Source organism: Pinus tabuliformis, chromosome J, assembly GCF_031772625.1.
Source record: "Pinus tabuliformis cultivar Carrire ecotype Pingquan chromosome J, CPIR1, whole genome shotgun sequence".
Taxonomy (NCBI): domain Eukaryota; kingdom Viridiplantae; phylum Streptophyta; class Pinopsida; order Pinales; family Pinaceae; genus Pinus; species Pinus tabuliformis.
The window spans coordinates 180,814,391-180,886,479 of record NC_142295.1 but is presented as its reverse complement, the minus strand read 5'-3'; positions in this window follow the sequence as shown (position 1 = coordinate 180,886,479).

The window sequence follows — 72,089 nt, the reverse complement described above, 5'->3', positions numbered from 1 at the left end:
TGCTAAAACCTATAATCACATTGTTTCCTTAATAGCAACTAAAAACTTCTATACCCAGTTGTTGAACTTTTGCAACCAATTATAAACCTTCAACAAGAAGTAGTTTTCTAACGAGAATTATTGTCATATCTTCCTTGGTTTTACGAGGAAAAAGAAATAAAATTTCATTTGTTATCAAAGGTAAACCAAATTCATTATTTGCATACTTCCAAACCTAGGGTTTCGTATCCAAAGTAGATCCTAACCACATCAATGAAACAAACTTTGTTTTTATGTATCATCCAAACATTATGTACAATTACAGACTCACCTCTAATCCATTGTTTATAAAAATGTTGAATATTTTCATACATGATATACTGAACAATTGGACAATGAAAATAGTCGTCATCGCTATTCTTCCATTTATATGCTTTTTGCAACTTATTTGAAAGAGCAATTTTGTCCCAACAATTATACTTGTAGCATAAAGAACATGGTTAATACATATGATTAGACCAAAAACTAGTTACTACCAAAATTCAACCAAAAAAAATATTACTTCATAAAAATAGAATTAAAAACAAAAAATATAAAAACAAAAATTTCCCAAATTAAAAATAAATAAATGATAAACTTTTTTTACCAAAATTTAGTGATTTTTTTAGTGCTAATACTAACATCACCATTACAACAAGATATTTTTCTAGTGCTAATATTGCCATTACCACAAGATATAAGAGGGATATAATGCAAAAAGTTTAATAATAATATGTATGTAGAAGATGGTCTTCAGACTGGTGAATTCATGATAATCAATGGGACTACAGTCAAAATAATTGGATGTTATTTACTTTTTTACATAGATTGTCAAAATAATTGCATAAATCGGTTTTTTTTAACCAAAATTTAACAAAAACTTTGCTAGTGCTAACATTAGAACCACCATTACAACAAGATATCTTTCTAGTGTTGACAACACCATTATAGTAAGATACCTCAAGAGAGACAGAAAATTTTAGAAGTATGATAGTAATACGTATCTAGAAGATGGTATTGAAACTAGTAATTGTTCACGAATCCATAAGATTGTTAGGTCATTCTCATTATCATAGTTCATCATCATCACCATCATCCTTGTCATTGTTATTGCCATCATTACATTATCATCATAATCACCATTCATGCCATCATCATCATCATTATGGACATTGTTTGCAATTGTTCATAATTGTAGATGTTGTAAGAAATACCATCAACCCAAAAAATGTGATCAGTGCTAGAAAAGGGTTGTTTAGGACACATTGATATACGTAAGAGAAATAACAACTCTATATTTGACAGATGATCGATGATGATCATCATCACCACCATTATCATCGTCATTGTCATTTTTATCATCCCCATCATCATCATTAATGTAATTTCTATCGACATTGTTGTAATCATGCATCATTATCATTCATGCCATTATTGTTTTTGATGATGACCTAGATGAAAATGATGATCATGACACCAAAGATAATGCTTATGATTATGACAATGACAACATCTAAAATTGGGAAGATTCGCCAACGTCATTAGCATCGTCATCATCATAATCATTGCCATCATCATCATTGTCATTGTAACCACTATCGTCTTTATCATCATAATCACAATTCATGTCATCGCCATCATCTTCATTTTCATCATTGTCAATATTATTGAGATTGTCATCAATTGTTCATAATTGTCAATGCCATAAGGAATATCATCAATGCAGAATACGATGAGTGTTGGAAAAGGGATGCAAAAGTGAACATAGAAATGGGGGCAACAATAGAAGTAAAATTGGATGAAAAGTGGATACAACATAAGTAGATGCACAACAACATGAAAAACCTGACACAAAAGTGGATGCAAAAGTAGATGCAGTTGTCAATGCAAACTTGGATGCAAACATGAAGGCAAAAGTGGAAGCAAACATGGGTCCAATGGTAGGTGTAAAACTTGGCACAATTGTGGTGAAACAAATGTGGATGCAACAACGGAAACAAAAGTATATGCAAAAATGGATGAAACAAAAGTGGATGCAATAGGGGATGCAAACGTGGAAGCAAATGTGGTTGCAATGGTAGGCGCAAGATATGGTGCAACAAAAGTGGATGTAACAATAGAAAAAAAAATATGCAAAATAAGATGCAAAAATGGATGTAAAAGTGGAAGCAAACATTGATGCAACAGGCAAAACAAAATTGGATGCAAAAAATGGATATAATGTAAGTAGATGCAAAAGTAGATACAAAACGAGATGCAAAACCCAATGCATAAACCTGACATAAAAGTGGATGCAAAAATAGATGCAATATTTGATGCAAAAGAGGATGTGAACATGGTTGCAAAATTGGAAGCAAACGTGGATACAACAGTGAGTGCAAAACATGGTGCAAATTGTGGCATAACAAAAGTGGATGTAATGATAGATGCAAAAAAAGAATCAAAGTATGATGCAAATGAAGATGTAAAAAGGGATGCAAAAAGTGTAATTTAAAATGGGTGCAACAGTGGATGCAAAATTGTGTGCAAAAGTGGATGCAATAGAAGTCGATGCAAAAGTAGATGCAAAACGATACAAAAAACCCGATGCAAATCCCGGTCCAAAATTGGATACAAAAAGGGATGCAAAAATAGATGTAGTAGTTGATGAAAACCTCGACGCAAATGAGGATGCAAACGTGGATGCAAAATTATAATCAAAAGTGGGTGCAAAAGGAGGTGCCAAACTCGGCGCTAATTGTGGCACAAAAATATTAGATGCAATAGTGGGTACAATAATAGATGCAAAAGAGGATGTAAATATGGATGCCAAACAAGAGGGAAAAGTTGATGCAACAAAAGTAGATGCAAAATTTTATGCAAAACTAGACACAAAACTCGATGTAAAACTTGGCGCAAAAGGGATGCACAAATGGATGAAAAAATGGATGCAAAAAATGATTTAAAAAAGGATGTAAAAAAGGATGCAAAAGTCGATGCAAAAGTTGATGCAAGTGTAGGTGCAAAAAGTGGATGCAAATGAGGATGCAAAAGTATGTCAAACAAAATTAGGTGCCAAACTTGATGCAAAACCTGGAACAAAACCTGGTGTAAAGGATGACACAAAACTTGGCATAAAATTTGGTGCAAAACGTGGTGCAAAACCTATTGCAATACCTGGTGCTAAACTGGATGTAAGATTTGGTGCAAAACTTGATGCAAATTTTGTGTCAAGTTTTGACCCATATTTGATAAATGGATGCAAATAGCACCAAAAATGAGCTCTAGATGCAAAAAAAGAAGTAAAAAGGGACGCTAATCGCTGGTTTTGTTGTAGTGCTCTAAAAAAGTATCAGTGGCTTTGTAAGAAGACTCAAAACTCAAAGTGGTAGAATCTAGGTAAACCTAGCATCATATCAAAGTGTTTGACATCCTGATTCCAATAGTGTGAATGACACTTAATTTTGAGCTCATATGAAGAAGTTAGACCAAGTCAAAGTTCATTTTTGACTCGGAGAGGTGGCAGGAGAAGATGACATGGCAGAACCCTTAGCGAATGGGGAAGTGCCAAGTGGTAGGCACCGATTGGCCTCACATATTGAACATCACAAAAGGAACAAGTCGTGGCTTAAGAAAATCTACCCCAAGCAAGTCATGGTTGTGATGCAATAAATCCCAATCGCAGATCGCAAGGAGGGCAGAGTTAAAGAATCAGCCCCGGAGCAAGCCAGGTTGCGCTGTGATATATCGCAATTGCAAAGTCAGGTTGTGATTGGTGATATTGCAATCACAGTTGCAAAAGGGAAGAAGAGGCATAGAGTACCATCCCAGTCCTGTCGATTTCTATTTGTGATGATTCTTTAGGACCTGATATATTATGTATTATGGTCTAATAGCACATTGATTCTGCCTTTATCTAGGCCACTTGTTGTAAAGGCATAGGTCTATTCGCTAATAGAAACCGCCAATCGAAAACACTAATTCAAGCACTGATGTTAAAAGCCATCAAGATTAATGTGTAGTTAAGAGGTTATGGAGGTTTTCCCATATATGAAAGGTTTTTCACCTTCATTCTATCTAAGGCCTAAGAACCTTGGTGTAGGAACTACCGCTTGGCAATCTAGTCATTTGTTCAAGAACTGCCCAGGGATTGAGGAGTTATCCACCAACTTATATTGTTCGCATCACAAAAAGGCAGAGACTAGCATAGTTCAAAAACCATTAAACAATAGTAACTTGACTTGGCAGCAGGCCAGAACCTTGTCTTGAGTAGTAGGGAGGTTCTGAGAGGGTGCATAAGCTTCATTTCTCCGAATTGTGTGTTCAGATAGATTATTATGCACGATTTTTGGACGTGATTTCATTGGAACTGTCTATTTCTGAATCTTGGCTATCCATTCTTCGTCCATCTTCTAGCTTGAAGGTATAAGGATTGTAAATGAATGTTTATTATACTTGATCTCTTTTTATGCCACCTAATGAAAGGAAGCCTCCCGATAATTGAGAAGGGCCCCAAGACATAGTCCAAATTGGATGAACTCCATAATCAAATCTTTGTGTCATGGTTTCATGCTTATTTTGTTATTTCCACATTGTTTTATCTTCTTTTAAGTTCCATGGTTAATAAGATCTATCTCATGTAATTTTGATGCATCTATAAGTGAAAGATCTTCGATCAATTTTGGTATCAGAGCAAGTCTTTGTTGATGTGAATCACAGGAGTATATGCTAACCTAGAACAAGCTGTGAAAAGGTGAAGGAATACTTAAGTCCTTTGATTACGAAGCAAGATGTGCACAACGAAGAAGAAACATGGCAAATGAAGAAGCTCATTGGGAAAAGGAACAAAATCTCCACAAGGTATTTTACAATATGGTACAGAAAGTGGACAAGCTAATTTTAGAGTATGAGAAGGCACTTGGGCACGAGAAGAAAGATGTCGATGTCATCGATTAACAAATCATGAAGGTGGTGGAGAAGAGCCTCCTCCCTCTCCTTCTTCAAGTGATAGTTCTCATCACTCTAATCGTGATTCCAAACATACATCTAACAAACCATTCTTCAAGCTAGATGTAAAGTTTGACTTGCCCATGTAAAATGGATAGTGTAGTGCAGAAAAATTAATAATTGGATAAGATAGATAGAAGTTTACTATTGGATTCATCAGATCGAAGAAGATGAGGCAAAGGTACTATTAGAATCTCTTCGGCTGAGTGGCACTACTCTCGTTTGGTGGGAGAGAAAGTTGCAGAAGGGAAGTAAAATGACGGCTAACATTCTTTCCTCTTGGTCCAATTTTATTTCTACATTGAAAGACCAATTTTACCCTTTGAGTTATAAACAAAAGGCACTATCTAAGGCAAGGTAAAGGTGAAAATGTTCAAAGCTTCACTGAATAATTTTGGAAACAACCATTGAATTTGGGCATCTCATTAGATTTGCCCGAGACTATAACTAAGTATGTTGGTGCACTACAAAAGACACTCACTGTTATTGTTCGATCCTACTATGATTGATGCAGGCAATGTAAAGGCCATTCATCTTGAAATATAAGGCAAGAATGATAGAGGTGATCAAGCCAAGAAAACATCGTTCAAGCCTTAGCATCGAAAATTCCAGAAGAAAGGCAAGGGGAAGGATAAGAAGACCGTCACATCCAAGAAAGGGGATAGAACAACACCATCTTGCACTCATTGCAAGAGATAAGGTTATGACGAGGACCACAATTGGAAGCTACATCTAGAGCTGAGACCAAAGAGATTCAACAGAAAGGGGAAGAAGAAGACAATGGCAACAATGGAGCAGGACCTTGGATCAGATTCCGGTTACGATACATTTATCACAACTGTGGGTGCCAGAGGTACTCTTTATGTTAGTAATAATTCTAATTCAAATGCAGGTACTAGTTATCTGAATGAGCCTGTAAGTAATGAACAAAAGAGAATTGAATTATTCCACATTAGGGTTCTTATAAAACATAGAAAGGTGGAAACTATGTTCAATTCAGGTTCCCAAGAAAATTTAATCTCAGAGTCCTTAGTGAAAACGTTAGGCCTCGAAACTAAGCCTCATTCGAGTCCATACCCCCTTGGTTGGGTGAGTGATAAAGAAAAATTACAAGTAACCAAGCAGTGTAGGGCTAGATTAGTTAGTGCATCCAAATTAGTTGATGAGGTGGAGGTAGATGTGTTGCCTTTGGATATTTGTGGAATTATCTTGGGAAGTCCATATCTATATGATAGAAAGCCAATTTTCATTTAGCATGAAAATAAATACCACCTCAAGAAGGATGGGATATAATATAGAATCAGAGCTCATCATACTAAGGTTACTGCTAGCCTTGTAAGTTTAGGACAGATTCAACGAATGGTTAATTCCAGCAAAGGGTGCATGCTCATGGTAGTGAGAGTGAAAGAGGATGAGATGTTTGATGCTTTCAAAGGTTGTGATTCTGATCATAAGAAAGAATTGTTTGAAATTATTTCTGACTATGGTGGATTGTTTCAGGAACCGAGAGGATTGCCCCCAAAATGGGAAATATAACATGAGATCCATTTACAGAAGAGGCTCCTTTACTGAATATTGGCATGTACAGGACGACTTCTATTGAGATGGAGGAGATCAAGAAACAAGTGCAAGAGTTGCTAAATCAAGGGGTCATCAGACTGAGTTCTTCTCTGTGCGGCTCACCGATCGTGTTAGTGCCAAAGAAAGACAACACATGGAGAATGTGCATAGACTACATGGCGCTAAAAAAAATTACGGTGAAGAATCGGTACCCTATCCCTCACATTGATGAATTATTATATCAGTGGAAAAATGTTATTTGTTTTACAAAATTGGATTTACGTAGTGGATATCACCAAGTTAGAGTTGTAGAACAAGACATTTAGAAGATTGCATTCAAAACCAAGCAGGGTCTTTTCGAATGGATGGTGATGCAATTTAGATTGTGCAATGCTTTGGACACGTTAATGAGGGTAATTACTGATCTATTTAGGCCTTTTCTGGATAATTTTCGCTTATATATCTGGACGATATTCTTGTTTATAGTAGGACATCTATTGTGTCAGACCGAGACTCTCACTTTCTCAGAGAGCTCTGGACTAGCTTGTGGAGAATGATGGACACTAAGCTGAAAAGAAGTACGACATTTCATCCATAGGCTGATGGGAAGACAAAGCTTGTCAACCACACTATGGTGCACTTGTTACAAAGCTATTGTGGAAAACATCCCAAGTTATGGGATGAACAATTTCCTTATGTGCAGCATGCATACAATATAGCAGCACATTCATCCACACAGAGCTCATCATTGGAGACATGTTTTAGCTATCTACCAAGGGATCCATTAGACATGGTATTTGGGAAAGATGAGGATGGAAATCGATGAGATGATAGGGATAAAGCACGGAATTTTATTCAGTTGATATAGTTGATTCATTACGTAGTACAAGAGTAGTTAGAGAACAGTTAGGCTCGATATAAAGCTAGACAAGATAAGCACTGAGTTGACCATCAATTTCAAGTTACGAACAAGGTATGGATTCACATTAGCAAGGATAGAATGAAGGGAGAAGGGAAGAAATAGAGACGCATTCGATATGGTCCCTTCACCATATTGGCAAAAATTGGAGACAATGTTTTTCGTCTTGACTTGCCCGCTTATATGAAAATGTACTCATTAGTAAAAGTTAATAACCTGAAGATTTATGAACATCCATTGATTATGGATACCGAAGAGGTTGCAAAAATTCCTACAGTGGATGATTTTGCAGCAGAGTATCTAGACAAGTTTCTCGAAGATATCATACTCAATCGGAAAACTAGAACTTCATGATGCAGAGATGTGGAGTACATTTGTGTGGGCTTCAGAGGAATGCATCCGAGTAAACCTCGGTGGATGGAGAAATAAAAAGCGAGGGAGAAATTTTCTCACTTGCTAATTGATTGAAAGGGATTTTGTCAGTTAAAAACCTCTTAGTGGGGACGATTGATCCAGGTGGATCTCTAAAAAAGTACGAGTGGCATGGTAAGAAGGCTCAAAAATCAAACTGGTAGAATCTAGATAAATGTAGCATCAGATCAAAATTCCCATCATCCTAATTCCAATGGTGCGAATGAAACTTAAATCCGAGCTCATATGAAGAAGTTAGAGCAAGTCAAAGTTCATAATTGATTTATACAGGTGTGTTGTGGTCACCAACAACCCCCCTCTTCGTTTGATATTAGTAATAACATCAAACAAAGGGGGACCCTTAGCCAAAAATCCAAAAAATATTTTTTGTTTAAAAAATGCTTTTGTATCAGCTCCCTAAAAGCTATATCGCGTCGCAACTGAAAAAGGAGCGCTTGCCCAAAGCGCATAAATACACTAAAAAGGAGCGACACGAGAACCCATCGCATCACGCGCATTAAGAGCGTTTGAGAAAGGAGAACCTAAAGAAACGCTAACGGCCGATATGTGACGTCGCATGTCGCAATGCCACACGAGCAGCACAAAATGACAAAGTGAAAACCTTGCGATGTTGCGATCTGCGATCTGCGACCATGCAAAGCTGCAATCTGCGATATTAGCGATCTGCGACCATGCAAAGCTGCGATCTGCGATATCTGCGATCTACAATAACACTTAATAACGTCGCAGCCATCGATACTGTGATACCAATCGTAGAAAAAAAATGCATCCCAAGAATTCTCCGACATACACGGTAGATCCAAATTTGAAAGCGCGCCTTAAGGGAAATTAATGACCGCATGCTCGAATATCCAGAAATGATTGCATCGCATTTATCGAAGAGTCAAGTTGTGATGAATGTCATTAATTTCGCATTCATTAGAATTTAATGCTTTCATGTCAATCTTTTCGTCATTTCCCTTCTTCTTTGCGTAAACTGCAAGACATGCAACTGATATAAATCTATATGCAGGAAACATCTAAGGAGAAGGGAAGAGCGCCAATAATACAACAGAGAGAAGATGCCTCCACAATTGGATGCCGCATGCAGCAGAACCGCGGATTCCAGAGTATCGCCCAACAGGCACTGATGAAAATAGACTGTCCAAGACTCAGAGTGAAAGGCGCACAAAAGCAGCGTGTTTACAAAAGATCCTGAAGCTCAGACTTGGTAAAGCAGAGAAAGAAGCGCAAGAGAAGAAAGACGCTCCAGAAAAGCCTGGAACAAAGAACAGAAACAGTTCTCGAAATAGGGGATTGTCCATACAGCGCGACTTCTAACTCATTGAGTCATTCGCACGATCGGAAACCGAAATAGCAACAGCAAAATCAGTTCGAAAAGAAACTAGGTTGTACTAAGTGTGCGCACAGCGAATACACCCAGCTAGAGAAAGGTTTTCGAAAATATCTTCTAATCTAACAGAAAGAGGTGCCAGCGCTTTTTGTTTCTAATTTTCAAGCTCGAACAAAAGGAAAGGACAACCAACCGACTCTTTCAGGGTGAACAGCGCATTGCTTACATCACTAAGGAACAGATACATAAACGGTTAGAAATTAGATTCAGTTTTTAGAAATAAATTTGTTTTTAGTAAAAGGGCGGTCATTTGAAGCCGTTCCCTGAATTTGTGTAAAGTAAAATTAGTCGGTTACTGCTATTTAACCCTTCTCGTTGCATTGGAGAAGGGTCCGAAATTTTGTCAAAAAACTTGTCCTCAGAACATGCACTTTTGCACCCTCGGAGGGGGTTTTTGATGAATGGACGGATCAAGATTTATTTATGTTTGCATTTTAATACCTGCTACTGATGTTGCACTTCTGTACTCTTAGTAGGCATTAGAAGCAAGTAGAAATAGATCATTATTGATTAAGGTCTGTAAGTTTAAAATCAGTCATAAATGGTACTTTTATCTCTTGACTAGTTTCTGCTTGCATTCTTAGAGTAATATACAGCTGATGTTATTTATATGTTAACGTATGAATGAGTGGACTACCATTTGGCACTTTTGTACGGTGGAGTCATTGATTTGTGCTTAATACATGAATAGCTGATTATGCAATATGCTGTTCACAACCGTTTTGCTTAACTTCTTACACAAGATGGTTCATCTTAATTGATTTATATTCTCATGATAGCTGAATAATCTTCATTACCAGTTATTCTGTGAAATCTTTCTAGATTGCATAATGGAAAAATTCTGTCCCGGGTTAGTGTAGATTAGATGTATTGTTTTTTGTTAGATTAAAGTAGTATAAAGTCATTTCAGAATTTAGAATTAGATTAGTTCAGGAATAATTACAGATTTTCTACTACCATTTTCTACACACACACATCACCATTTTCTACACACACACACACCCCTTAGAACGGGAAGCTGGTCCCGTCATCCCCAGTCGGACCCGGTACACCAAACGGGCACGGAGCCGCCAACCAGGTTCCCGACCGGGTGGGTATCCCCCTTGTTGTTGACCCGATTTTGGGGCCCTCAACAAGGTGGTAGGAGAAGATGACATGGCAGAACCTAGTTAATCGGGAAGCGCCAAGTGGTAGGATGCCATTGGCCCTGCATATTATAGATTGCAGAACGAAGAGGTCACCAGTTAAGAAAATTAGCCCCAAGGAAGTGAGGGTTGTGATGCGATATATCGCAATCGTAGATCACAAGGAGGGAAGAGTTCAATAATTGGCCCCGGAGCAAGCCAAGTTGTGATGCGATATATTGCAATTGAATAGTGAGGTTACGATTTGTGATATCGCAATCACAATTTGCAAATTGAAGCAATCACATAGAGTACCACCCCGATCCCACCTATTATGATTTTTGATGATTCTTCTGGACCCAATATATTATGCACTATGGTCGAACGGCCCCTCAGGTCTGCCTTTATCACAGGCTACTTGTTGTGAAGGCATGAGTCTGTCTGCTGATAAAAAACAATGATTGAAAATGCCGATTCAAGAACCAATGTTAAAAGTTGCCGACGGTTAAGAATGTGGAGGTTTTTCCATATATGAAAGTTTTGTCATTTGCACGTTATCCCATGCCCGAGAACGTTGGTGTAGGAACCACCATTTGCTAAACTTTTCATTTGTTCAAGAACTGCCTGGGGATTGAGGAGTTAGTCACCAGCTTATATAAGGGACTGTCTGCATCGTAAAAGGGAAGAGACTGGCATAGTTTAGAAACCATTATACAATAGTAATCTTACCTAGTAGTAGTGATCCAAAATGGATCTTAAGCCTCTAAGTTTTCAAATATCGGAAATAGAGAATGCAAAGAAAAACACTAAGGAATGGTGGAAACCCAAGTGAAGTGGAAATGATGAATCATTGAATCAGAGCCATTGGATCTGCCAGATAAATGGTCGAGATTGAATCAGTGATATTACATCAAAGGTGGCCAGTGGAATTATCGGTGGTAGCCGATTGGGAAATGTGATCAACGATCCAGCGATTTAACATGATCCATTGGATCGGGCATGCAGATCCAATTGTGGATATTGCATCGCAATAATGCAAGAGGATGACTTAACTATAGGCCCAAAGACCAAGAGATATGTGATTTCCGATTTATCGCATCATAAAGGGAAGAAGGACTAAGACCCGAGGCATTATGGAAGGCCAATGTGTGATTGCGATATTGATCGCATCGCAAAGGGGAAGGACCATTGATTAGCCGAAATACTACCGATGAGCCGATCGCCAATGAGGCCGATTGGAGTGATCAAAGATTAAGCAAACAATACAAAAGAATGTTAACCATTGTGATAGCACGGACCCGAAAGGATTTAAAAGCAGGTTTCATAAAATTTGAGTTCCAGCTTAAGCCTAGCAGTTGGGTTCATCAGTGTTCTTACTGTATTTCTGTGTATTGTTGTTTTTTAACAAAAGAGCTATTTCGGGATTTTTGTTGCGAAGAAAGGCCGAACGGTCGGGTTCACCGTGCCCACCGGTCCCTTCATTTAAACTGTTTCTATTATGAACAATTGTCCCCCATTATAAGTGGTCTTCATGTAACAAAAACGTGTTATAAAAACATGAAATAACACAAAAAAACAAAAAAAAGTTCAGCAGCTGAGAATTAAATAGAGAAACTGTGCCAAAATGGATAGAGAGCCAGAGAGGTTGTGAAGCCATCTAGGGAGTCTGGAGGTTGTGACACTTTGTTTTGAAGTGTAAACTCTGCGTATTGTCACTGATTGTTGTGTTGAGACTCAGTGTTTGAGTTCACACTTGTAATCTCTATTTTCAAGTTATAATATAGAGGTCACACTGAAAGCTTGGACCAGGAGACGTAGCCAGGAAGTTTGGTGAACTCCTTTATCATTTGGTTGTGTTGATATGTGTTTCATTATGTCTTATAACTATTGATTATCTATATTATTCGCAATCTTATCGATCCATTACACTAAGTAATATAGGCATTTCCTGCACATAAGTTTGTAATACCTTAGTCTTTATTTAAGATCACATTTCAAATCAAGTGGTATCAGAGCTTAAGGTTTTTGTTAAGGTTAGACAAGTTTGTGTAGGAATTTGAACGCTAACTATATTGAAGCTCATAAGAGGAGAAGGAGTACCTGTTGAGGCTAATCCAGAGATTAGAAGATTCGTTTCTCAAAGGAGAATGGTTGAAGAAACTCCATTGGGATCAGAATTTTAGTTTCTAGACAATTTTATGACCATAAGAGCTATGGTGGAAGAGATGTATCTGGAGTTCAAAAAGGGTCGAGGTGAAGGCACTTCAACACCAACACCAGACAAAGGAGAAAAGGAACCTTTTCTATTTGCACCTCCAGAAGACAAAGAAAAAGGAGGAATGCCTCCTCCACCATCTCCTCCATCATCATCATCATCCTTCGAGTCATCCTCTTCACATAAAATTATCTCTTCTAAGAAGAAGAAGAAAACTTCTCTAATCAAATTAGATGTTAAGTTTGATTTGCGAATTTATGATGGAGAACTTAATGCAGAGAAGCTAGATAATTGGATAAGGCAAATTCATGTATATTACAAGGCGCAAAACATTGAATTGGAAAGGAAGAAGATCCAGTTGGCTAGCCTTCAACTAGGAGGAACTGCACTAGTATGGTGGGAAGGCAAGACACAAGCTGATCTTCAAAAACATGGTAAAATCATTTCTACCTGGAATGAATTTGTTTCTGCTATCGAAAATCAATTCTATCCTTTGGCTTACATGCAACAGGCAATGATGAGTTGGCAAACTCCTTGACTATTCAAGGGAAAGAGTGTACAAAGTTATACTCAGGAATTCAGGAAAAGAGCTTTAACTCTAGGTATTTCATTCGACTCGCCTGAGACTTGATTAAAGTATATATGTGGTCTTCATGGTTATTTAAGACATATTGTACTTATGTTTGATCCCACTAGCTTAGATGATGTATAAGTTCAAGCAATACATCTAGAGGCTAGAGGTAAGAATGTAAACACAGAGGTTGGGAAATCATCTAAATATTCTGTAAACATGAACAAGGAAAAGAAGAAACTAAAATGGAAGGAGAGGAAAGCAAACACTGTAGAGAAGGATAAACCTTCATGCACTCATTATAGAAAGAAGGACATGATGAGGCACACTACTGGTCTTTGCATCCAAAACTGAAGCCTAAGAAGTTAGGGGGTAAGAAGAGAAAGAATGATGTTGCTATTCAGAAGGACTTGGGGTCAGACTCAAGTGATGAAACAACAGTTAGAGCCACAGGAATTAAAGGTAAAGATTTTGAAGCATCTACAAGTAATTCTTCACAATCTGTTGATAGTGAAAATAATGATAGGAAAAGAAATGAGCTATTTCATATTAGAGTAATTTCCAAGCATAATAAGATTGATACTTTATTTGATAGTGGATCACAGGTAAACATAATTTCTGAAACAATTGTAAAGAAGTCGGGAATAGAAACAAAGCTTCATAAGAAGCCATATCCATTAGGTTGGGTGTGTGATAAAATGAAGCTACAAGTCAGAAGACAATGTAAACTTAGGTTTGCTATTGGATCAACATTTGTAGATGAGGTTGAGTTAGGTATAGTGCCATTGGATATATGTGGTATTGTTTTAGGAAGTCCATACTTGTATGATAGGAAAGCTATTTTTTATAGAGTTGAGATTAAGTATCAACTCACTAAAGAAGGAATAGAATACACAGTAAGGGCTCATAAACTTGAAGATAACTACTCTCTCATAAACTCAGGGTAGATGAAAAGAATTGTGAATTCAAGTAAGAAATTTTTACTAATGGTTGTAAAGGCAAAGGATCCTGAAAAATCCAATGCATTTGAAGGCTGTGATCCTAAACAAAAAGCTGATTTAGTTAAAGTTGTTTTGGAGTATAATATTCTATTTCAAGAACCTAAAGGTCCGCCACCCAAGCGGGAAATAGTACATGATTTTCATTTACAGCAAGATGCTCCACTTCCTAACATTGGAATGTACAGGTTATCAGCTTAAGAGAATGTGGAGATAAAGAAGCAGGTACATGAGTTGCTCAATAAGTGGTTTATATGACCAAGCACATCACCATGTGGACTGCCAATCGTGCTGGTGAGAAAGAAAGATGGCTCGTGGCAAATGTGTATTTATTTTAGAGCACTAAATAAAATAATGATCAAGAACCATTATCCTCTTCCTCGAATAGATTATTTGTTAGATCAATTGAAAGAAGCAGTTTACTTTTCTAGGTTAGATTTAAGAAGTGGCTATCATCAGATTAGAGTCATAGAATAGGATGCTTGGAAGACTGCTTTCCAGACAAAGCAAGAACTTTATGAATGGTTGGTTATGCCTTTTGGCTTAACTAATTCTCCTGCTATATTCATGGGAGTTATGAATGATGTATTTAGACCATTTATTGATGATTTTGTAATAGTTTATTTAGATGACATTCTTGTTTTTAGTAAGACATGGGATGAACATGTAAAGCATGTGAAGTAGACTTTAGATGTTAAAAAGAGAAAATCTCTATGTGAAACTGTTGAAATGTGAATTTGGAAGAACATCTTTAAATTATTTGGGCTATATTGTAGGGGGTGGTGAATTGAAGATAGATCCCTCTAAGGTTGAAGTCATTGTGAATTGGCATAAACCCAAATCTACTTCTGAAGTTAGGATTTTCCTAGGGGTAGTACAATACTAGAGAAAGTTTATTGCTAACTTTTCATTGATTACAGCTCCTTTACATGCTTCAACAAGTTTGAAACAGATGTTTCAGTGGGGAGTCAAACAGCAAAAAGCCTTCGACACCTTGAAAGAGAAAATTAGTACAGCACCAATACTAGCATTGTCAGATCTTCAGCATCCATTTGAGATTGAAACAGATGCCAGCGACTATGCCATGGGAGCAGTGTTGATGAAACACTGAAAGCCCATATTCTATCATTCTGAGGCATTTACTTCTGCAATAGTTAACTATCCTACATATGATAAAGAATTGTATGCATTAGTACAAAGTGTGAAAAAGTGGAAACATTACATAATGGGTAAAGAAACAATCATACATACAGATCATCAACCACTTCAATATTTTCACTGACAAACTAAATTGCAGCAATCAAGATATTATCTGTGGAAGGGTTTTCTATAGCAATTTCATCTTGTCATCAGATATAAGAAAGGCATACACAATAAGGTTGCAGATATGTTATCAAGACCAATCACAAACGCATCTACTATACTTAAGCATAACTCAATAATTCATGAAAGTTACATTGAACAATATGCTCAAGATATAGATTTTAAAGATGTATATGCAAATTTGACTCATGGTAAATAGGTAGAAGAATTGGATTATTATGTAAAGGACCAACTCTTATATCATTTTGGAAATCTATGCACTTCACAAACTAAAAGAGTTAACATAATTCGAGAAGCACATACTTCTCTCATATTAGGTCATTTTGAAGTAAGTAAAATAGTTGCACAGTTGCAAAGGTTCTGTTATTGGCCAAGAATGCATGAAACAATTTCTAGATATATCAAGGGGTGTACTATGTGTGCTACAAGAAAACCTAGTAATAGAAAATTAGGCTTGTACACTCCACTCCCAATTTCTTCTCGTCCTTGGGAAAGTGTTTCCATGGATTTTGCTGGGGGATTGCCAAAGTCTAGGAAAGGTCATGATTATTTGTATGTAGTTGTGGATAGGTTCAATAAAATGTGTATTTTGATACCATGTAATAAGTAGGTTACGGCTGAACAAAAAACAGAGTTGTTCTTTCAGAATGTATGGGTTCATTTTGGGTTACCCACTTCTATTGTATCTGATCGAGATTCTCGATTTGTTGGGAAGTTTTGGTCAAGTCTGTGGGATTTAATGGACACCAGATTCAAGAAAAGCACAACATTTCATCCACAGACAGATGGTCAGGCAGAAGTGGTCAATAGGAGAGTGATCGAGATGCCCATAGGCTATTGTAGCAAGCATCCCAAGCTTTGGGATGAGCGTTTGTGTTATGTGCAGCATGCTTATAGCCATGCTAAACACTCTTCTACTCAAAGATCTCCTTTTGAGACTTTTTTTGGTTTTATACCAAAGTATCCATTGGATTTTGTCTTTGGTAAAGACATAGAAATTGATGGACACAATGATGTGGACAAAGCAACTAAGTTCATTGAACAAATCCAGGAAATTCACCAGGAATTACAGGAACAGTTGGAAAGAAGTCAAGCCAAGTACAAGGCAAGACATGATAAGCATCAAGTTGAGCATAGTTTCCAAGTTGGTGATCAAGTCTGGCTGTATATCAGCAAAGACAGAATGCATGGTGAAGGTAAGAAGCTTAAACTAATAAGATATGGACCTTTCAAGATACTTGAAAAAATTGGTGAAAATGCTTTTTCGCCTTGATTTACTAGCTTATATGTAGATCTACTCAGTTGTTAATGTTGAAAACTTGATATTGTATGAACCTTCAATGATTGAAGATCCTGAAGAGCGAGGTCAGTTGCCTTCTATTGAGGATCTATTGCCTGAGTATCTCAATGAGTTGCAGGAGGACACAGTTCTAGACAAGAAGGTGAGAACTACACGTTGAGGGGATGTTGAGTACCTGAGAGTAGGACTCAAGGGTTCAAATCCAAGCAAGGCATGATGGATAGAAATTGGACAAGTGAAGGAACAGTATCCTCACTTGATCGATGCTTAAAACCAACTTTTGGTGGTCCAAAATCTTTTTAGCAGGGAGGCATGATCTAAAATGGATATTAATCCTCTAAGTTTTCAAATATCAGAAATAGAGAAGGCAAAGAAAAACATTAAGGAATGGCGGAAACCCAAGTGAAGCAGAAATGATGAATTGTTGAATCAGAGCCATTGGATTTGCAAAATCAATGGTCGAGATTGAATCGGAGATATCTCATCAGAGGTGGCCAGAGGAATTATCAGAGGAAGCCCATTTGGAAGTGCGATTAGTGATACAGTGATTTAACATGAGCCATCGGATCGGGCGCGCGGATTCAATGGTGGATATTGCATCGCAATAATCCAAGAGGAAGACTTAACCATAGGCCCAAAGACCATGCGATATGCGTTTTTCGCTTTATCGCATCACAAAGGGAAGAAGGACTAAGACCCGAGGCATTATGGAAGGTCGATGCGTGATTGTGATATTGATCGCATCATAAAGGGGAAGGACCATTGATCAGCCGCAATACTACCGATGCACCAATCGCCGATGAGGCCGATCAGAGTGATCAGTGATCGAGAAAACAATACAAATGAGCATTAACCATTGCAATAGCATGGACCCAAAAGGATTTAAAAGCAGGTTTGATAATCTTTGAGTTCTGGCATAAGCCTAGCAGTCGGGTTTTTTAGTGTTTTTAATGTATTTCTGTGTATTGTTGTTTCTAAACAAAAAGAACTATTTCAAGATTTTTGTTGTGAAGAAAGGCTGGATGGTCAGGTTCACTGCAGCTGCCAGTCCTTTCATTTAAACTATTTCTATTATGAATAATTGTCCCCCGTTATAAGCAGTCTTCATGTAACCAAAACGTGTTATAAAAACACGAAATAACACAAAACAACAAAAAAAAGTTCAGCAGTTGAGAATTAAACAGAGAAACTATGCCAAAATGGATAGAGAGCCAGAGAACCAGAGTACAGAGGCGGAAATTCAATTAGATCAGAGCCAGAGAGGTTGTGGAGCCATCGAGGGGGTCTGGAGGCCATGACACTTTGTTTTGAAGTGTAAACTCTGTGTATTGCCACTGACTGTTGTCTTGAGACTCAATGTTTGAGTTCACACTTGTAATCTCTATTTTGAAGACATAATATAGAGGTCACACTGAATGCTTGGACCGGGAGACGTAGCTAGGAAATCTGGTGAACTCCTTTATCATTTGGTTGTGTTGATATTTGTTTCATTATGTCTTATAACTGTTGATTGTCTATATTATTCGCAATCTTATCGATCCATTGCACTAGGTAATATAGGCATTTCCTGCACATAAGTTTGTAATACCTTAGTCTTTATTTAAGATCACATTTCAGATCAAACAGCCCAGAACCTCACCTTGAGCAGTAGTGAGGTTCCGAGAGGGTTTATAAGCTTCATTTCTCTGAATTTGGTGTTTGGATAGGCGATTCTGCAGGATTTTTCGCCAGGATTTTAGTGGTACTGTATATTTCTAAAGTTGGGATCTCCATTCTTTGTCCATATTCTAGCTTGGAGGTATAAGGATTGCAAATTAATGTTGCTTGTACTTTATCAATTTTTATGCCACCTAATGAAAGAAGGCCTCCCTACTCTTCATCAGGGCCCAAAGACGTAGTCAAAATTCGATGAACTCCATAATCAAATCTTTGTGTCATGGTTTCATTCTTATATTGTTATTTCTGCAGTGTTTTATGTTCTTTTAAGTTCCTTGGTTAATAAGATTTGTCTCATGTAATTCTGATGCATCTATAACTAAAATATCATGGATCACTATCAAACTATGAATATCTTCTTTACTTTTATGATTAATTCAAGGCTCAACAAGTTCATGGCTCATTTTATGAATTACTGTGTAATTTGTAAGCTATGAGCTTTCCTCCAGCTCCTTGGTAAGCAGGAAGCACCCTACTATTATCCAAGGCTTGTTGTGACTATACAAAATAACATAACTATTTGTTTCATTAACTTGTGGGTTGTGAGTTACATTTTTGGAATTGCAATCAATGGTTGTTATTAATTTTTTGTGTGATTAGCATGTTGTTATTACTCATGATATTTTGTAGGTGTTCCTGAATATAGGTCATTCTTACTTAATTGTAGCCATCATAGGTATTTAATGAATTGTATTGTTACTTTTGTTACTTCCTTCTACTACAAATTGCTATGGTTTATTACTATTATAGAGTGTTGATTAAGTTGTTACATATTGATGATTATTGCTTGCTCTTACTTGATTCATGTTACTAATTATTGTTATAGGTTAGTATTATGTATTGTTATTACATGCAACTAATATTGTTTAGTAATGATATCATTTATTGTTTCAAGCCCAACATTATTGATGTAGTTATATTAGTAACATCTCAATTTTCTAATTGGTTATGTCACTTGGAATTGGTGAATGATTTCTAATTGATTTTGGTGTTAAAATATTTCATTTATGGAAGTGAGCATCTGACTCTACTGACTAACTCAGTCTCAATTCCTTTTTGTAAATAGTGATTGAATATTGTTTCCATCATGCAAAGTGTAATTTAGATTCCTAGAACTAAGTGCAGAGTGTTTTCCTTTTACTACCAAGAAACCTAACATTTATTCACCACTTTCCTTCATGTGTTTCGATCCCCACTTCATATTTAGCTCAGTCAATATCAATAATGACCCTAAATTATGATTTGATGATTAGGGGAAGCTCCTAGGCCACTCAAACCATTCCTTTTCTTCACTTCACAACAAAGTAGAATTAAATTTTTATCACAAGTATGATGCAAGTAGGCTACTTATTTTCAAGCAAGTGTGAACTAGGTAGATGATATATGCAAGTATGATTTGTAGTTTGATGAATTATGCAGGGTAAAATAGCTTCCTTTATGTAAGTAGATTTGGAAATTTGGTGAATTTGGCAAGATAAAATATCTTTCTTTCTGCAAGTATATTAACGCTTCTTATTTCTTGAATTGATTAGTTGGCATCTACAAGTTGAGTTAATGGAATTTACACTTTCATATCTAGAATTAGTTTTCAATTCTACCTTTATCAGGAATCTTTCATTTTAACTCAGTAGGAGAAATGGTCTCTGAGAAATTTGATCTAATGTCTTAACTGAGGGTGGCATGAGTGGAATCTAATCCACGGTGCATATAGTAGTGTCACCTCTAATTTTATACGAACCTCAGGTTGATAATTTGAGTTGAGTATCCCTTGGGAGTTGCAACATTCTTGGTGTAATATCATGGCTCACCATTGAGACTATTTGAAATTATTTGAATTCCACACCTACATAGCATCAACAAGGAATATTATAAAAAATGGGGGGATGATTTAACAAAAGAGAGCCCTGAGAAACCAAGATAATTCACCAATACCCGCTTGTAGTGGACATCTTCAGAAGATGCCAATGGTTGAGTGTCTTTGGGTTGTTAAAGGGGTATGATGATGATCTTTCTCATGAATTTGTCATGGAATTACATTCTCAAGAGGGATATGGTCCCACTACTATTATCAAATGGTTAGCCATCTCTCTTAGTCCCAAAAACATAAGCAGAGTGACCACCTCGCCTTTAGGAATTAGGTGGAGCAAAGAAGACAAACAAGTGAGTGTCACAACTAGGAAAAGCCCGTCCTTTCAAAAGAGAAGCCTATAGAAGATAAGAATGGAGCGAGGAGAGAAAATATACCTTAGCCTTCGGATGAGGTAGCTTACCATATCCTCAAGTATATATCTTGTGAAGGAATATAAATTTTGGTATATGCATGCCACTTCAAATTGCTCCCTGATCTAAGATTCAAAGAATAATCTCCTCTCCCTCAAAGACTTAGTGTCCCCCATTTCCTCCTGCAGTAAATCATGGAGATGAGTTAGAAGGTTAGGGAAGGAAAAACCAACAATTAGCTCACCATAGCCTCATCAAGTTAATAGTGATGGATGATTTGAACCGCTAGAGGATCCTTCTCCTATGGAATAAATTTGTGGACATACATAAGGAGAATTTTGTAAATACTCAATCCATCACACTTGGAGAGACACCAGCCTCTAGCATTGGATCTAGAGAAGGAAAAAAAGACGAAGAAGAAGGAGAAAAAATAGAGGAGGAATAGGCAGTAAAAACACAAGAAGAAAAGATAAAAATAGAGGAAAAAGAGGTAGTAGAGATAAAGGAAGGAGAAGAAAAAATCAAACTAGAAGAGGGGGCGAAGGAAGTGAAATAAAGAGTAAGCCCCAAGGATTCTTCGCAACCTCAAGGAGCATAAGAAAAACCAAATAAAACAATTATATCTCTAGGGGATACCAAAAAGGAAGCAGTTGCAACATTATCTACATTGGGCACTCCTATCAAGCCCAAGAGGAAGCAATGAAGACAAGGTCCCATGTATTTCAGAACCAGGAAGAACACCTAAATTATATAAGGGAAACCACAAACTCCTAGAAAGGTCCCTATCATTATTGATGAGTCACCAAGTAAAAAGGAACAAATAGGACGTGGTGAAGGAAACCTTGAGGAGGTCACAACTACATAACCAAAACCAAAACCAAGTCACCAATAGCACCTGTGAGTAGGCCTACGACTAGGTTACTCACCTTCAAGAATACAAGGAGACAATATGCCTTTGATAAAGGAGAAAAAGAGAAGCTACAGGAGGATCGTGGTTTTCTACATGAGAGACAAGGTTTTCTACAAGAGGGGTAGATTCTATTATACGAAGAATAAGGAAAGTTACAAGATCACAAGAAAGAGCTACAAAAGGAAGCCACCACCTCAAAGTCAATTGGGAATGACCTACAAGATATCCAAGAGCCTGACCCATAACTTAGCTTGGGGTCCTACTACAAATTTATTGGAGGAAGAATTATTCCTGAAAAAATTGTAATCCCACTCCTCTATGAGTTAGAGATAGACAGACGAAGAACCCACAGGTGGATGCAAATCTCCAAATGCAAGAACGTGGAAGACATGGCCCTCATGGAGAAGAAAATATTTGAAATGGGTAAGGATTTAAGTGATTTGAGACTGAAGGAGTCTATTATGAAGGAGAAGTTACAGACACAAAACACAAGGTGTTACACAGCATTTTGTCACAGACCCCACATTCTTTGATCCTGGACACTACAAATTTATTGGAGGAAGAATTATTCCTGAAAAAATTGTAATCCCACTCCTCTATGAGTTAGAGATAGACAGACGAAGAACCCACAGGTGGATGCAAATCTCCAAATGCAAGAACGTGGAAGACATGGCCCTCATGGAGAAGAAAATATTTGAAATGGGTAAGGATTTAAGTGATTTGAGACTGAAGGAGTCTATTATGAAGGAGAAGTTACAGACACAAAACACAAGGTGTTACACAGCATTTTGTCACAGACCCCACATTCTTTGATCCTGGACACTACTAGTCCATGTTCTTGAAATCTGCTTTGTGTCATGTTGCAAAATGTGTGTCAGTGTCTTCCTTGTCATCTCAGGAAGAATACCTCATTTCATTACTCCTGGAGTAGACCCTTTTTTACCTATGTTTTTTGGGTCGTTGGGAGCCATCAGTTATACCACCCGTGAAGATGGCCAAGATTGAACTAAGCCTAGCGATGTCATCACTCTGTATCTGCATTTCACTCACGACGATCTACTTTTGGCGAGTTTGTTTTAACAAATTATCAATTAGTGGCATTGGGGTTGATTGTTGTATCAGATGCTCCCTCCTTTGGGATGGTTATTTTGCCCTTTGTGCAACCTCCCAAAGGGATAAGATCTTTCTCCCAGCTCTTATGGAGGCTCCTCCTCTTATAAATATCTCTTTCATGGCTGAGTTCAAGCTAGTAGTGAGGAATTAGTGTCAAGTAGAATTTGAAGTTGGTAGCTTTTAGAGTTTGGAAGTAGCCTCTTATGTAACTTAGCCTGGGATGGTTTTGAGTGGAGTTGGCTTGATTGTATGAGTGTCCTAGCATCATAATTTTGCCTTTTGGGTAGGAGAGAGAGTTATTCATCCTCTTCGGAGACACTTCATAAGTGAATGCTTGTGGAGACATACTGACAGGACCCTTCAAGGAGACCGACAACGTCCAGGCATGGTTGTAAATTTTACCTCAGTTCATATTAATACAAACAAATGGTTTATTTACTATATCATATGTCAAATTCCATATTGATAGCTTGAAGTTCCTTGACCCTTTAAGTAGATTTTTTTGGAGTATTCTATTAGGTTCGTTGTTGTTCTCTGTATGTTGTTTTCAGGCACAGAAGTGATTAGAAGAACGAGAGCTAGAGTAACACAATGAGAAATTCATCAAACGAGGATTTGAAGGTAGGCCTTCATGACATCAACTATCTAAGGAAATTTACTTTGGTATTGTCTTTGCTATGACTAGACCCACTCTAGGGCTAGAGGGGTTACCTCTGTCCATAGAGGGAACTTGCATGCATCACACAAGGTTAAGAGAGAGGTTGCATGAGAAAGAAACACAACCTTCCACCATGGAAAGTCTCTCTATGGAAGCCCTGCAATGCAAGCAACCATGAAATTATTATGATCTCTTCCTCAAATAATAATGGTTGCAGTTCAAAACAAAAACTCTATCACAATCTAGATTTCTTCATTTTCAATACTACAGACAATTTATTGAGTTTTGAAACCAAACTAACATGGAAGATAAGGAAAAATTAGCTGAATTTGATATGCACAATCTTGCGTTGACAAATATGAATTTTTGGGATTTGAATTCAAGATTGGAGGACATGTATCTAATGGATTTAGCATCCTGCTTGACTCAAGAGGAGACAAAGGTTCAGGAGGTGAAAAAGGCAATGAAAAAGGAGGAGAAGGAACCCTTGTATATCAAGGCAAAGTTAGTGAGCCCTAAGGATGTCATTAGCAATCATAGCCTCATCTACAATGATGTTTCTCTAGCACCCAAATACATTGCTACCCAAAAGAAAATGATTCTACACTTTGAAGAGACATTTAGAATGTTGGGAACAAAAAGTTTGGAAGCTTTCCAAAGAAGGTGGCATGACTTACGCCACAGCCTACAAATCAAAGAATATCACTCATATGAAAGGCTGAGGAATGCCTTCGAGAGAACATTACTTTACAAGAGAATCATGTAGAGGATGGATATCAGGTGGATATGAGTAAAACTTATTCCACCCTTGCTACTAGGCTTAGAAGAAGAAAGAGATGAAGCAGGAGAGTAGACGGAGTGGAAAATTATATAAAGGAATGTAGGTTTCTACCCACAAGAGGGAACACCATATGAGGAGCCTTGGAATGTCAGGGAGGCCACTAGGGTCATGAAAGAGCTTCACACAGATGACTAAGCTATTGAGATGATGAGAAACACCATTAGCAGGGGGGTGATGATGAGTTCCATGAATAGGTATATGTTGAAGAGCATTATGCCATCCTCGAGCCTTAAAAATATCCTTGTCTCACATTAATTCACATTTTTTGTTATATTATGCTTGGTAAGAGGAGTAGAATGTGTTTGTCATAGCATGTGGTATAATGTGGTTTAATTGCAGGAAATGTAAGCATTTTTTATGCAATTACTATGCAGGGGCTTGATGGAGACAACTAGGAGAGAATCTAGGGGGCTTTTCCCCCTCCTTAACTAACTAACTCAACTTGTGACCACATCAACCTCTCTCACCAATTCAAATTCATTGGTAGTCAAGTGACTCCTAATCCAAGTGAAGCATGAGAGGGACAAGATCCACCATTTATGATATCAAGGAGGAAATGACTCCTACTTTCAAGGGAGCTGCTATCATCTTCCCATTTTTATAAATAAACAAGAAGAAAAGCTCATTACGATTCAATGTTTTTGTTCAAGTATGTGTATCTATTGAGCATGGATCTTGACATTGTTACTTTTAAATTTTACGTTACATATGAGACATTTACTTTTTTATAATGAGAAATTTTATTTTAAGTTGCATTTGAGTTAGCTTCAAAGGGCTAAGACTCTTGGGTTTGGGTCCAACCTAAAGGATTTTCTCCCTCTTTTTGTACTTATGTTTTGTTCTTGATTCAAAGTAGTTCATAATTTCTTTCATTTTAGTAGAGATTAACCGATAAAAACTTGTGGTTGCAAGCCTCTTACTCAACTCCCTTGTGGGAGAATGAGTGGAAGGATTCACAAAAATAGTCCAAAAATATTGTGTTTATGATTTCCTGGAAATACATGAATGTTATTTATTATTCTTTACATTTTCTCTCTATAGCATAGAAGTCATTTTAGTGATTATATTAGTGTTATGGCATAAAATAGATGTTATTTAAATTCAAATCATATTTTCCATCATAGGTTATCTCCTTTTGTTAATGATCAAAGGATGTATGTATGTGATTGAATGCAAGGATGTGTTGATATGCAAGGAAACCTTCACCACTTCCATCTTGAACTCCTTCATCTTCTCTTTCCACCTCAATTTTGTCCCAAAAATTTATTTCCATAAGTCATTTTTCCTAGTATATCGTGAGCATTCATCTTGGTGCAAGACAAACCTCTGAGAGGTCCTGAGATTGGATAGGGGCTCAACCAAACCTTCCTTAATTTTATTCAACCTCCATCCACCTCTCCATACCATGAAGACATCATTCTCACCCTCAAAATACACTTATAACCCCTGTTGTAGCATTACAGACCCTCTTATAGCAATATAGGACCTCCTTTAGCAGCCACCTGTAGCAAGCCTATAACACCCTTTTTCTTCATAAACTTTTATCCCAACTTCAACTTTATCTTAGTCAAGATCAATAATGACCCCCAACTATGATTTTATTATCAGGGGAAGATCCTAGGCCACTCAAACCATTCCTTTTATTCACTACAAAACATAGTAGAATTAGTTTTTTTTATCACAAGTATGATGCAAGTAGGCCACTAATTTTCAAACAAGTGTGAAATAGGTAGGTGATACATCAAATTATGATTGGTAGATTGATGAATTATGCAAAGTAAAAAAACTTCCTTTCTGCAAGTAGATTTGGTAGTTTGATGAATTTTGCAAGATAAAATAACTTTTTTTTTGCAAGTAGACTAGCCCTTGTCTTTTCTTGAAGTGATTAGTTAGCATCTATAAGTTGAGTAAATGGCAATTCCACTTTCATAGCTAGAATTGATTTTCAATTATACCTTAATTGTCAAGCTTTTGTTTTAATTCAGTAGGAAGAATGGTCTCTAAGCACTTTAATCTAATGCCATGACTAAGGGTGACATGAGTGGATCTTTATAATCATAGCTCATTATGATATTTACAAGAACAATATGATATACTTATGCACTTTTTCTTCAACCAAAAAATAACCATACTGTGCCTGGAGCTTTATAAATCCATCTTGATACCATATTGACAATCATATACACATACATACATATGCACATTTTCTCATTCAGTAAATAAAATGATACAATGCCTGCATATGCAACAAGGGAGTCTAAAGGAAAAAAAATCTATCCTCAAGGCAATATCAGGATTAAACCCCTTCCCAAGAAGTACATAATCCATTTCCAAATTCAAACCTACATCCAATGTCCAGCGCTACAACCCTGTGCCACTTGTCCTCTGAGTGAATAGTTACCAGCTCATTGTTCCATGCAACACTCCCATTGTCCATCTGATTCCATATGGCAATGCTAGTGACCAAAAAAAATCCATCCCCGACCATAAATTCTCTACCACAAAGTGCCTTTAGAAATCTGACCACCCCCTTCCATGTAGTCACTCACCTTCCAATTTCCTCGACATCCGCTATCCTAGGTGATCCATCTCTTGGAAAGGTTTCCTCGCATTGAAAGGTCCAAAAACCAAGGCATATCTATGCCTCAAAACCATCATAACGGTCATAAGATGCTCATGGAAATAAATGGAAACTATTAGGTACCATTGTCCCACAATGGCCCTACTCTTAAAGTGCTTTAGCAACATATTATTGCTTGTTCCAATTCCTTTTTCTTCTATTACTAATTGTCACAGCCATTTCCAACGTCCCCAACCATACATATCATTGCTTCTTGTACTAAGAACATAATTTCCATTAGACAAAAAAGGAATTGAAATAAATTCAAATCATACCTCATTGGTGGTCCATCAATAAGGTACACTTGAAATTCTGTTTACTTCCTGTCACAACAATTCAAACTAGATATTTGATCAAATCATCAGGTATAAACATATCATATTCGGTTAGCTCAAAACACAAACATCATAAATCAAAATCATAGATCACAGATAACCAGCATAAATCAAGGTCATAGATCACATTAAAATATAAAACTAAAATAAAATATTGATACTTATCTTTCAAATGATTCTTTTGTTTTTTCCTTTTTTCTTTATCCTTTCTGTACACACATTGAATTGGTTGCCAAACCCAAAAAGCACCCGGTGCCTTCTCTTAATCAACAATGGAATCCGGAGACTAAACTACCTCCTCCCTCAATATTAGAAACAAGGGTATCCCGAGACTAACCACCTCAACCCTCATCCCAAGACTAAACCACCTCAACCCTCATTAGGAACAACAAGGGACTAAACTACCTCAACCCTCAATAACAACAACAAGGGCAATACAATACCATACATGTTTGTCCCATCACACTGCACAACACATACACCGTAGAAAATCTATGATAGGTTAACCCAATAATGAAATATAAATCAAAGCAGAATACTTTAACCTACTTATACTATGAATTTACGAAAGCTTAAACATCGATTCGAACAATATAACTAGAAGGAGAAGAATCAAGGGCACAATACACATGAAAATACTTTGGGGAAAGCCTCAGCTAAAAAACCCACACTATTGTATTATCATACATGGTGGAAATACATAGGAATTATACAAAGCCTTAGCTCTCACAACTAGCCAGCTCTCAATACAATCCTCACGGATGCTCATAAGTAATCTTGGCTTTTCTCTAGCCTTCCTCTCTGCCCTCCAAGCTCCTATTTCCTTATGTTGTTCCTTTAGGATGATTAGCCTATTACCAAGTGGAAAACCAAGCCATCAAAACTACGCAATCCTCAAGAATGAATCCTTGATTGCATGCATGCATTTTCTCCATGAGAAAACACATGCAACTAATAGTACACTGTCTTTGAACATTAATCACAACTGGGTATTTCTCATAATATACATGCATGGGTTTCTGATGAGGGAATCTTCAGTTAGCTGCAGTAACACTAGTTGAGTGCACTAATGCATCCACTGACTGTTAACTCACTATTAGTTCCTCAAACAGTTTGGAACTAGTTTAACTGGACTTAACTCAGTAAACTGAGTTAACTAGTTACAACTCAAATATAACTCAATCTTGTCTCCTTAATTTAAGGGATAACTCTTGCATGACTTCAGAAAGACTTCTAACTTGAATTTCTCCAACTAATTAACTTAAAGTTAATTAATTAATTATTTCCAAGTAGTTGTTGAGACTAAATTTGATTTTAATTCACAATTTAATTCAACGACAAATTAAATTGGAATATTCTTGTTGCCATATTTCAACACTCCCTCTCAACAAGAAAGGGATTATCTGCCACCCCGATCCTGTCTCTGTGGAACTCGAATTTACACTTTCATAATGCCTTTTTCAAAATTTCAGCATCTTTCTCCTCTGTTGAAATATACTGCAGCAACATGATCCTCCTCACTACGTAGTCTTTGAGATGATGATACTGTATGTCGATGTGCTTGGACCTATCATGAAATACTGGATTCTTAGAGAGTTTTATACAACTATGATTATCACAATAGATCACAGTTGGATCCATCCTCTGATCAAACAAACTAACTAGGATTTTTGTAATCCAGATGGCCTCACATGCTTCCTGACTTGCAGCCATGTATTCTGCCTCTGTTGAGCTGAGTGCAACCGAACTTTGTTTCCTGTTGTACCAAGAAACTCCCGCTGACCCAAGGTTTAAAATCCCTCCTCATGTGCTCTTCCAATCTGATGGACTCCCTGCCCAATCTACATTAGTGAAGCCTTGTACCTTCACTCCCTCTGTCCATCTCTACCATAATCCATACTGAGATTTTCCTCTGACACATCTCGATACATTCTTTTCTGCCTTCCGAAACATCTTGGTAGGTTGTACCATTGCTTGACTCAGCGGGTTCACCACATAGCACAAATTTGGTCGTGTGTTCATTAAGTACATCAGTGAACCCACAAGCTAGCTATACAAAGTAGCCTCTACCACTTCTCTTGAAGTAGTAACCTCCTTCCTCTAGTTACCTGTTGGAGGAGTCTGCATGGGCTTGCACTTCTCCATGTGGAACCTCCTGAGTATCTCATTGGCATAATTTCCCTAAGACATAAACAACTCCCCATCCTTCTGCCACACTTCCATTCCAAGGAACTAATGCATGAGACCCATGTCTTTTGTAGTGCCTAAATCTACCTTAGGCTAAAGAAAGGCAGGTCTAGGGTAACATCTAACCACGCTTAAGCTGGTAGCTAGCCCTACCAGGTCGGGAGAGGGCTCTCTCCTTGTCAATCTCAATTAGGATATTGCAACTAGGGCTTGAGATGACTGAAATGAACGTTGATTTTAGGCTAGGTATATTAGGTCAGAGGGTTCTGTTTGATTTTGATGGTTGGTTGCTGGATCAATTGGAGAAGGTAGCTTGGATTTGGGAAATCAACTCAGGGATACAGTCATGTCTTGTGGGGTAGGGTAGATGAGAGCTTATGTATTAGAAAAGGATTGAGATGATAGAGTAAGACAGATGAGGAGATGAGGAGGGCATAAGAAGCTATGAATCCTCTTCAAACAGTGAAAACATTGAAAACTAAATGCAATCCCAAGACAAAGCACTATAAATCTAGTGTATTTTGTCTATTCACCTTGATTCTTTTATTTTAGAAGAAAGAGAGAGATGTGGATACATATAAAACATTAGAAAAACTCTTTACAAAGAAGAAACAATACATAAACTCACTATCACAAGAATCCCACAAAAGTAGTTGTGAAACCTGGTTTTATTCCTTGCCAACTGCTGATACAGAAAGTTCATTGAGTTCAACACTTTTGCCAAAGTCCAACCTTTCCAAATGAATCAAAAAGTACATGATATAGGCAAGGAAACTACTCAAGCTATCTATCAGGGTCGAATCCATGAGAATAGGGGTGGTTTCAACCATATCTAAACTAGGAATAGGAATATAGGTAGTGGAACAGCTTGCCTCTAAAACCACGGAAACTGATTCGTTCAGCTCAAAACCACCTTTGACTTGATGTATCTACCCTATTAAGTGTTTTACATCCATAATTACATCAAACTACATCATTTACCATGCTAATTTCACCAAGAGAGAAAGAAAAAGTCAACTGTAGAGAAAACTAGGTGAAGTCTAGAAAATCAGGGAAAACTAGCAAAATTCATCCTATGCGCAGCGCAACTGATCCTATGCATAGCGCTTTTTCAAAAGGCCAACTTTGAAAGGCTTCCCGAAGTCCAAATCAGGTGCAGAATAGCTCGTTGGCAATCTTGTTGGGTCTACCTTCTGGAACAATTTGAATTTTTGAATTTGGAGTCCATTTGCCCCTCCAAAAATTGATTCTCCCAAGACTGCTTTCTATGTGGCAAAAAAGTGGCAGAGAGGGCACTTTTTAGGTGTTTTTTGCGCTTTTGAAGACCTAGAACTTGTCCAAAATTCTCAGCCATTTCTGAGCTTTAATATTTAGCATGCTGATTCCAGGAAGATAAACTTTTTTGCAAGAAATTATCCCCAGCAAAAGCGCAGCACTAGTGGCACTGCGCACCTATTGAAAAAGCCTGTTTTTTACATTAAAAATTTCAAAATTGACAAAAAATTCTCCAAATTTCTTGAAATTTGGCATGATTGACCGTTTTTAAGTGCTTTGATGAGCCAATGATGCTTCAGTCAAGATCTTGAGTTTATCATGCTCTTTTTTGCTCCTTTTTGCTTCTCAAAGCCTTCCTCAACCTTGCTAACTCATGATGGGATTTTATCCTTTTTCATCATTTCACAAAAAGTAAACATGATTGATGACTAAAATAAGAAAGGCTAAATGGGCAAGCTTGTAGCTCTCTCAAACTGGTGGGCTCCTCTCTGATATGTTTTCCTCCCTCATGAGGTATTCTGCCCTGAGTGTCTCTCTTTGTGGAACTATCACTATGTGTCCCTTCCTCCATTTCATATCCACTGTCCCTCTCCATTTATTGTACTGTTGTTTGTCTTGATGTTCAATGAGGAGTGATGGAGTAATGAATGAGGGTATGATGAGTATGAAGAGATTTTAGATAGGAATGCTAATGAGGGTGCACAAGAATGGGATAGGGGTGTGGGAAATGAGTGATTAATGAATGATGTAGGGTTTGGGATTATGATACGGTTTAAGGCATATGATATAGAGTTTGGGAATATGGTAGGGTTTAGGGTATATGTATGAAGTGGGGAAAAAATATAGGGAATAATGTTTAGGGAATCATGTCTGGGGAATAGGTTTGAGGGAGCAACAACTAGATGGGGGAAAACAACAATAAAACAATGGGCCTTTGGGTTTATGAGATATTTATGGTGACAATTAGGTTTTACTTTCTTAAGAAACAAACTCACCAATAACTGATTGTAAAACTTCTTTTAAGAAAGAATGGCAGTGATACTTACTTGAAATAGAGGAAATTTGGAGGTTTTAGGTGATTTAATGCTCTTTGGAACAATTTGACAGGTTTGAGAGCTTGGCTACTAGGTGCATAGCACCCTTTAATAGGTGTGCAACACCTTTTCTATGTGCAGTGCCTCTGTATTTTTACACTGCCAAAAGCTCACAGGTGCGCAACGCCTTTTCTATGTGTAGTGCCAGCTGACAGGTGCGTAGTGCCTTTTTACAGACCGCCTTTGGAGGCCTTCCTGGTATCCAAATGGGGTGTGTGATAGCTTTTTGGAAATCTTATGAAGTCTTCTTTCCAGAACATCTTGAATTTTCCAATTTGGAGGTCATTTTACTTGTCAAATGTAAAATCTCCCAAGACTGGTCAAAATGTGCAAAATGAGGCTGCCTAAATGTAGAGTGTTGTTGCAGTCAACTTTTGAAGGTCTTCCTCAACTCCAAATTGAGCTCATGATAGCTCGTGGGAAGTGATCTATGTTCAGTTATCATTTGACTCATCAAGTAAGTCAGTTGGCCCACCAAGCTAGGAGAAATCTTGATTTTCCCAAGTTCACTTTAGAGGTGCATTAACTCTCCTGAGGCAACTTGTATTTTTGACATTTCTCTAAAACCATGACACCTGTGTAAAAAATGAAGGAGGCTTTATTCCTAGGCCTACTATGGACAATAACCTCTCTCACATTTTCTAAATTCATTTTTTCATTCTCATAAACATTGTTTGAGTAAAACCTATCCCAATGTGTGGAACAGGGGATTTGTCGAAATGAAGTGAAATGAAGGGGATAGGGGGCTTATAAATTCTTGAGAAAATTTTGGGAAGTAGGGAGGGATGTTAGGAAATAGGGGAAAGTGGAATTTCAAAGATTGAGTGAGGGGAAGGGGTCCAAAATGGAAAAACACAAGCTTAGCCTAGAAAATTGTCAGATTATAGCAAGAAACTAGGGTTTGTGCGAAAATGAGGAATTTGAGGGATATCAGTGATGGGAATTGTTTAATAAGGTACATTAAGGATAGGGGAAGGTATATGAGCATCAGGATACAATTTTTGTTGATGATTTGACCATCCAAGAGAAATTACCTTCAAAACCCTAAGAGAGGGAAATGAATCTTACCTAGGCACAATTGAAACACGAACAAGGTGTAAAATGACCCATTGGAACCTGAAATGATGATGACAACTCTATGAATGATGGTACACTAATCTGAATGGTGACATGGACTGACATTTGGAAAACTTTGAAAGAAGTGAAAACAAATCCTAGACCTAATACCTGGTGACCAAATTTTACTTGAAAACTCACTAAAATGGCAAAGTTTGACGTTGACAGCCTAAGACCACTTTCTAAGAGCATGTTTGATCACTGGAGGAAGGATTCATACTGACACTAACATTGGCTCCAATGGGGATGGTAGCTCCTTGGAGGGGCCAAGAACCGTAGATCTTTGGGAGAGCAGACCAGTGCCTTATCCATTGGGCAATGGAGTCAAAAACTCAAGCTAAAATTACATGACTAAATACTGATGACTCAAAAACACCAACTGACTGAAACTGACTCAATACTAAAACAAAACTGAGAAACTGAAAAATATGCTCAAAATGGAGCTTATTCAATAAAACCTATTCTAACTGTTCCATTCACCACCTAATCAAGTGAAATGAAACAACCAACGCAACCAAGTGAGTATTCTGGCTACTATTTGAATTCTTTGCAAGTGCTTTCTTATGAACCATAAGAGAGAACTACTGAAGGGAAACCCTGTGAAAACTTGTAAATAGATCCATTGAATAATATGGATTCTGTATCTGACTCCAAAAACACTGCATAAGGATCTTGAAATTCATGCACACTAGGACTTAGCTCATCCAATGGATTACTTTTCTTCTCGTCATACCATGAATGCAAACTTTGATCTGAGCTTTGTGACTAGACTCCTACTGAAAGTGACAAAGAAACCGACTGTTGGATCATGTTCGTATCAATACATGTTTCAAGCTCATAGGTAGCTAATGGAGAAGGAATTTGACTGCAAACATCATCCAACACATCAGCTATTGGATCGTGAAAAACTTGAAAAGACTTCTACAACCCATTTTCTATTGGTTCCAATGAGATTACATGATTTCCTATAGGCTGCTCATTTGAAGATATACTATGCAATTTTCCCTTCAAAAACTGAAATGATTCAAAACAAAATGGTACAGAATCATCTTGAATCATTTGATCATATGTGCCAGCTTCCAAGTCTTCATCTGTAACTTGACAATCAATGGTATTCAGGGGCTGCAAATCTAGATATGAGAAGTGTTGCACAAGGATTTCATTGCCCTCAAAATCATTCAGATCAAGACTTGTCGATAGTTGATTTCTCATTGCATGAAAGTTGTCTCTAATAAACTAAAACGAAGCAAAACAAAAAGGAAAAGATCCTTCACTTACTTGAAAATTTGTTGCACTTTCCTCCTCACTTCCATAGCTGATATGTATCGGCTGATCACTGTACTCAAACTACTAAAAGTGAACTTCCTCCTTCAACAAACCAGCTGCTAATTTGTCTGCAAGACTAGCTTCTGTTTGGAGAACATAATCATCATCGTATTAATCAAACTGAGACAAATCATCAATATAAAACACATCATCAAGCATACATGTCATATCAATAGATCTCTCTTCTCCAAGATGATCTATAAAACAATCATTATCAAGTCTATGGCAACTGGGATAAGAAAGAACATGTTTTGGATCAACCACTTGTTCTTCTTCAATCAGTAAGCCATGATCTTGAAAATCATAATCATTCCTTGTGGTGATCTTTTGCATCATCTCTTCCACCGTACTTAACAAAATGTCAAGCTTTACCTCTAAAGATGTCGATTCCTTTGGATCTATGTTCTTCACCTCTTCTTCCTTCAAGTTTACCCTTCTGATCAGCAAATTAGCCTCTACATCTACTGCACTATTCTGCATCTCTTCAAGTGTTGCAAGGTTCCTTTCCCTCAGTTGAAATTCCATTTCCGGATCAAAGGCTTCCAGGTAGTGAAAGAGAGCGGATCCAGGAGGAGGTCTTATATTAATCGACATCAAAAAATAGACTTGGTTAAATCTGGCAGAGAATTGATGTACTGTCTCCCCTGGCTATCTTTTGAACTAGTTATACTCTTCTAGAATCAAGAAGGGGTTTTGTCTGACCACCCACCTATCGAGGAAAACTTTGACAAACTACTAGAAATCTGAGATGCTCGCATCAAGAAGGGTTTTGAGCCAACTCTTGACTTTTCCTTGCAACGAAAGAGCAAAAAGCCTAATACTAACATCCTCTTCATCAACTTCAAAAAGATCAAGAAAAGACTCAAAATTCAATACATTTCCCTCAGCAGTGATGTTGTCGCGTTCACCATCAAATCTTGGTAGATATAGGTCATGATTTTTAGGGAAAGCATGGGATATAGGAGGTAAAACTAGAGGCTTGTATCGATCTGGAATTTTACAAGGTATAGGAATATGTATGGAAGGTGCAAAATCATCCTTGGTCCCTTTAGGCTCATCAGTTTGAAGACAGTTATCATAAAATTCAGGAGAAGGGTCTTGATCAAGATCAAAGGCATCCGAACATTTTGCATTCATAATTTTCACGGGGAAAGAATCAAATACAGGTCTTGGATCTTTTCTCAAATACAATATACTTTGCAAAGCCTTCTTGACATTCTCAGGAAAAGAGAAGAAATAATTTATAACAAAGGACATAATGTCTTGGATGAAATTACAACTTGAATACCTGATCTTTCCATATTGTCCTTTCATGTTTTTGCTGGTCAGGTTCATCCTCCAGTGGAGTCCTTGAAACTGATTTGGCGTTGCCAGGTGAATTATTTCAGCCTTCCGGTGTCTAATCGTTGTCCACCATCAACAATCAAATCTAAACTTGATACATTTTACTGAGGAACATAAAACTATGTTCCCCAGTATGGTTGCCACTATGTTAGTGCCTAAATCTACCTTAGGCTAAAGGAAGGCAGGTCTAGGGTAACATCAAACCATGCTTAACCAGGTAGCTAGCCCTACGAGGTTGGGAGAGGGCTCTCTCCTTATTAATCTCAATTAGGATATTTCAACTAGGGCTTGAGATGACTTTAATGAGTGCTGATTTTAGGCTAGGTATATTAGGTTAGAGGGTTTTGTTTGATTTTGATGGTTGGTTGCTGGATCAATTGGAGAAGGAAGCTTGGATCCAGGAAATCAACTCAAGGATACAGTCATGTCTTGTGGGGCAGGGTAGACAAGAGATTATGTACTAGCAAAGGATTGAGAAGATACAGTAAGACAGCTAAAGAGTTGAGGAGGGAATAAGAAGTTATAAATCCTCTTCAAACAGTGAAAACATTGAAAACTAAACGCAATTCCAAAACAAAGCACTGTAAATCTAGTGTATTTTGTCTATTCACCTTGATTAAGAAAGAGAGAGATGTGGATACATATAAAACATTAGAAAAACTCATTAAAAGAAGAAACAATACATAAACTCATTGTCACAAAAATCCCACAAAAATAGTTGTGAAACCTGGTTTTATTCCTTGCCAACTGTTGATACAAAATGTTAAGTGAGTTCAACACTTCTACCAAAGTCCAACCTTTACAAATGAATCAAAAAGTACATGATATAGGCAACGAAACTACTCAAGCTATCTATCAAGGTCGAATCCATGAGAAGAGGGGTGGTTTCAACCATATCTAAACTATGAACAGGAATATAGGTAGTGAAATAGCTTGCCTCTAAAACCATGTAAACTGATTCATTCAGCTCAAAAGCACCTTTGACTTGATGTATCTACCCTATTAAGTGTTTTACATCCAAAATTACATCAAATTACATCATTTACCATGCTAATTTCACCAAGAGATCAAGAAAAATTCAACTGTAGAGAAAACTAGGCGAAATTTGGAAAATCAGGCAAAACTGGCAAAATTAATCCTATGCGCAGCGCCACTGATCCTATGCGCAGTGCTTTTTCTCAAGGCAAATTTCGGAAGGCTTCCTGGAGTCCAAATTAGGTGTAGGATAGCTCGTTGGAAATCTTGGCGAGTCTACTTTCTCGATCAACTTGAATTTCTGAATTTGGAGTCCATTTTCCCCTCCAAAAATTGATTCTCCCAAGACTGTTTCCTGTGTGGCAAAAAATTGGCAGAGAGGGCACTTTTTATGTGTTTTTTGCCTTTTTGGAGACCTAGAACTTGTCCAAAATTCTTAGCCATTTCTGAGCTTTCATATTCTTCCATGCTGATTCCAAGAATATAAACTTTTTTGCAAGAAAGTATCCCCAACAAAAGCACAGTACTAGTGGCGCTACGCACCTATTGAAAAACCCTGTTTTTTACATTAAAAATTTCAAAATTGACAAAAATTTCTCCAAATTTCTTGAAATTTGGCATGATTGACCCTTGTTAAGTGCTTTGATGAGCCAATGATGCTTCAGCCAAGATCTTGAGTTTATCATGCTCTTTTTTTCTCCTTTTTTCTTCTCAAAGCCTTCCTCAACCTTGCTAATTCATGATGGGATTTTACCCTTTTTCACCATTTCACAAAAAGTAAACATGATTGATGACTGAAACAAGAAAGGGTAAATGGGAAAGCTTGCAGCTCTCTCAAACTGGTGGGCTCCTCTCTGATATGTTTTCCTCCCTTATGAGGTCTTCTACCCTGAGTGTCTCTCTTTGTGGAATTGTCACTATGTGTCCCTTCCACCATTTCATATCTACTGTCCCTCTCCATTTATTGTACTGTTGTTTGTCTTTATGGTCAATGAGGAGTGATGGAGTAATGAATGAGGGTATGATGAGTATCAATAGATTTTAGATAGGAATGTTAATGAGGGTGCACAAGAATGGGATAGGGGGTGTGGGAAATGAGTGATTAATGAATGATGTAGGGTTTGGGATTATGATAGGGTTTAAGGCATATGATATAGAGTTTGGGAATATGGTAGGGTTTAGGGTATATGTATGAAGTGGGGAAAATGTATAGGGAATAATGTTTAGGGAATCATGTATGGGGAATAGGTTTGAGGGAAAAACAACTAGATGGGGGAGAACAACAATAAAATAATGCGCCTTTGGGTTTATGAGATATTTAAGATGACAAACTCACCAATAACTGATTGCAAAACTTCTTTTAAGAAAGAATGGCAGTGATACTTACTTGAAATAGAGGAAATTTGGAGGTTTGAGGTGATTTAGTTCTCTTTGGAACAATTTGACAGGTTTGAGAGCTTGGATGCCAGGTGCATACCGCCCTCTAATAGGTGTGCAGCGCCTTTTCTATGCGTAGCACCTGTGTAATTTTACATTGGAAAAAGCTCATAGGGGCGCAGTGCCAGCTAACAGGTGCACAATGCCCTTTTGCAAACCACTTTTGGAGGCCTTCCCAGTGTCCACATTGGGTGTGTGATAGCTCGTTGGAAATATTACCAAGTCTACTTTCCAGAACATCTTTAATTTCCCAATTTGGAGGTGATTTTCCCTACCAAAAGTCAAATCTCCCAAGACTAGTAAAAATGTGAAAAATGAGGCTGCCTAAATGCAGAGTGTTGTTCTAGTCAACTTGTGAAGGTCTTCCTCAATTCCAAATTGAGCTCATGATAGCTCATTGAAATCTCTTTGTGTCTAGTTATCATTTTACTCATGAAGCAAGTCATTTGGCCAACCAAGCTAGGAGAAATCTTGATTTTCCCAAGGTCACTTCAGAGGTGTATTAACTCTCCTGAGGCAACTTGTATTTTTGACATTTCTCTAAAACCATGACACCTGTGTAAAACATGAAGGAGGTTTTTCTTCCTTGGCCTATTATGGACAATCAAACCTCTCACTTTTTCCAAATTTATTTTTTCATGCTCAAAAAAATCATTTGAGTAAAACCTATCCCGATGTGTGGAATAGGGGATTTGTCTAAATGAAGTGAAATGAAGGGGATAACGGGATTCTAAATTCTTGAGAAAATTTTTGGAAGTAGGGAGGGATGTTAGGAAACAGGGGAAAGTGGAATTTCAAAGATTGATTGAGGGGAAGGGGTCCAAAATGGAAAAACACAAGCTTAGCCTAGAAATTGTCAAATTATAGCAAGAAACTAGGGTTTGTGCGAAAATGAGGAATTTGAGGGATATCATTGATGGGAAGTGTTTAATAAGGTAAATTAAGGATAGGGGAAGGTATATGAACATGAGGATACAATTTTTATTGATGATTTGACCATCCAAGACAAATTACCTTCAAAACCCTAGGAGAGGGAAATGAATCTTACCTAGGAACAACTGAAACACGAACAAGGTGTAAAATGACCCATTGGAACCTGAAATGATGATGACAACTCTCTGAATGATGGTACACTCATCTGAATGGTGACATGGACTGACATTTGGACAACTTTGAAAGAAGTGAAAACAAATCCCAGACCTAATACCTTGTGACCAAATTTTACGTGAAAACTCACTAAAATGGAAAAATTTAACTTTGACACCCTAAGACCACTTTGTAAGGGCATGTTTGATCACTGGAGAAAGGCTTCAAAGACTGACACTAACATATTTCATCTCGAATTCTCTTGCAAAGTCCTCCTTGCAAGACACAATCAACTGATCATTACCAATCAATATGAGATCATCAACATAAAGTACGATGATCAACAACTTACCTTTCACCGTGATGTGGTACAAGTTCACATCTACTTCACTCTTTGTGAAGCCCAAACCAGTGAAGTAGTTGTCTATCCTAGTGTACTGAGCATGAGGTGGTTGCTTCAGCCCGTACAACTCTCTCTTGAGTCGGCACACATCCGACTCACGATCAAAGGTCTCAAAACCTTCTTGTTTCTCTATGTACACCTCTTCCTCAATCTGGTCATTGAGGAATGCAGTCTCTACATCCATATGATGGATCTTCCAAGCCATCTGTGCTGATAGTGCCAACATAGATCTGATGGATGAGTACCTTTCGACAAGAGAAAAATTCTCGTCATAGTCAATCCCCTCAACCTGTGAAAAGCCACGGCCAACAAATCTTGCCTTATGCTTCTCCACACTACCATCAACAGCTTTCTTTACATTGTAAAGCCAATGGGAACTCATAACTGACTTGTTCTCCAGTCTCAGAACCACATCCCAAACACTATTACAAACTATGGATTCATACTCCTCCACCATAGCATCAACCCAAATCGGCTGCTGCACTGGTTCCTCAAATGAAGATGGCTCTGGTCTCAATGCATTCCCTAGCAAGGTCCATATATCCAGTGTACCTCTCAGGTGACCTCCTCTATCTGTGCCGAGAAGATGGTGCTCCCACATTCTCTCTCGCATCCTCCAACAATCTGTCAGCTTCTCTTTTGTGCCTCCATCCATCTCTGGAAGACTCTGCTTGAGTGAATGTCTCCTCTCTTGGAGTCTTTGCATGTGGCTGCTCCACATCAGTCTGAGGCTCCTCCTCCTTAGGAACCAACATTTCCTCCACAACCTGTAGTTGGAGGTCCCTCTCAAGGGAAACTCGCATGGCATTCTGTTCATCAAACTTGAGATCTGTATGAACCATTGTCCTCTGACTAGTAGGCAGGTGCAGCTGATAGTTGTGAGGTTTATCAGTGTACCCCAAAAATATCCCCAACTTTCCTGTCGGTTCAAGCTTCTTCCATGCATCATCTGTCACATGGAAATATACCGATGAGCCAAAGATCCTGAAGTGACCCACATTTGGTCTCTTACCGGAGAAAGCTTCCTCTAGTGTCTTCATCCCAAGTATGCGTCGCAGGCTTCTATTCTGAAAATAGACCGTTGTGTTGCATGCCTTAGCCCACAAGCGAAGTGGTAGTCCTTGGTCATGCAGCATTGCCCGTGCCACCCCTACAATAGTTATGTTCTTCCTCTCGGCCACCCTATTCTGCTATGGGTTATGAGGTGCCGTCAACTCTCGTTTAATTCCTTCCGCTGCACAGAAGTCCTTAAACTCTTGAGAGTCATATTCTCCATCGTTTTCACTTCTCAAGGCCTTGATCTTCTTCCCTGACTCTTTCTCGACCAAAGATTTGAACTCACAAAACTTTGTGAAAGTTTCGTCCTTATTTTGCATGAAATAAATCCAGTATTTACGAGAATAGTCATCAATGAAAATCACATAATACCTTTGCTTCATTGTGGATGCCATCCAGAATGGTCCACACAAATCAGTGTGAACTCGCTCTAAGATAGCCCCTACTCGATTGCCTTGATCATGAAATGAAGACTTGGTGTACTTTCCCAAGGGACAACCTTTACATGTGTCAACTTGATCAATTTTAGCTTTGGGAAGTCCTGTAGATATCCGCTACATTATCTTCAAAGCCTCATGACGCAAAGGGCCCAACTGCCTGTGCCACAACTCGCCAATGTCTTATGTTTGCAGCAATTCTTCTTTCGTACTCAATGCTGCACAATCATATACCTCTAGTTTATAGGGATTCTTCACCTGAATCCCTATCCCCTTGGTCTGACCCATGTCTATGTGTCTTAGGAATGCCTTTCCTTTACTGAAGACAACATTGTAGCCTTTGTCCTCCAACAACATGACTGATACCAAGTTTTTCTTCAGTCCAGACACATACATCACATCTGTCAAGGTGAGAGGAGCTTCATGCTCCCTCTGAAAAGAAACCGTGTGCACTCCTAAAACACTATAACTTCCATCGTCACCCATCTCTATGCGCATCTTGAGGTCTTTCTCCTCCAAGGGACTGAATAAATTTTTATCACTGGTCATGTGGAATGAGGCTTCACTGTCAAGATACCAGACACAACCCATCATCGATGACACCATGCATGCGATTAGGGTAAAGTCCATTTCGAACTGAGAGGCTAATGCCTCACCTTCCGATCCTTCCGAGGATCCCTTCTTAGACTTCTTTGATGGGAAATTAGTCACATAATGTCCCATCTTATGACAATTAAAGCATCTTACTTTAGACATGTCACCCTTCTTCCCTCCATGAGAAGAATTCGATTTGAAATGGGAAGCCTTCCCCTTCCCTTTCCTTGCCTTACTTACTAAGGCCATATTTTCTTCATCATCATTCTTGGATGAAGAACCATCTCGTATGCTCCTCCTGATCTCCTCCTGCATAAGATCTGACTACAGTTGTTCCCAATCTGATAGTTTCTCCCTTACATTCACAGAGTCCTGGTTGCTATTCCAATTCTCTGGAAGGCCAAGGAGAGCAAGGCTCACCATATCATCATCGACAGTAGTTATTCCCACACTGCCAAGCTCACCTCTACATGTGGTGAGCTTGTTTAGATATGTGGAAATAGTATCACCCTTCTCCATCTTGATTCTTCAAAGCTTATCCTTCAGTGCCAATTTCCTTTGGTCTCTACTATTCTGGTAGATGTCCTTCAATGTATTCCACATAAAAAATGGAGTATCCTTCCCATGGGGACTCGAGACAATATGGTCTCGAACTCCCTCAAGGATGATCTATCTCACCTTCGCCACACACTTCTTCCACTTAGCCAACTCTTGTGCATTAGTTGAAGCTGGCTTTGGGATTTCTTGATCACTGAATTCCTTCAAGCCATTGTCTTCTAATATAGCCTCCATTCTATCTTTCTATGTTATGTAATTCGAGCTACCTTCCAAGGCATATTCGAGTCTCAATCCATATAATGCCATTGGCTAACCTTGACGTATGACATGAATTCGATTTCCACCTGCAACCCTGAACTTCAAACCTTGAATTCTCTTCTTAGTATACTGTTCATAGCTTCGATACCATGTAGAAAATCTTTTGTAGGTTAACCCGATAATGCAATATAAATCAAAGCACAATACTATAACCTACTTCTACAGTCAATTTGAGGAAGCTTAAAGATCGAGCTGAAAAATATAACCAAAAGAAGAAGAATCAATGGCACAATACACAGGAAAATACTTTGGGGAAAGCCTCAGCTAAAAACCCTACACTATTATATTATCATACATGGTGGAAATACATAGGAATTATACAAAGCCTTATCTCTCATAGCTAGCCAGCTCTCAGTACAATCCTCATAGATGCTCACAGGCAATCTTGGCTTCTCTCTAGCCTTCCTCTCTGCCCTCCAAGATCCTATTTCCTTGCGTTGTTCCTTCAAGATGATTAGCCTATTACCAAGTGGAAAACCAAGCCATCAAAACTGCGCAATCCTCAAGGATGAATCCTTGAATGCATGCATGAGTTTTCTCCATGAGAAAACACATGCAACTGATAGTACACTGTCCTTGAACATTAATCTCAACTAGGCCTTTCTCAGAATAGACATGCATGAGTTTTTGATGAGGGAATCTTCAGTTGACTGGAGTAGCACTAGTTGAGTGCATTAATGCATCAACTGACTGTTAGATCACTATTTGTTCCTCAAATAGTTTGGAACTAATTAGCTGGACTTAAATAGATGTAAACTAAGTTAACTAATTACAACTCAAATATAACTCAATCTTATCTCCTTAATCTAAGGGATAACTCTTGCATGACTTCAGAAAGACTTATAACCTAAATTTCTCCAACTAATTAATTTAAAATAAATTAATTAATTAATTGCAAGTAGCTGTTAAGATTAAATTCGATTTTAATTCTTAATTTAATTCAAGGACAAATTAAATTGGAATACTCTTGTTGCCATATTTCAACATACACATACACAGTATACAATGCAACACATACACCTACAGCCGGTGTACAATACGAGACATACACCTACACGTGGTGTACAACACCACACATACACTTACACCTAGTGTATAATACTACACCTACACCGACACCCGGTGTACAACATGACACATACACCTACACTGGGTGTACAACATGACACATACACCTAACCCTAGTGTACAACACAATAGTTATACGTACCCACTGTACAATTCCATTAATACACATGTCGCGATATAATGATTGCCCAATACCCATATCACCATGCCAAATATACACAACACAACATGTACGACATGTACACAATACCATGTGTACATAACATCACTTGCACAATGTGTACACAACACCCAATGTACACAACACCACCTACACAATGTGTACACAAGACCATGTGCATATAGCTCTGTTAGAAATAATACTGAGAGGGGGGGGGTGAATCAGTATTATCAGATCAATCAAACTTTTCAATTTCATACTCAGAAACATATACGCTACTTCAATTAAGTGAACCCGCGTGTACACGCTACTGTGTCTAATGAAACTCGCGTATATCCAGAGATCTTATAATTCAGTTAGCTTAATCTTCAGTAAATGCATCAGATCATTATTAAGCATATTAACAGTAAACAGGTGCAATATAACAGAACAGATCATCACACAAAAGCCACACACATGAACACAAAGATATAAGGTGGAAACCCAATGTGGGTGAAAACCACCTGCTGCAAGTCATCTCAATCTTCTTCTTAATAAGAAAATCCTTTTACAATATTTGTACTGGTGCAGTCTTATACCAGTACGGGAGCTACAACCCCCTTTGCTCTTGTACTAGCCGATCCATTTACTAGTACGCAGGCTACTACCTGCTACAATGCTCCAAAGATCTCCTTTAGCTTTTGTACTAGCTTAGATACTAGTACGTAGGTGCTTGCCTACAATCTTCTCACCTCCAGGTACCACGTTTCATCAATTTTCAGACTGGATACACTGAAGCACAACACATAATCTGTAAGGCCACTTTTCATCCAATTTTCATACTGGACCCATAACTATCATTGAAGCTCAAAACAATCATCAAACCCTGAATCACTGAAACCCTGTTAACAACAGTCACCAGAACACAGAGCAGACACAGAACTCTGTAATAACCATCAGATCCATCTGCAACTTCAAATATCAAGCTTTACAATGTATACGCTACTTCGATGAATCAAACCCGCGTGTATACGCGCTTTTACCAAATACAACCCGCGTACAGATCTAAAAATAATTTCTCATAACTTGCAGCTGTACCAGACATCAATCATACTCATAATACTTATAGAACAATACATGCGTCAGTATGTAGATCTAGAATAAGCATCATAAAGATAGTTCATTTCAAACCATTTGATCCCGATCTCTCCTTAGATCTTGTTCTCCATCAACCGATGAGATCTCTCCTTAGCTCAGATCAAGCAATGCATCATCAACCCATAACCCTGCATACTGGATCTAATGCTTCATCAGATATTCAAGACATTTCAGATACACTTGCCTAATGATTTCCTTCCCTTATATAGCCTTAGGCCTTGTTCAATACCAAGGGCCACAACCATAGAAATCCAATACCATCAACTTTAAAACTAGGGATCAACACGTTCGCCAAGACGCCAAGGTCCAAAACCATAGGCACAACTTCCAAGGAATAACCGCCATGGACCAAAATGAGTTTTCCACATACACGCGCTTTTAATGAAGCCAACCTGCGTGTACACGCGACTTGGGCTTAACGAACCTGCGTGTATGAACTTTCTCTTCTTCTTATAGTCTGATCATCAATTCCTTGTTGCTGTCCTTCTGTACTATGATTTCTCATCAGTGTGGTTTGCCATCAAGGACAACACTTATCTCATAATGCCAACAATCTCCCCCTTTGGACTTGATGGCAAAGCTAACTTGTCACACTTAGAACTATCATCTGATTCCTTTGAGCTGTCCTCCATCAGTCACATCTGATATCTCTTCTGAAGATTCATCCAGTTATACATAAGTGAGATATTCTTCTATGAGAGGGTTGCCATCAAGTACAACACATGCATCATAATGCCAACAATCTCCCCCTTTGGACTTGATGGCAACAACACCAAATCACTCTCCCCCTTTGACATCAAGGGCAAAGGGTGGACCAAGATATTCTCTTCCTTTGCTGAATCATTCCACTGTCCATACTCCCCCTGAGTACCTGCTGAAATCTCTGAATAGTCTCCCCCTTTGTATATGCCAAGGTGTACCAATCTGTCCATGCTCCCTCTGAGTACATGCTGAATCTCTGTTCTTGCTGAAGTGTGCTGATCATGCTCTCCCTGACTGTAAGCAAGGTCTACAAAAGATGTTCTTCAAGAAGAACATGACTCTATACATCATAAAAGACCTTCCTATCACTTAGGACTCATACATACATCCATCTCTCAACTAAGTGAGGATAAACAAGAAAATGACTCATCCACCCAACCAAGTGGGGATACATAAAAAATTTACATCTGACAACCAAACACATTGCATCAATCATCCTAGGCATAGTGGGGAAACCAAAATAGGCCGTTACATGACCTTGACACCATGAAAGAGATACCACAAAAGAGATATATGACATAGAGACGTAAGAACTAGACCAAGACTTATGAAAGTCACCAGCAGCATCTGATAATCACCATTCAGATCAACAACCAAGAGATCCTTCTGTTCTCCTTTCGCCTTTGTTCCATCTGAAACCAACAACAAAAGTGAACCAGAACCAAAAACTTTAAGATAATGCCAACAATGCATCATTGGAAGATTATCTGCTCCCCCTGAACCTGTGCCAGATGATCTCTGTCAGACCCATATCAGACTTTCTGCAACCAACATCTGTCCCTGCTGATTTTCTTCAAAACTCCATATACGCGTCTGTATACACATAAACAAGCGTATATACGCGGATATCCCTTACGCAACACGTGTATACCATATACGCGACTATCTTCTGTAAAACTGCGTATGCACGCGGATATTCTTTAAACAACACGCGTACACAAATTTCCATATCAGCAACCTGTAAATGTCCTGTAGAGAATAGGTCATCAACCTATAACAAGGTATGTTTGCATCAATTCATCCCTTTGAACAGAATTCAGAGTCATTCACATGTGTGGAACCACCATAGCCATTTCATCAAGGTCAAGATCTACAAGATCCAAATATCATTTCTTGGGAACATCTGCATCAATCATCATATGTAAGTATCAATCCATCATCATATAGATAAGAACTCTTCACCATGTCTCCAATAAAGCAACTTTGAGTAGTTATCCATGTGTCAGCACTATGTATCTTGAGCTCAAGCTCATTTGACAAAACTTCTTGATATCATCAACAGCAACAATCCTTATCCACATGAGTGCCTGCATCATAACTGTATGATCTTTATGCATATGACAACAGCAGTATATAAGTGACTCATCATCAAGTGAGGAAGATGTGTATTCAAGCTTTGTACTTCTCCTTGTTCTTATGAAGATCACCATGTAAGCACCATACATGCATCATCAAAGAATCAACCATAAATCTGATCTGAACATCTTCTATGTAACTTCAAGAATCATATGAGAGTTTATCATAGACAACTCACAACATCATATCATAGCAAGATATATCATTTATCCATATAAGAATCATCACCAAGGTTTATTAACCATAATGCCAACAATGAATTACTAAAGGCATATGCTCCCCCTCAACCAGTGCCATTTGTTAGATCTGATCATGCATATATCAGCAGAAGGCATCAAAACATCTTCATCCTCAAGTTAGGAAAAACACTTCCAGACATCATACAAGTAACAAAACATTTCCACACATCCTCAGCAGACTGTAGCTATTAACCAATAGAGCAAATAATGGACTGAATCATATCAGATCCCTTTTCTGAGCCTGTCCCCACTGCTTTTCTTCAGACTGACATATACGCGACTTTGCAGTGTCGAACTCATGTATATACGCGACTTCCCTTTAAGGAACTTGCGTATGAGATTCAGGACACTGAAGGTTTACACTTTCAGCTCCCCCTGAGTCTGATATGTCTGTGCTGTGTTGTGTCTCAGTACATTGTGCTGACTGTACTTCCTTCTTCCTCCATATCTTCAAGTGTGATGAGGTTTTCTCCTTTCGGTGTGATGTCCATCCTTTGTTCCTGCATTCCTTTGCTATATGTCCAAGCTTGTTACATGCATAACATCTAACATGTTTCATGTTCCTTCTGTAGCAATCAGCAGCTTTGTGACCATACATATTGCAAGCAAAGCAATATCCATTAAAGTACCTTGATTGAGATGACCTGTCCGCATAATAGTCTTGAACTCTTCTTCTTCTACATCTAGCTACAACATGTCCAAGATTATGACATACATAACATTCAATATTATTCATAGGAGGAGTAAAAGATTTTCTTTGAAGACTTTCTTTCCTTGGTTGATGATGAGATTGACCTTTCATCTCCTTGTTGATCATTTTGGATTTCTCTTTAGAGTTCCTTGCCTCACCTTGTGAACTAGATTCACCTTCAACAGATTCATGGAAACCAAGACCAGTCTTTATAGCAGGGGACCTTTGACTACTAAGAATATCATCCAAGACTTTAGAACTATCTTGAAATCGTAAAAGCTTATCCTTTTCTTCTATTTTACCCTTCAAGATATTTACCTCAACCTGAAGCTGTTCTTCCTTTTCAAGAGATTTCTTTTTCAAAACTTCTTCGGCTTTCCTTCCTTCTTCCATTTGTTCCCTTAGTTTGAGAATTTCTTTTTCTTGTTCTTCATACAGATCCTGCTGCATTTGACGAACTCGGAAGGCACATTCCAGTTGAGATTTTAAGCTGGTGACTTCGTTTTCTTGTTTTGCAACAGCTTGGAGTAGATCTCTATTCTGCTTCTTTGATTCTTCAAGATCTCCTTTTAGTGAGAGGATTGTAGCTTCAAGATTTTCATAGTAGCTGGATCTATCTTTGAGTTTCTTGATGGTTGTGCTTCTTTCGTTGACTTCTTTTCTTAATGATGTCACTTCATGCTGCAATTTTTGACATTGGTCTTCCTTGTCCTTGAGTAGCTTTCTTACCTTGTTTCCTTCTTCTAGTTGGGCCTTTAGTTTGGTAACTTCTTCTTTGAAAGCACATTCCCTTTTGTTCAATAGATCTTGTTGATCTTTAACTTTGTCTGCAAGCCTTCTAAATACTGCCTCTATTTGACACTTTTCTTGCTCACCCATACAAGCATGTTCAGTAGTTTCACTATCACTTCCATCTCTTTCACAAGGAAATATAGCTGGAACATCAGGGGATAACACATTCATACCTGATAATGATTCTGAATCTGATTCTGAATCTGAAGAGTTTCTTATACCTAATCCCCAATCGACTCTCCCACTGTCATAGTCCTTCTGAGATGTCTTCTTCTTCTTATGAGCTTTCTTCTTAAGCTTCTTTCCCATTGTTCCACGGATCTCCTTCAAGCGATCAAGCTTCTATCAAAGGACCTACTCTGATACCAATTGTTAGAAATAATACTGAGAGGGGGGGGGTGAATCAGTATTATCAGATCAATCAAACTTTTCAATTTCATACTCAGAAACATATACGCTACTTCAATTAAGTGAACCCGCGTGTACACGCTACTGTGTCTAATGAAACTCGCGTATATCCAGAGATCTTATAATTCAGTTAGCTTAATCTTCAGTAAATGCATCAGATCATTATTAAGCATATTAACAGTAAACAGGTGCAGTATAACAGAACAGATCATCACACAAAAGCCACACACATGAACACAAAGATATAAGGTGGAAACCCAATGTGGGTGAAAACCACCTGCTGCAAGTCATCTCAATCTTCTTCTTAATAAGAAAATCCTTTTACAATATTTGTACTGGTGCAGTCTTATACCAGTACGGGAGCTACAACCCCCTTTGCTCTTGTACTAGCCGATCCATTTACTAGTACGCAGGCTACTACCTGCTACAATGCTCCAAAGATCTCCTTTAGCTTTTGTACTAGCTTAGATACTAGTACGTAGGTGCTTGCCTACAATCTTCTCACCTCCAGGTACCACGTTTCATCAATTTTCAGACTGGATACACTGAAGCACAACACATAATCTGTAAGGCCACTTTTCATCCAATTTTCATACTGGACCCATAACTATCATTGAAGCTCAAAACAATCATCAAACCCTGAATCACTGAAACCCTGTTAACAACAGTCACCAGAACACAGAGCAGACACAGAACTCTGTAATAACCATCAGATCCATCTGCAACTTCAAATATCAAGCTTTACAATGTATACGCTACTTCGATGAATCAAACCCACGTGTATACGCGCTTTTACCAAATACAACCCGCGTACAGATCTAAAAATAATTTCTCATAACTTGCAGCTGTACCAGACATCAATCATACTCATAATACTTATAGAACAATACATGCGTCAGTATGTAGATCTAGAATAAGCATCATAAAGATAGTTCATTTCAAACCATTTGATCCCGATCTCTCCTTAGATCTTGTTCTCCATCAACCGATGAGATCTCTCCTTAGCTCAGATCAAGCAATGCATCATCAACCCATAACCCTGCATACTGGATCTAATGCTTCATCAGATATTCAAGACATTTCAGATACACTTGCCTAATGATTTCCTTCCCTTATATAGTGTTGTGGGGAAAAGTATCCGATGCGGATGACCCTATCCCTACTCTAAAGGTGACAGTCTTTAGCAACAACTGAAAGTAAAGCTTTGATGTTTTCCTTTATGAAAGTACAGAGAGGGGGAAGAAATGATCAACCAACCTGGTATCCTTCGCTTAGTCGATCTTGATCCTCTCTCTTTGTCTCTTGTTCCCAGCTCCTTGCTCTCTTTGCTGGTCCAGCTACACACAAGCCCTGCACAAAACGAGAGAGGAAACTACAAGATACAAGTACTCATAACTGATGCATGGATTAGAGTGAATCAAATATACATGTAAATACAATACATCAATGCAATACAAGTATATAGGAGAACATGCAAAACTTTATTGATAGAAGTAACAGGGTTCTGAGAAGGTTACAACCAATGATGGCTCCAATCCAGCAGCACCTCCCCAGCAGCAAGAACTCTCCTCTTCACCTCTAGTAAAACAATCACCCAATAGCTCTAACCGTAATCCAACAGCACCTCCTTGCTTTACACAAAATTCCAGCCTCCTTAGACCTCATAGAAGAGCTCTATATATAGGAGAGAAGAAGAGAGGATGAGTCAGCTTGAGGCTGGCATAGAGATGACTAGTGTCCTCTCCCTCTTCAGTTAATCTTCAGTTCTTGAGTCCACTTGGAGATCCTTGCTTACACATGGTGATCAAGTACCTCTTACTCATCACAGGGCGAATCTCATGAACCAAGTGTCAGTTTGGAAGCTTCCTGGGCAGTTGACACCTTGCAGGATGACTGTGCCACTTGGCCAATCTCGCCCAGCGCAGGTAGCCTTCATTACTTTTGACTTCCAGTGCAGGTACAGAGTGGGACAGTTGCATTACAGCGCAGAAGCTCAGTTAAGCAGCTGACATGATCCAAAATAAGCCTGTTTTGAAGTGTTTTCAGGTGGAGAACTGATTGGAAGTGCTGTTGTTTGATGACCTTGTTCTTTTAGGGGTAAGAACAACATGTTTAGGGACTGAGGATCCCTGTAATTATTGACATTCCATGCTCCATGATGCGAGGCACAAAAATGTCTATAACATATAGCCTTAGGCCTTGTTCAATACCAAGGGCCACAACCATAGAAATCCAATACCATCAACTTTAAAACTAGGGATCAACACGTTCGCCGAGACACCAAGGTCCAAAACCATAGGCACAACTTCCAAGGAATAACCGCCATGGACCAAAATGAGTTTTCCACATACACGCGCTTTTAATGAAGCCAACCTGCGTGTACACGCGACTTGGGCTTAACGAACCTGCGTGTATGAACTTTCTCTTCTTCTTATAGTCTGATCATCAATTCCTTGCTGCTGTCCTTCTGTACTATGATTTCTCATCAGTGTGGTTTGCCATCAAGGACAACACTTATCTCATAATTCCAACAAGCTCCACATGTACAACATGTACACAACACCACATGAACAAAAAACCACATCTACACCATGCACACAACACCATATGTACATAACACTACATATCTAGGTTCCCATGGCACCATATGTACACAACATCACATGTCCAACATCCCCACGGCACCATATAAACATAAGAATGCATATACAACATGTGAAAAACACCATATCTACATAGCACCACATATATAACACGTACACAATGCCATATGTACATAGTACCATATATGAAACATGAACACAACTCTATACCTATACAGTACGACATATGCAATAGGAACACAACATCATATATGAAATATGCACACAACACCATAGGTACATCATGTACAACACATACACAAAAGTAGTATTGCACATCCAGGAACCACATTGTCTCTACCAGGAAACCTTAGTTCTAGTGTCTTTGTACTATCCATGCATGTCCCAACATGTTTCATATCGCACTACTTTCATTCTATTAATGCATCTCTCCTCATTACCTATTATAGACTAAACATATGCATAGTATAAACATGTAATGTCAATTCATATCCACATGATAGTAACCTCATAGATTTGTCTGGGCTATTATGTCCACTTGATTCCAAGAACTTCTTCGTGCCATTCAGCTGATAATCAATCATTCCTCCACAAGAATGACCCTTCACGATGCTTTTAAACATTGACATACATAGATACATATATATAATCATTAGCATAAAGAAATCATGATCCATAATGATGCTATCCAAAAAAAACATACATACATACATATATATACATATATACACATTAACATAACCATTATCACCACATAATTACTAGATAACATAACGTTTAGGTTAAGAAAACTCCCTTTATTCATGCAACACATCCACAACATTCAGAACAATAGTTCCACACATAGCAAAGTCATTTGACACCTAAAATCCATTTGCCCTACCTTTCATGTTACCTTTCTCATGACTGTCCTTCCATTGCCCACTTATCCCAATGGACCCCACCATTCGAATCAATGGTCATATTCTTGCCTTCATTTTCCCTTACACATGCATTGGGCTTCATCCAAGTCTTATACTACATGTTGGATTTCATTCAGATCTCCCCTAGCTCCACTAACTTTCCTCTTTCACCAACCAATCCCCAAGACCCTCAAAACATGAAGGGAAATAACCAAAAGCAACGAAGAAGAAACCTAGGAAAACCAATAGCAATATGACACACCAAACAAAGTGGTGTGGCCATACACTAGACATAAACAAATCTGCAATCAATCAAAACAAATCATGAAATACTGAAAGCGCAAGACTAGAAACAAACACCATAACTCAATCCCCATGGCTTCCCAATACTTCCAAAGAAAATCTCAACTTGAGCCTTATCCAAGATTACATAGCAACCCCTTTTCCATGAAATTCCCCGTATCATACTACCATAAACACATAACTACCAGTGTATAAATAAATGTAACAATATATCATTTATCTTACCTTATTGTGCGAAGCACACAACCTTGTAATCGAAAACACATGTCACCTACATGTTCCAAAGCTCAAGACATCATAGTTATTAATTTGAAATCAACCTTTACCAAGTCTAACAACCATGTCATAATCCACAATCAACTCACATTCATCAATGATAATACGTAATACTACAAGTATCACCTATTTACAGTCAAGTACATATCAATTTTTCTCAGCACATGTGTGTTAGTGCAAACATCTCAAACAAGATCATTCCATAGTGGAATATTATAGATACAAACTCGTATCATGCAACTAGTCAAACATTCAACCAACATATAAATGACATAATAAAGACCAAATAGATGACATAATCAAGCATTCAAGCACCAAGTATACAATGTAAGAAAAACTATACCAAATAGGCGACATAATCAAACACTCAAACACAAAATATATGACATAATCAAACTCATACCTCAATGTATCTCAGGGGAGGCTATCTTGTTTGCACAATCAATCTAGATTAGCAAGATATAATGATGGTGGTCTGGTTACAGGTAGGAGTGTTAATCTCCCAAATTGTGAAATTATATCTTCTACTTCTATTTGCAGGTGTAATTGTTGGTTCAATGGGCTCTCTGTCATCCACTAACAACTTTACAGCTTCCGCTAAGTTAGCAGACCCCTCCAAAAGTCGTAGAGTTCTGCTAAACTTCCTCTAGACTGGACCCGATGGTAATACAAACCATAGTTTAATAAAATTTGAAATTTGCCTTCTAAAACTCATTGAAACTTCTTCACCATTGATCTATTCAATATCCAGTGGTCACAACACTCCCTGACTTCAAACCTGCTCCATGTTTGTCAACCACCGATCTTGCTCCACCAGATCTAACGGCTCACATGCATATTAGCCGGCTAACTTGCGCACTCCAAATCCACCCAAAAAATTGGTTTCCCTCTCTCTCCTCACTGCTACGTGTCACTATGTGTATGGAATCAGAGCCAATGGGGGAATTACCACTTACAACCTTTCCTCCACCTGAAATCCGCTTGTGGTTTTCTCCAGCCGCTCCTACTCGTTAACTGTCGGGTAACGTTCTTACCCAAACACCGTTGATCTATCTCGACCGAGATCTAACAATCCAAATTAAATCTTCGTATGCTGTGTCCTTCGTCTTCCTCCGCTGATCTCGACTGTCTGCTCCACACTTAAAATTCACGAGAAACTCAGTTAAAAAGAAAACATGAAATTGAACACAGTCAACACAATTTCATTCAATCGCACAAAACACCAATTAAACTATGAATTTCACAATAACACAGAGATTTCGAAGGAGGTTATCCTTCGAGATTTGACAAGAAATTTCTCATCCACATACGACGAAACTAAATTTTCCCAATTTACTGAATTTGCTCCAGGAAAGCCAAATTTCTTCAACAGTCAAAATCCCTTTACAATAGTGTGAAATTTACATAAGTATTGGTTTATCCTAACAACCAGATCCTAATTCAAAGGCTAAAATTTATTAACCCTATCTATCCTGCGAGGCATTCTCCTCGAGAATCTCCACTATAGCTAACTAACTAGAACTTATTACATCATGATCGAATCCTATATTCTAGCTCTATGCTTAACTAGAAAAAACATGGAAATCGATGTCCAAAGGATCCCTCTCCTTTGCTTGTAATATTTTTTTTATTTTATTTTTGGAATAATTCTTCAAATTTTTCTTCAAGCCTTATCCTCCTGCATCAAAATCCTGACGACAAAATTCTTCATGGGCTCCTTTCCATGAGCTCTTCTACAGAACTGCCCAATTTCTGTAGCATGTTTTCTGTGTTGGCATTATAACACAAGTTTGGAACTATGGAACAGGTATTGTCCTTGATGGCAACTCACTCTAGTGACAGATCTCAGTTCAGGCTTTTAGAATTAAGGAAAAGACATATACACAGGTTCACCTAGACGAAGACGTGTATACACGCAGGTTAGATGTTACAAAGGTGCGTATGTGTATACACGCACTTTCACGCAAGGAAAAGCGCGTACATGTTGGAGAACTTACTTTTGGTCAGTGGTATTTAGTCCTTGGTAATTGAACCTATGGTTTTGGGCCATGGTATCTCATCAAGAGTGTTGATCCCAAGTATTGCGTCCATGCTATTGTTTTCTTATGGTTTTGGACCGTGGTATTGTGGAAGGCTTAAGACTATAAAAGAGGAAGGAGATCATTTGGCAAAAGTACGATCTGAATTATTGAATATCTGATGAAGTGCTAGATCTGAAATATTGATTGGGTTATGGTGCAGATCTGGATCTGAATGAAGGAGGAACCTTAGCGCAAAGAGAAGGATAAGTTCTATTGATGGGTCATAATCTTAAGGCTTGAATAATAGTATCTTTGTATGATTTTGATCCGTTATATGTGGCGCATGCTTGATCTATAAATCTGGTAATCTGGGTTAATTAAGATCTGAATATTTGAAATTATCCTTTATAGATCTATACGTAGGTTCAGTGAAGTGAAGGCACATATACGTGGTGGTTCTGTGAGTAAAAAATAGCGTATACGTAGGTTGGTCCAAACACAGAAGCGTATGCACACAGGTTTCTGGTTGTTGAAGTAGCGTACATCTCTTGAGTTGTGTTCTAGCTACTTCTGTTTGTTGGTGCAGTGTTTTGGGTTCAGAATTTGGTGTATGGTTATTGTTACTGTGTTCTAGGTACAGCTGTCAGAAAAGTGTCTACTTGATTCAGTTCTACTTGGTGAAAAGGAGATTGCTTAACACAGAAATTCTTGATGTTTGATTGATGTTCATGGATCCAGTCTGAAAATTTATGAAACGTGGTCCCTAGAAGAAAGAGAAGGTTGTAGCCTTCTATAGGTCAGCACCTACGTACTAGTATCTTTGCTAGTGCAAGAGCTAAGGGGGTTATAGCTCCCTTCTAGGAGAAGCTAGAGAACGAGAGAGGGTTGTAGCTCTCTGTAGGTTGTAGCCTGCATATTGGTAAAGGACTGCACCAATATAGAATCACTGTAAAAAGAAGTTTCTAATTAAAAGGAAGATAGAGACGAATTGCAACAGGTGGCTTTCACCCACATTGGGTTTCCACCTTATATCTTGTGTTCTTGTGTGTGATTGTCTTCTGCTCTGTTTTACTGTTTCTGGTTACTGCTTATTTGATTCTGATACACAGATTAATAATCAACATCCGTAAGATAAAGTAAATTATAAGTTTGCATGGTATACGTGGGTTTCCTTCTACGTAGTTGCGTATATACGCGGTTTTCACTAACTGAAGTAGCATATATGATCTAGATTTGAAAAAGGGAATATTTGACTTGATAATACTGATTCACCCCCCCTCTCATTATTATTTCCAACAATTGGTATGAGAGCAGGTCCTTCTGAAGAAGCTTGATCGCTTGAAGGAAGATCCATCATCATGAGCAACTACGAGAGAGAAGCATCTATCAGGCCACCAATTTTTGATGGGACCAACTTCGTCTATTGGAAGGTAAGAGTCACAGCCTATCTACAATCTCTTGGTACAGAAGTCTGGGATATCATAGATACAGGGTATACTTTTCCATCCACAACTCCTACAGATTCGGCTGGTAAGAAGCAATATGAAACAAATGCAAAGGATGTCAATACTCTATTAGGATGTCTATCTCAATCAAAATTCTTCAAGGTTATGCAGTATAAATCTGTAAAAGAAATATGGGACAAGATTGTTCTGAGCTATGAAGGAGATGAACAGGTAAAACGAGAAAAACTTCAAACCCTCAGAATTCAGTATGAAAATCTCTGAATGCACAATGATGAAAGTGTGGCTAACTATTTCCTTCATGTAGATGAGATTGTTAATTGTATGAAAAATTTGGGTGAATAAATAAAAGAGGCTCTTGTGGTTGAAAAGGTTCTAAGATCCTTGTCCCCTAAGTTCGAATCAAAAGTTTCTACAATAGAAGAAAAGGAGAATCTACGGAACCTTACCATGTCATAGCTGCATGGAATTGTAACTGCTTACGAAATGAGGAAAGGAGGACCATCAGATAGGAGAGAAGCTACATTCAAGGCATCAAGCAAAGGAGATTACTATGAGTCAGGACATATGTCAGAAGAAGAGGAAGAATCAAATTTTGTCAAGAACCTTCAACGTGGTGCTGGAAGATTTAGAGGTAAGTTACCTTTCAAATGCTTTTCTTGTGGAAGAGTCGGTCACTATGCTGCCAAATGTCCTGATAAAGATAAGCTTGACAAGGGTAAGGAACCTGTTAGATGGAACAAGAAGCAAAATGTAAATAAGAAAAGCTATTACACTCATGAAGATAGTGATGGACTTTCAAATAGTGATGAAGATGAAAAAGGCTATAACTATAAAATTTTAATGGCTTTTGAAGATGATGATTTTGTGGATGCTATAGATGAAGAAGGTCTTTATGAAGAGATTTCTAGGCTCAAAATTTGTTTAGAAGAGAAGAATGTGATCATAGATACTCTGCAATTTTAACTTGCTGAAAAGGAAAAACATCATGAAAAGTTAGAATGTCAAATTGTGGGATTGAGAAAACAAAAGCTCTTAATCTTAGATTTGTTAAAGGATCTGACACTTTAGATGAGATTATCAAAGTACAACGCTCTCCACTAATCAAGATAGGTCTGGGATATAATGAAGAAACAACTCAAGTGCAGAAACCATCTATCTCCAAGAGTTATCTTGATGCAGCAAGGAGAAGTGAACAAAGACCCAATGGAAATTACCAGGTAAATCGAGGGCAATCTACTTTAAGGACAAACAGAAGCTACAACTAGCCATAGGTAAAACCTTCTCAATTTACCTCAAGAGTGGATGTCAATAGGAACTACAATCATTTGGCTGGGAGATTTGATAATCACAGGAGTTTCTTCAATGTCCAATGTTTTTCTTGTCATAACTTTGGTCACAAAGCAGCTCAATGTGTTGCCTATAAGACAATCATGACTAGAGAAGCTCATAAACAGAAGAGTATGACTGGGATTATGAAAAGGACCTGCAATAACTTCTCTACTCTTGAAAATGAAATTGAATGTTCTATTTGTAACAATTTTGGTCATGAAGATTCTGAGTGCAGGAGCAGGTTTTAGCAGACAACTCAGAAGGAGCAAGCCTCAAGTGCCAAATCATGGAGAATAAAAGAACCACAACCAGAAAGATGTGGTATAGCCTTATATGCGGAAGGGTAGGAAAATCAATGGTACATCGACAGTGGATGTTCCAAACATATGACAGGAGATAAAGAAAAACTTCAGTCATATAGTGCCTTAAAGAAGGAGAAGAAGGTCTCTTTTGGAAATGACACCCTTGCTCTCATAAAAGGTAAAGGTTTGGTTCAGTTGAAAGAAAGGGTCAAAGCTGGAAATGTCATGTATGTTGATGGCTTAAAGCATAATCTACTAATTGTCAGTCAGATGTGTGATCAAGGAACTGAGGTAATATTTCGATCAAATGGATGTAGTGTTCGTGATCTTGATACAGGAAAAACAGTGATCAAAGGTGAAAGAACTCCAAATAATTTATACATATTCAAAGAAGGACAACATCAATGCTATATAAGCAAGAATGATGAACACTGGCTATGGCACAAAAGATTGGGGCATCTTAGCTTCTCACAGATAAGGAAAGCATGCAAATACCAGGTAGTTCGTGGTCTTCCAGACATTAGAATCCCAAACAATACAATATGCAAATCATGTCAGTTTGGTAAGCAGACCAGAACTAACTTCTCTGAGAAGAAAGGATTAGCCAGTAGGCCGCTTGAACTTGTCCATGCTGATGTATATGGTCCATCTAGGAAAAGGTCACCTCGAGGAGAAGAATACTTTATATTATTCATTGATGACTATTCCAGAATGTGTTGGATAGGACTTATGACGCACAAAGACGAAGCCTTTGAAAAGTTCAAATCATTCAAAGCCTTGGTGGAGAATGAATCAGATCACAGAATCAAATGCCTCATGTCTAATTGAGGAGGAGAATTTACCTCAAATGAATTTTTCGATTTTTGTGAAGAACATGGAATAAGAAGGGAATTCTCTACAGCTAGGACTCCTCAACAAAATGGAGTAGTGGAAAGGATGAACAGAGCGATTCAACAAATGGCTCGTGCTATTCTTGATGAGTCTGGAACTCCCACAACCTTCTGGGGTGAAGCCGCATTTGCCGCAGTAGTTATTCTCATCAAGACAAATGTCCGGGTGAAAAGCACTCAAACTCCTCATGAGCTCTGGTATGGTGAGACTCCTTCGGTAAAATATTTCAAAATTTTTAGAAGCAAATGCTATATCAAAAATACTGATGAAAATCTTGGCAAGTTTGAACCTAGAGCAGATGAAGGCATTCTCCTTGATTACTCTCCCCACAGCAAAGCTTACAAGTGTTACAATAAAAGGCTTGGAAAAATTGTTGAAAGTATTGACGTGGTAGTTGATGAAGAAGGAAACATTCCTAGGCAAGTGAAATCCGAAGATTTCGAAGATGATGAGGACTATCCTTCAACATCAAATCAGACTTATGATGAAGAAGAAGCTCAAGAGGTACTAGAAGAATAGATAAGGATAGAAGATAAGACTCCATCCAGGTACGTTCAAAAGAATCATCCAGAATCTCAAATTTTGGGGCAGAAAGAGGCAGATATACAAACAAGAAGAACAATTGCAGAAGCCTCAAGCTATTTGGCATTGCTCTCCTCCACTGAACCACAAAATGTAAAAGAGGCATGCAAAGATGAATGCTGGGTCAAGGCAATGGATGAAGAACTTGAACATATCGAAAAGAATAACACTTGGGAATTGGTTCCTAGACCAAAAGATAAGAATGTCATAGGGACAAAATGGATCTTTAAAAACAAGTTGAATGAAAATGGGGAAGTTATTAGAAACAAGGCCAGACTTGTTTGTAAAGGGTATGCTCAACAAGAAGGAATAGACTTTGAAGAAACTTTTGCTCCCATTGCTAGACTTGAGGCCATCCGAATGTTCCTTGCTCTCTCAAGCTCTCAGAAATTCAAAGTATTTCAAATGGACATGAAATCAGCCTTTCTGAATGGAGACTTAGAAAAAAAAGTGTATATTGAACAACCAGATGGATTCATCCTTGGAAATGATCCAAAACTTGTATGCAGACTTAAGAAGGCTCTCTATGGTCTTAAACAAGCCCCAAGGGCTTGGTACTATCGTCTGGACAAATATCTTCATCAACAAGGTTTCTCAAAAGGATCAGCAGATAACAATCTTTATATAAAAATTGAAAATAACAAATTGCTAATACTTGTTATGTATGTTGATGATATCATCTTTGGCAGCAATGAAGAAGCTATGAGTCAAAACTTTGCCTTGGTGATGTAGAAAGAATTCGAAATGTCCTTGCTTGGAGAACTGACATATTTTGTTGGATTACAAATCCAACAAAATCAAGGTGGTATCTTTTTATCTCAAACCAAGTACCTCAAATAGATTTTGAAGAAGTATGGCATGGAAGATTCAAAACCAGTATGTACCCCTATGGTTACAGGATGCAGCCTCAGTGCAAATGATGAATCAGCAGCAATGCATCAACCGACTTATAGATCCATGATTGGAAGTCTTCTCTATTTAACAGGTACCCAACCAGACATCATGCATGCAGTGGGAATGGTTGGAAGATTTCAGGCAAATCCTAAGGAAACTCATCTTCAGGCAGTAAAGAGAATCTTCAAGTATCTTCAAGCAACTCAAAACTATGGCCTGTGGTATCCGAGAGATGCAGATATCACTCTTTATGCTTATATAGATGTAGATTGGGCTGGAAGCGTGGATGACAGAAAAAGCACAAGTGGCGGTGCATTCGTTATGGGTTCCAGATTAGTATCTTGGTTCAGCAAGAAATAGAATTCGATTGCCTTATCTACACTTGAAGTAGAATATGTGGCTGCCGCATCTTGTTGCACTCAACTCCTTTGGATGATGCAAACTTTTCAGGATTTTCAAATCATTTGTACTCCACCTATCTCCATCTTATGTGATAATACAAGTGCTATCAGTATCTCAAAGAATCTTGTCATGCATTTAAAGACTAAGCACATACCAATCAAGTATAATTTTCTCCGGGAACAAGTATTGGAACAAAAGGTCAAATTGGAGTATGTTCCCTCTAAGGAACAAGTTACTAATATTCTCACCAAACCACTACCTAGGGAAACATTTGAATACCTCAGACAGAAGCTGGGAGTAGTTGATGCATCATCTTGCTATTGAAACTTGTATGTTTCAGAGAAAAATCGGTGTACGCGAGTTGCTTGAGGAGGATCCACGTACATATGCCGGTTTATGCAGAAACAGTCACGTATATGGTAGTTGAAAGAAATCAGTGGGGACAATCTCTGGTTGAAGATAGTCTGATATGTGTCTAACAGAGACCATCTGGCACAGGTTCAGGGGGAGCAGATAATCTTCTAATAATGCATCGTTGGCATTATCTTAGAAGCTTTTGGTTCAGGTTCATAGTTGTTGATCTCAAGTCGAACAAATGCAGAGGGAGAACAAAAGGAAAACATGGTTGCTGATCTGAATAGTGATTGACAGATGCTGCTGATATCAGTTATTGGTGAATTTCATAAGTCTTGCTCTAGATATTTCGTCTCTATGTCATGTATCTCTTTAATGGTGTCAAGGTCATGTAACGGCCTATTTTGGTTTCCCCACTATGCCTAGGATGAATGATGTAATGTACCTTGTTGTCATATGTAAATTTCTGATGTATCCCCACTTGGTTGGGTGATGGATGTATGTATAGAGTCTTTTGGTGATAGGAAGGTCTTTTATGATGTATAAGTCATGGTTCTTCTTGAAGAACATCTTTTTGCAGATCTTGCCTACAGTCAGGGGGAGCATGGTCAACACAGCAGAGCAAAGATTTCATCATGTACTCAGCGGGAGCACAACCCTTTGCCCTTGATGAAAAACGGGGAGAATGACTTTGAGGATCTTGGGGTTGCCATCAAGTCCAAAGAGGGAGATTTTTGGCATTATGACACAAGTTTGGAACTATGGAATAGGTGTTGTCCTTGACGGCAACTCACTCTAGTGACAGATCTCAGTTCAAGCTTTCAGAATGAAGGAAAAGACATACACGCAAGTTCACCTAGACGAAGACGTGTATACATGTAGGATAGACGTTACAAAGGTGCGTATGCATATACACGCACTTTCATGCAAGGAAAAGTGCATACATGTTGGAGAACTTACTTTTGGTTCGTGGTATTTAGTCCTTGGTAATTGAACCTATGGTTTTGGGCCATGGTATCTCGTCAAGAGTGTTGATCCCAAATATTGGGCCCATGGTATTGTTTTGTTATGGTTTTGGACCGTGGTATTGTGGAAGGCCTAAGACTATAAAAGAGGAAGGAGATCATTTCACAAAAGTACGATCTGAATTATTGAATATCTAACAAAGTGCTAGATCTGAAATATTGATTGGGTTATGGTGCAGATTTGGATCTAAATGAAGGAGGAACCTTAGTGCAAAGAGAAGGATAAGCTCTATTGATGGGTCATAATCTTAAGGCTTGAATAATAGTATCTTTGTATGATTTTGATCCGTTATATGTGGCGCATGCTTGATCTATAAATCTAGTAATCTAGGTTAACTAAGGTCTGAATATTTGAAATTATCCTTTATAGATCTGTACGCAGGTTCAGTGAAGTGAAGGCGCGTATGCACATTGGTTCTGTGAGTAAAAAACACCGTATACGCAGGTTGGTTCAAACACAGAAGCGTATGCATGCAGGTTTTTGGTTGTTGAAGTAGCGTACATCTCTTAAGTTGTGTTCTAGCTGCTTCTGTTTGTTGGTGCAGTGTTCTGGGTTCAGAATTTGGTGTATGGTTACTATTACTGTGTTCTGGGTATAGCGGTCAGAAAAGTGTCAAATTGATTCAGTTCTACTTGGTGAAAGGGAGATTGTTTGATACAGAAATTCTTGATGTTTGATTGATGTTCATGGATCCAGTCTGAAAATTTATGAAACATGGTCCCTAGAAGAAAGAGAAGGTTGTAGCCTTCTATAGGTCAGCACCTACGTACTAGTATCTTGGCCAGTGCAATAGCTAAGGGGGTTATAGCTCCCTTCCAGGAGAAGATGGAGAATGAGAGAGGGTTGTAGCTCTCTGCAAGTTGTAGCCTGCGTACTGGTAAAGGACTGCACCAGTACATAATCATTGTAAAAAGAAGTTTCTAATTAAAAGGAAGATAGAGACGAATTGCAGCAGGTGGTTTTCACCTACATTGGGTTTCCACCTTATATCTTGTGTTCTTGTGTGTGATTGTCTTCTGCTCTGTTTTACTGTTTCTGGTTACTATTTATTTGATTCTGATACACAGATTAATAATCAACATCTGTAAGATAAAGTAAATTATAAGTTTGCATGGTATACGCAGGTTTCCTTCTACGTAGTTGCGTATATACGTGGTTTTCACTAACTGAAGTAGCGTATATGTCCTAGATTTGAAAAAGGGAATATTTGACTTGATAATACTGATTCACCCCCCCTCTCAGTATTATTTCCAACATTCTGTTATCCAAGTAGCTTTAGCAATTGGCCAATCCTTCCATTTGACCAAATACTGAAAGTACTCCTGTCCTCTGGTTTTCTCGAACACTTTCTTGTATAAAATCCTTTCTGGTTGTAATTCCTTTGCTGTAGGTAACTATTTTACCCAGTCAATTTCCTTTGTCTCTTGGTCTTCTTTTGTATCATTTTCAATTTTACCTTCATACTTGTACAAATCAGCAACATTGAAAATTGGGGATATTCCAACATCAGGGGGTAATTCAATTTCATATGCATTTGTAGAAAATTTCCTTAATACTCTGCATGGTCCAATTTTCTTGAACTTCAATTTGTTATAATCCCTCTTTGGAAATCTTTCCCTCCTTAGGTGTGGTAAAACCAAATCGCCAACTTCAAAGTTCACTTCTCTTCTTCTCATGTCTACTCTATTATTGTACTTGATGTTGCTATCCTGTAGCTGTTGTTTCACCTGTTCATGTATTTCTTGTATTTCTGAAGCAAAATCTTCTCCCTCTACACTTCTCATCTCATCTTTTCCCAAGTTTCTTAACTCAGACACTCCTCTTGGATGTATTCCATAAACTATATGGAATGGAATCTTCCCTGTACTCTTGTTAGGTGAGTCATTATATGCATATTCAGCCTATGCCAATACTTGATCCCACTACTTTGGATTTCCTCCAGTAAGACTCCTTAAAATATTACCCAAAATCCTGTTCACAACTTCAATCTGTCCATCAGTCTGTGGATGATAAGCAGAACTGAAACTTATTTTAGTTCCCAACTTTTTCCATAGTGTCCTCCAGAAATGTCCAACAAATTTGGAATCCCTGTTGGAGACAATACTTTTATGAAACCCATGGAATCTTATAATCTCCTTGAAAAACAAATTAGCAATGTGAGTAGCATCACTAGTTTTATAACATGGAATAAAATGTTCCATTTTTGAAAATCTATCCACACAACAAAAATTGAATCATTTCCTCTTTGAGTCTTTGGTAAGCCCAAAACAAAATCCATACTTACCATATCCCAAGGCCTATCTGGAATTCGTAATGGAACATACAAACCAGTGTTTTGGCTTCTTCCCTTTGCATATTGACAGACTTTGCAAGTTTTGACATACTTTTCCACTTCAGATCTCATTTTTGGCCAGAAATAAAATCTGTTTAGTTGTTCATAAGTCTTCTCTATACCAAAATGATCTACAAGTCCACCACTATTTTTCTCTTTGATTAAATTCTCCCTCATAGAAAAATTTGGTATGCACAACTGATTTCTTTCAAACAACAATCCATCTTGTAAGAAATAATCCAACCATTTATTCCTATCCATCAAAATAGGATTCTTACAAGCTTCAAATGCCTCCTTAAAATCTAAATCTATCTCATACAATTCTTTAAGAAAATCAAAAACCAACAGTTGAATTTGACTCTCTTGAAATAATGTATTTCTCCTATTTAAAGCATCTGCAACTTTGTTTGGTTGGCCATTTATATGCTTCAAGACAAAATGAAAACCCTAAAGATACTCTACCCATTTGGCATGTTTCTGGTTAAGCTTTGGCTACTGCATAATATACTGCAATGCATGGTTATCTGAATAAAGTATCAACTCCTTTGACATTAGATAATGTTTCCACTTCTTCAATGACTGCACAACTGCATAGAACTCTTTATCATAAGAAGAATAGTTCTTCTTTGAATTATTCAACTTTTCACTAAAATAAGCTATAGGTCTATCTTCCTGACTTAAAACACCTCCAATATCTTCTCCACTGGCATCACATTTCACTTGGAAAGGTTTACTAAGATCAGGTAGAACCAAAATAAGTTTTTCAGTGATCTTCTTCTTCAACAATTGAAAATTCTTTTATGGTTCAGCAGTCCATATAAATGGTTTTTTATCCTTCTTTATAGTCTCAATAATAGGATCATTGATCTTACTAAAATTCTTTATGAATTTCCTATAAAAACTAGCAAGACCATGAAAACTTGTTACCTTAAAAATACTTTTCGGTGAAGGCCACTCCATGATTTCCTTGATCTTCTCTAGATCCATCTTCAACTCTTCAGCAGAAATAAAAAAACCCAAATACACTAATTCCTCTTTCATGAATGAACATTTCTTCAAATTCAGCAATAATTTCTCTTCTTGTAACCTTTGTAAGACATAATTTAGATGTGTCATGTGCTCCTCCTTAGACTTGTTGTAAACTAATATATCATCCAGATATACTATTACAAATTTACCAATAAACTCTTTAAAAACTTCATTCATGAGTCCCATAAACGTACTTGGTGCATTTGACAACCCAAAAGGCATTACTCTCCATTCATACAATCCTTCATTTGTCTTAAAAGTATTTTTCCACTCATCCCCTTCTCTTATCCTTATCTGATGATACCCACTCTTAAGATCTAGTTTTGTAAACTACTTTGCTCCACTCAAACAATCCATCAAATCTTCAATTCTAGGTAAAGGAAATATGTACCCGATTTTGATTTTATTGATGGCTCTTGAATTAGTACACATTCTCCAGCCTTCTTTGGACTCAACACTGTTGGTACTGCATAAGGACTCAAACTTTCTCTGATCAGTCTTTTGTCAAGCAATTCCTGAACTTGCTTTCTAACCTCTTCATTTTCTGTGGGAGTCATTATGTAAGTTGCTTTGTTTGGTAGATTTTCTCCAGGAATCAAATCTATATGATGGCTAATTCTTCTAATGGGTGGTAACTCATTAGGCAAATCATCAACAACGATATCACAATAGTTGTCCAACATTTCTTGAATTTCAATGGGTAAATCAGAAAATTTAGAAGTCATTATTACTTTGGGATTGCAAATAACAACAAAATTTACCTCATTTTCTTCAATCTGCTGTAAGTATTCCTTTCCTCCTAGTAATAGAGATTTTGGATCAGTCTTCTTTCCTAATGCATCATCTTCTTCCATAGGCAGTAATGTATGATTGACACCATCTTTACCAAACTTGTAGGTGTTTCTTTTCCCATCATGCATAGCTCCTCTATCATATTGCCAAGGTCTACCAAGCAATATGTGACACACATCCATAGGCATCACATCACCTACAATTTTATTCTTATGTTTTTCCAACTGCAACTCCACTTCACATTGTTCATTCACTAACAACTGATGTCCCTTTTTTAACCATGACACCTTGTAAGGTGTTGGATGTCTCATTGTCTTCAACTTAAATTTCTCGACCACTTCTGTAGTGACCAAATTATCAGTGCTACCACTATCAATGATCATCTGACAGCATTTCCCTCGAAACTCACACATTGTTCTAAAAAAAGTCTTTCTTTTTGATGGTTCAAATATCTCCTTTGCTGGCTTGATCAAAATTTTATTGACTACCAAATATTCTCCTCTCTCTTGTACATCTTCTTCTTCTATCAATGCTGCTTCTTATTCCTTAACTTGAGCAACAATTGAATTCCTCTGACTTGTTCCTGCATTCTTTGGGCACTCAAAAGCTCTCCGTCCTAGTTTGTTACATCTGTAGCATCTTACTTCTCTTCCTCTGCCTCCTCTTCCTTTGGAAAAACTCCCTCTGCCACCTGCACCACCTCCTCTGGTTGCATGCTGGATTGAGTTACTGCTAGCTCCATCTCTAGGTGCTATAGATCTTCCTCTACTAGCTTGAATTCATTTTCCTCAGAAAGTACCTCTTCTTCTAGCACATTTCTTCCTCATGAGTTTTTCTTCAGCCTTTAGTACCACCTAATAAGCTTCTTCTACTATTTTAGGAGACAGTATACTTATCTCATCTTGAATGTCCATCCTAAGACAATTCACATATCTAGCCACTTTCTCATCTGTATCCTGAGTTTGTCCAGCACTTATACTTACCTTATAGAATTCCTCTGTATATTCTCTCACTGTCATAGACCTCTGTCTAAGATTCTACATTTGTCTGAACAAGGTTTGCTGATAATTACTTGGTAAAAACTTACCTCTTAGCTTTGCTACCATCCTATTCCAATTTCTGATTGGTTGCTTGCCAAGACACTTTCTTTCTACCTACACTCCATCCCACCAAAGTGTAGCATGTCCTTCTAGCTTGGTGACCACAAACTTCATCTTTTGTTTCTTCATAATCAAGGAATTTCTCCATGCCATTAATCCAGTCTATCAATTCTTCTGGATTCAATCGTCCTGCATATATTGAAATCTCAATTTTTTTCCTAGTTGTGGATCTTAACACTGATTGAAAGAATCTCATCTCAGGAGTAACTACTATAGTTTCCTCCTCTTCTTCAGTTTCAACCTCAGCCTCACTAACATCTCCATCATCTATATTTCTCCATGTTGTTAATGCTTCTAATCTAGCCTACATCTGTTGCATAGCTTCCATCACCTCAGCATTTGCAACTGGTCGTCCTCTTCTACCATGTCCTCGTCCTCTTCCAACTCTGAAATCCATATTGGATTTCCTTATCTTGCTTCTGAGATTCAATTCAGTGTCAGCAAGTTTCTTTGATACCACTAATGATGGTGGTCTGGTTACAGGCAGGAGTGTTAATCTCCCAAGTTGTGAAATTATATCTTCTACTTCTATTTTCAGGTGTAATTGTTTGTTCAATGGTATCTCTGTAATCCACTAACAACTTTAGAGCTTGCGCTAAGTTAGCAGACCCCTCAAAAAGTCGCAGAGTTCCGCTAAACTTCCACTATGTTGGGTTGTGTTATATTCTTTCCACGACTAGCCCATGTAGTTAACTGGGGGGGTTAGAGGAGGGGTAGAGCCCCCGTTCGTTGCGTCAATTATGTAGCAGGGAGGGGGGGGGATCATAGGGGGTTTGAGGCATACCCGTAACCCCACTTTATGGGGTCCAAGGCAGCACCCCGGAAAATTTTGGTTTTGGACCCTATGTTAGGATGGGTGGACCCACCTATGGTTTTGTGCGTGATTTTTGCACATGTTTTTAGACGCGATGGTTTTTGGTCCATGGTATTGGACACAATGGCTTTCTGTCCATGGTATTGGATGCTTCGGCATGTATAAATATGTGTTATAACATTGGAAGGAACATAATGAAAAATCAAGTTGGTAGTCCCGGTTTTGGGATCCAGGGGAAAATCTTTGTGTATATGTGTTTTATGTGTTGTGCTCTCGCATTTTTTATTTTCTATGTTTTAGAATTCATATACAGGTAATTTCTATACAAGGTTAAAACCTACATTTGGTATCAGACCTGTTTTGGCTTCAAGGGGATGCCTTTGTTGCTGAGAGGTTTCGCTTGGGCCTTTGGTAGACCCTATTCAGTGGGAGATCTGCAAGACCGATTCTGGTGGTGAAAGAAGATGGCGAGCAATGGAAATATAGAGGTCGAGAAATTTAAAGGTCAGAGTTTTGAGTTGTGGAAACTCAAGATGGAGGATCTGTTGGTGGATAAAGATTAGTAGATCGCGGTAGATCTGGGTATGAAACCAACGGGAGTATCCGATGAAGAATGGAAGAAGTTGGATCAGAAGGCAAAGAGCACAATACGATTGTGTGTATCAAATTCAATATTGCTGAATGTATCAGGGGAAGCTATGGCGAAGCCTTTGTGGGACAAGTTAGGACTTTCTACCAATCTATGTCTCTGGTGAATAAACAGTTCCTGCGAAAAAAGATGTATAACTTGAGGATGAAAGATGGATACTCGGTGACATGAGCATCTAAACGCATTTAATATTGTGGTAAGTCAGTTAGCATTTGTTGATATTAAAATTTCAGATGAAGATAAGTGCATTAGTCTGTTGTGTTCTCTACCAGATTCGTGGGATAGTCTGGTTATTGCAATAGGTAGCAATGCAACTATCTTGTAGTTTGATGAAATAGTTTCATCCTTGCTGATGGAGGAGATGAGACGGAAAAATATGGAGAGCCAGAATGGTGATGCCTTGTCTGTACAAGGATGGTCCCGAAACAGAAACAAAAGTAAGTCATCGAGTGGGAGATCTAAATCTAGAGGTAGATCTAAATCTCCAGGAAAACCTGTAAAGGTGGTGTGCTGGAAATGCGAAAAGGAAGGGCACTACAAAAGGGACTGTAAATCCAAATCTCCTAATAAAGGAAAGGGATCTGATGATGCTCCTCTTACAGAGGTGAAAACCACCTCACATGAAGGTGGGGATGTGTACTTGGCTTCTTCAAGTACACATATAGATCATGAGGCATGGTTGATTGACTAAGGTGCATCCTTTTACTTCACTCCCCATAGAGAGTGGTTCTACGAGTATGAAAAATAAGATGGTGGTGATGTCTTCTTAGGGGATGATAGGAAGGCTATAATCATTGGTCGTGGAAAAGTAAAGTTGAAGTTGCATGGTGGAAGGGTTAGAACACTTTCGGGTGTTCTGCATATTCCTGCATTGGCCAGAAATCTGATTTGTGTAAGCAAGCTGGATGATGCAGGTGTAAAAATAGTGTTTGATAAGGATACCTGCAAGATGGTTCGAGGAGCACTGGTATTGATGTGGGGAGCTCAGATTGGAACTCTGTACAAGATGCAAGGTAGCACTGTTGTTGATGGGTGCAATAGTTCTATGGTTCCTGAAAGTGGAGCAAAAAATCTAGTGGTCTCTGGAGAGAAGAACATGCTGTGGCATCAAAGGCTTGGACATATTGGAGAGAAGGGTCTTCGAATACTTCATGGTAAAGGTATGGTAGAAGGTATGAGTAATAGCTCTCTAGATTTTGATTTCTATGAAAATTGTGTATATGGGAAGCAGAATCGGGTGAGTCTCCCCTCTAGTGGTAAGAGGGTGAAACATATATTATAGCTTGTGCACAGTGATGTGTTTGGACCTGTGAAGGTTCCATCACTGGGTAAGTCTGTGTACTATGTATCATTTATAGATGACTTCTCAAGGAATACATGGATATATTTCCTTAAGAAGAAATCTGAAGTCTTTGACAGGTTTAAAGAATTTAAGGCTATGCTAGAAAACCAGATAGAGAAGAAGATAAAGGTACTGAGGACAGATAACGGTGGAGAGTTTTGCAGTAAGGAATTTGAAGACTTTTGTAAGAAGTGTGGTATAGCATGGTAGAAGACTACTCCATATACACCTCAACAAAATGGAGTTGCAAAAAGAATGAACAAGACATTGATGGAAAGGGCAAGAAGCATGCTCAGTGGTGCCGGGTTAGGACAGGAATTCTGGGCAGAGGCAGTGGAGATAGCATGTTACCTGGTTAACAGATCACCTTCATAAGCGTTGGAGGATAAGACTCCACAAGAGGTATGGATTGGTAAGAAACCCTCTCTTTCACTTTTGAGGGTATTTGGATGTGATGCATATGTACATGTTCCAAAGGAGAAACGAACCAAGTTGGATAGTAAATCTGAAAAGTGCATCTTTATTGGGTATAAGGATGGTTTAAATTGTTATAAGCTTTGGAACCCAATCACACAAAAGGTTATGTACAGCCAAGATGTGGTGTTTAGAGAGGTAAAAGATGTTATTAAACATGAATTCCAAGCAAAGGAACCCAAGAAGATAGAGTTTGAGCTTAAGGTGGAAGAATCAGACTCTACAGTAGAGGAGGAATTAGAAGATGAAGAGCCACAAACTCCGAGTGTGAGAAAATCAGTTCAAGAAAGAAGGAAGCCTGAAAGGTATAGTCCAGTTGCTTTTTGTTCAAATTTTGTTTTATCTATTACTGATGATGATCCTAGAACTATGAAGGAAGCAGTAGATTCAGATGATGGAAAACTCTAGAAAGAGGCAATGGTTGATGAAATGGCATCTTTGCACAAAAATGAGGCTTGGGATCTGGTGGAGTTGTCAGCTGGAAGGAAACCCATTGGCAGCAAATGGGTGTTCAAGAAGAAGACAAATGCAAAAGGAAAGGTAGAGAAATACAAAGCTTGGTTGGTAGCAAAAGGTTATTCCTAGGTGCTGGGAATTGATTTTGGTGATATTTTTTCTCCTGTTGCCAAGGTAACTTCTATTAGAATACTTTTATTTGTTGTTGTTGCTTTTGATTTTGAGGTAGAACAGATGGATGTGAAGACAACATTTCTTCACGGGGATCTAGAAGAGGAAATATACATGAAGCAACCTGAAGGCTTTGCTGTGAAGGGTAAGAAAGAACTAGTATGCAAGTTAAACAAGTCTCTATATGGGTTAAAACAGTCACAAAGGATGTGGTATTAGAAATTTGATACATTTATATGGGGACTTGGCTTGACCAGAAGCAAAGCAGATCACTGTGTGTATTTTAAATTAATTGGTGACCGTGTTATTTATCTGGTCTTGTATGTGGATGATATGTTGCTAGTTGGAAATGACAAAGAAATTATCCAGGATTTGAAGATCCAATTGTCCTCCAAATTCGACATGAAAGATCTTGGTGATGCAAACTATATTTTGGGTATGGAAATTA